This window comes from Glossina fuscipes, unplaced genomic scaffold, assembly GCF_014805625.2.
Source record: "Glossina fuscipes isolate IAEA_lab_2018 unplaced genomic scaffold, Yale_Gfus_2 0, whole genome shotgun sequence".
Classification (NCBI taxonomy): Eukaryota; Metazoa; Arthropoda; class Insecta; order Diptera; family Glossinidae; genus Glossina; species Glossina fuscipes.
The window spans coordinates 11,109,623-11,170,764 of NW_023998414.1; the positions used below are offsets into that span (position 1 = coordinate 11,109,623).

Below are 61,142 nucleotides of genomic sequence, written 5' to 3' on the forward strand. Positions count from 1 at the left end.
GTTCAGATTTAATAATGATGATTATATTGTGAGCGAGAAAACAAATATATATGCTTTCATGTGAAAATATAGGGGAACCCTATATCCAGGCGGATTAGATTTTATACCGACATATATAGTTGGTCCGTAGAAATTGTTTTCATATTCCAACTTAATAACGCTGTACTAAATAGTTGAAAATAATCACAATGGAACACAAATTAATCAATTGTTTACATTTGCAATAGCAAATCGGTCTTGAAGAAGGAAAAAACTTACCAGCATTACGCTGCGATCATTGTTGCCTTTAGAATTAAGCGGATTTAAAAAAAAAAAAGAAAAGAAAATCTACTCCCGTCATATAATTGCTATGCAAACAAGAAGAAGACGAAGATGTTCAAGCTACAGCCTCCGACATGAAATATCAATAAAACACTGCAAGCTTTGACAGGCTTAACGAGAAAAAGAAACTTACCAAGGGATCCTTCAAAATGTATATCGTAATCGAATAGGATATATATTGAAATTTCAATGCAAATTGATGCTAAAAACAAAACAGTGAATATAATAAACACAAACTTGCAAACTATCACAAAGATCATAATAATAATAAAAAAAATTTTATATTTTTGTTTTAAACAAAGAATGTGTAAAAGTGAGATTGCGTATATATTATATCGTGTAAAACCGCTACATACATATACACCTATACATATATATGTATGTAGTAGAAATATCCTACATTTACTATACGCGAGTCCCTTAGCCTGATCAACTTTAGCTCTTTTTTTCAATTCAAGTCACACTTGCTACGCAACGAAATTAAATATATTTCGGCAAATTCACTCATACGCTTGCAAAATTTTTCAAATTTCAAATTTCAAATTTTTCCTAATATATTTTGAAATTCCTTCTTGTCAGCATGCGCACGTCAACGTCTGTTTACACGCGAATACGTTGATGAATAGTTTCGATTTTGTGCTTTTGTTTTTCTTATTTTGCTTTTGCTTTTGTTTTTGCGTTTTTCGATGTTGTTTGCTTGATATTAGCTTCTACTTCTGCAGTTTTAAGTTGGCTTTAAAGACACTCGCGTTGCCAGCGCATTTAGTGTGAATTGAAATTCGCTTCTTAACAGTTGGGACGGTACGCTCAGTTATAAAACAAAAAAACAACAAAAAAAAAAAACCAAAAGCAAATTAAAAAAAAAAATTTTAAAAAACAAAAGACCCTTCAACAGAAAACTACATTTTCTTTAACTTTATTATTTAAAAAAAAAAAAAAAAAAAAAAAAAAGAATTATTTGAAAAATATTAAAATATTAAGTTTTCATATATTTTATAATACTTCATAAAACAAGACAAAAATTTTGAATCAAATAATTGGAAACAGAAAATTGTACGTTTGCCTTAGCGAGACTAATCATTAATTTGTCTTTGTTCGTTTTTTTTTTTTCTTTTTCTAATTCTTTTGGTTAAAAGCGTTCTTGACATACAGAATTTCAAGTGCTGGTTGTTCTTGACACTACAATTTCATTTGATCTTGTCGTAGCATACTGAGCAACACAAGTTTTTTATTCGCTTATATTGAATAAGAAATATATTAAACTTAAAAGATAAATAAAGATTTATTAAAAATAAAATTAATGTTTAAAAAATCATAAGAAGAAAAAATTAAAATAAAATTTGTCTTTAAATGGATTTATAAAGTAATTATAAAAGTCCCCCTTTAATAGTCATAATCAAATGTTTTCATAAAAATTAATTTCAAAATTTTCTCAAATTAATTCTTTTGAAAATTTATAAAAATTCTTTGAAGAAAATTATTTAACTTTTTAACAGAAACGAAGTAAAAACACGCTATACACGGGACACAGTCCATCATTACATTACCCGACACCATCCTACAATTATTCATACAATACCCTAATCGAAATAAAACCTTATGTGGGATGTGGTCGCAAAACGGGTTCGATCCGAAGAGTTTTCCACAGCTTTCGTTCTTTGACCAAAACATATTGGTTTCAATCCTTCAAGTTGAAAATAAAAATACAATTCAGAAAATGATTCAAGAACTGATCGATAAAAGGTACCACAAGTGGTGTCTAAAAAAAAAAAAACCAAAAAAAAAAACAATATAATAAACAACATATAATGCTGCATAACATTGACGTCAAGATTGCTAATAAATTGTTCATTTCCTATTTTAAGGGTCACACTATAAAATTTTCCATTAAGCACCTTCCGAGTGTGTGACATTTTAAGTGCTAACTTTTAATATTCTTACAACTAGTCCGTGAGCTACGCCACAAAATGGTTTGTAGAAATATCCAAGTCTCAACAACCGAAAACAATTTAATGATGCTGTTAATCTTGTTCGTGATAGCACTCAGTCCCATTCGTTCTTTTCTGTTTATTCTTGTTCGTGCGCTTCTACGATTTACACGAAATATGAACTGGATGCGTCGACTCAAATTTTTTTCATCCGTCCAATTGCTCGCTTAGCGTTCGCCTATCGTCATGAAACGGCACGTGTAGACATCAGCTCCCTTTTAATCAAATGCGATAACGTCGGTTCAAAAAACTATGGATAATTTGAAAATATGAAGGCGCTTAAAAAATATACGATTAAACGAGGGGCTTGACTCGGACTAAATAAGTCGTCGAACAAAAATTTTAATGCAGAGATGACGGTTCTAAGAGAACACCTCCTAGTCTTACCACACCATTTGTAATATCTAGTGATATTTGATAGCGATCTTATAAAGTGTAGCTACTTTCGATCCATATAAGAGTACGACATCCTCACCTATCAGTTAATCGGTTCGCGTAACATAGACCCTTTGGCGAAAGAGAACATTCTAATTTAGGTGATGGTTAGCAACCATCAGGTTTGGGAGTCAAAAAAAAAAAAAAAAAACCAAAATTACTAATAAATTAATGTGTTACTGCCAACAACTTACCAGCAGATATCGATTGTCATGAATATATATATCCTATCTATGAAGATCGCCTGAATATTTGACCAAATAACTAATAAATAGTTTGACGATTGTGATTATAACAGATTCGCCTGCTCTTCATTACAACACTTATTCAAGTTTTTAATTACTGAAGTCGACTTTTTACAAGCCCTTGTAACGTTGATCTATGAATTTTTGTCAAGGCCACAAATATTAAATTTCATCTTATTTTCTTATACTTATAATCCATAATTTTCGAAGAAGTATATGCCATACAGTTTCATTTTTATCGACATAGATCATAAGCATAGATCGTTCTTAGGCCAACACATATCGGCCTATCATCATATTCATTAAAATGTTAGAAAAGTTGCAACTTGTATGACGAAGACGGACGGACTGACGGAGAAGTTTCGAATCATTTTCTGAATCGAACAATATAATAAATAGTGGATCTTTCTCAAATCATTTTCGCTGCTCCATACATCCGTACAAGCTAAGTAGAGACTTGTGCCACAAGAGGGCATAGTGTATAAAAAGGTGGCCTCTTTAGCTTTCCAAAATTCACTACAAGTCGAGCATAGGAATCCTGTGTTTGTGTGTGTGCGCCTGTGCCTAAAAATATGATGGCTGATATGAAAGGTCTGTGCGGATTTTTGCTCTTCGTTTGAGCTTCTTTACATAGCCTGCTCTTCTCCACTGATTCCAACTGTTGATGTTTAGTGTTTCCGATCTTGCTCCACCAGTTGCGAAATTTCATCGACTTTTTCAGCGACTGGCCAACCAAAGCGAAATGCATCTTTGACATTAAAGACTCCTGGGTCCTTTGTTCATTCACAGCATTCTCACCGTACACATGCAAAGTTTTTCGGTATAGTCGTCAAAAAGCATCACATATTAAATCATTTCGCAATTTCACGCTCATCAACAATATATATATTATATATGTATACTTTATAGGATCTCTAAAATTCCCTTTTTTCGAAAAAGAAACAAATTGAGCATACCCCCATCTTACAGTGGTGGGTATAAAAAACTATGATCACAGAAAACGAGCTAAAACGAGGCTCGTCTGAATGAGACGATCAGGTGAATGTTAATCGATATATAGGCGTCAACACCATTTAGTAGCGAAAACAACAGAGACCATTATTTATGAAATTTGCAACTCTTTGTTAGCAACTTTTACAATAACAAAAATGTAAAACATCAAAAGCACCTGTTGACCTGTTGTCCAGATAAAACAATGTGACCGAATATCTGCTGTAATAGCAAGGTATAAGGGCTTCGGTATATTGATGCGCGGAATATACGCACTTATGTTACCTATCTTATGTGCACATTTACTAACTGACATATATTTTGTGTATATTTTCACATACATATAGTACATGGCAATTAATTGTTTTTGCAACAATTAACAGAATAATGAAACAATGAGCAATTTATTGATTTTAATATGAAAAACTTTACATTCAAAATTTTGATAAAAAGCATATCCTTTTGTCTCAATTTCTCAAGATCAACTGGTTATTTAATAATAATAGTTTTACACTTAATTGTAACTAACCTTACTCAAGAATTTCCAGCAAAAAAAAAAAAGCTTTCATTAAAAAAAAAAAAAAATTAATTTTCTTGAAAAATTTGATATATATTTGACAATTTTTTTGAAGGATCTTTCAGCTAAAGAAACTTTCAGGATCTAAAAGGGCGATTTAAGATTCTCAAAAGTTAATGTTATCTACCATCCCGCCGAAGATTTAATATCCGAACTTTCGATCTCTTTAGGGGAAATTGAAAAAATGCTAAAATTTTTTCAATTTTTTTAAAGAGTAAGTTTTTTTTTTTTTTTTTTGTTTTATCTTTAACGGATCTGTGATATTGATAAATTTACATTTTTTTTTTTGCTTAACACAGTCACCGTCAGAAAGAAGTAGGGAAAGATGAAGAGATATGAAGTAATGCTTTTAAACTAACTAACTGAGCATTCACTTACAATTACGACCACAGGCAACGCTATCGTAGTGAATTGGTAGACACGATTTTTATCTCTTCATTAGAAAATTATACAGAGTGTACCAAAAGTTACGTAAGATATGAATTTTGCGACATTTGTGTGGTATGGCGTGGTAACTGACAGTCCAGTATTATTCAAAATGCAACCCTGCGCAGAGATTACGGTTGATTCAGCTAGTGGATAAAGTCGATATAAATGAAATATGAAAATTGCAAAAATTTTAATTTATCGAGTATTACGCATGCTCTTGACGATCAATTCATTTTATGCATTGAAATTGTAGATAATCTCGATAAATGCTTTATATCAATTTCTTGTACCACATTTTTCAAATCACAGTTTTAAACTTATGCGAACTTGCTTGTCGATAGGACTTTAGCTACAAAACTTGTGTACAAAATTACTCGTTTAACTGTCAAAATGTTGAATCCATTTAAATACTAAAAGTAACCAATATATAGATAGGCGGATGAATGGAAAAATCTAAATCGGATTAGTAATGGGCAATGGTCAAGAATATACGTGTTGTTCCCAAGCGTTATAGCTGGAATGTTAAACTTAGACTTGAACTAATTCCACTTCTTTGATAGCACATATGAAATTATAACAGGATCTAGCAGGTCTAGCATTTCCGTGTGAAAGAATCGCGTTAACAATTTTCTCAAGCATTGAAAATAAAATTTTTAAAAAAAAAAAAAAAAAAAAAAAAAAAAAAAAAAAAAAAACTAACCATAACTAGGTAGTATATCCAGCATAGACTTAATTTATTGATATCCATATTTTGTTACAATAAAAAAGTAACATGCCATGTAATAGTAAACATGTTAACATACAATCGTAACGTAACATAAATAAAGATAATAAAGATTCAAACCTAAATATTATATTATTTGTACTACATCGCTCTAACAGAGGAAACATAAAGTAAAACACGCCAAACCTATCTATATGCACGTTCGATATGACAAGACCGCATAACCATAGATTGAATACTGAACATGCGAATATCGCAAGTAATAACGCAATTAAACTTTCTATGATTGATCGACTATTTAGATTAGATTAGATCAGTAAATCGACTGAAATCTACTCGATATTAAAATTTAAATAATTATTGAAAAATCTATAGCCTCTGCTTACTCACAAAACGAAGTGGACGGAAACTGAACTGAAAGTTTAAGGAACGTGTTCAAGACATCAATCTTTTTAAATACCATTTTTAGTAAAATGAAAAAAAAAATCTAGATTAACATCTGTAGATAGAAAAAACCACTCTTTTGTATAAAAAGAATGCAACGATGTATGGAACTTTATTATAATAAGCTTTTCGATTAAATCAAAGAAAAAAAAAAAAAAAAAACGAATTAAACAAAAACAACAATATATAACAACATATACAAAGAAAAAAAACAGAAAAAAAACGAAAAATTGTCAAATTGAAAGGAAAAGCAGAAAAGATGCATGTTAACATGCGTATGTGTTTGTGTGTTCTTTGCTTAACACTAAACATTTTATTCACATCATGTTATGGTTTGGCGAATGCTGCGGTAAACCCCACTTGCAATTTAAAAAATAATTGTAACATAAATGATCAAATACTAAGCGTAGGCGGTGAGAGTGTCGAACGCACCAGCAACGATTTGGAAAATAAAATCGCTTCAATATTTGAGGATAAAATTAACTACAGTTTAAAGCTTTTTGCTGATCAAACTATAATTGATTATAAGGCATTGGAGCGTAACTTAAGCGATTTGACGGCCAACTTAACCATAACTCATATACGTCAAGATAATGATATTGAAGAAAACGAAAAAAGTAAGTATTACGAACTAAAAAAAAAAAAAAAAAAAAAAATTTTATTTCATTATGTTTTTCAACCGAACCAACCCAATTTCGAATTTAGAGTTTCTTATAAAAAAAAAAAAAAAAACTAAAAAATAAAAAAAGTTTTGTGTAAATGTAAAAATCTCATTACATCGTCTTAAGTCGTCGATTATCGAGCAAATCAGTGTCTGCGATTTTATCCAACGTAACAATTCACCAAATTTTTCAATTTCATTTCAGTTCAAAAAGCTCGATTTTAAAATCGAATTAAAAAAAAAAAAAGAAGTTAATTTCAAGGTGACGGTCATAATGTCGTAGATAATTAAACAAGCGGTTCAATTAGTCACTTTAATCATGAGAACTGGGTCAGTGGGAGAGATATTATCTATTACTTACCTATTGCTCCATTCGTAAACAACTTTCTCTAGATTTGTTTTTTTTTTTTTTTTTTTTTTTTTTTTGATACCGAGTTTGTATATTAGATATACGCTAGAGCTAATAGCTGCACTTCTCAAATATCTTTGACAAGGTCTAGGCAGTCGTACTACTCGTAGTTTACTTACTTAAATGGTGATAAGCGCGTTAATCCAGATCGTATAACTAATAATATGATGCAATTAAAATCTTGAGTTTCACCTTCTTTAAATCGTGAATGCTCGGTTGCGAATGCTTTGCTTCGTTATATTCTATGCAAGTCCGTGTTTCGAATCTCGTTTCAATCTCGCTATACTTTGTTGCTTGCAAAAATATCAAACAGAAGTGTATTTATGAACCATTTTACAAAGACTAAAAGTCTTTATTAAGTTCGGCGACTTAGTAAGTATAGCCTTGTTGACGACGATTGCTTAGCTGTAGCGATAGCTCATCTATTAACATATAGTTCGGTTTTATCGTTCGGCGGACCCACCATTTAAAGAATCATTTAGTATAATATAAATGACATAATTGCAACACTCTTGTCAAAAATACGTTATAATCTTTTCTGACAACCTAATATTTTGCAATATATTAAGCTATTTACATATAATTGGTAAGAAAAACAAATAGGCCTGTCCGGCAGGCAACTCGAAACTGAACTCATGAAAATTCATGTTTATATATCAATACATATATATATATATATATACACATGTATATATAAATTGATTTAATAAACATTATGATCAAAACTCGTTTCCAAAACCATCAGGTTTGGTTTTTATATATCCGAATGACATTTCTGTTTATTTAAAAACAGAAATAACAAAAATAAAACAAATAAAAGAGATATTTTCGCCTTGAGACAAAAACTCTTAGGTGCTTATCACTTAAGTAAAATTTATAAAATATATCTTATTATTTAAAAAAAAAAAAAAAAAAAAAAAAAAAAAAAAAGAAAGAGTCTTCGCTCTTATCTATTATTTATATGCCTGTGCGATGGAACAATGCGCAAAGAAGTTAGACGAACTCGAAATGTGTTTGCATCTAATTACAAACTGTCCGCAAGACGTTCATGAAAGTTCAATGAAATTTTTGATTTCTCTTTTCTGACAGTGCATTTCTCAACCCCCACATAATTCCCTAGAACGTCAAATATCATTTCCAATATTTTTCCCTCATCTTGCATATGACAAACGTATGGGATATAGTACGTTAAGGGGGAGGCGAGAAATCGCGTATACAAAGTGCAAATTAGAAATTGTTTTCAGTATTTCAGGTATGAAGATTTTGATCTCTAACAGGCTCCTTAGACTAGATCGTCAATGATTGAAATTGATTTAGCAAAGCAAAAAAAAAATGGGCCCAAGCTAGCAGACATGATAGGCATTTCAAAAAATCCTGTACATCGTCGGTTTTATTCACACTGCAAACGGGGAAACGCCATGATGATGTTGCAATTGAATGTTTAACCATTTTTCACACCAATGGAGCGGAATTTTTGCGTCAACTCGTAAGCATAGATAGAACATATGTTCATTACGTATTTATCTGAGACGAAGAAACAAAGTAATTGAAATGAGATTTCAAGAAGAGAATCGATTCGAAAGAGAGCTTCATCGGTTGGCAAGCTTATGGTCTCAATTTTTTCGAATGTACATTAGATGATTTTGACTGATTTTGTTAGAAAATAAAAAAAAAAAAAAGAAGAAGAAAATCCATCGAGAAGTATTTTATATGGTTTAAGTAATAAAATCAAGAAAACGTGGTTAGGTTTGATAAAGTAACAATGAGTCGACAAACACTAAAATCAATGAGTTAAAGTTCGAATCCCTTCTTGTTAGAAAGAAAGAAAACAAATCTAAAGAGCTTTTATGTGTAAAAAAATTAATTTTTGGTTGTGGTTTTGTGGGCTGACAACATCAATTTTACATATGAAAATGCACAACACTACTGACATAGGAGTATTAGTTTTATGTACCATTACTTGGACGATATGTGTTCTTAATAAAATATTGTAGCATGGCCGACTTATCGTAGTACCATCAGCTCATTGCGAGCAAAACCTAACGGCGACTCTAATCGCCAAAAATTCGTATATGGAATTGATCATTCTATACTGAACCCTATTAGACTCTTTACTTTGGCATTATATGAAAGCATTAACCGACAAATCCCGAATTCTCGATCGAAATAAAAGCCGATTTACTATATGTGAAAAAGTGAAAAAAATTGATGTTTTCAGGATTGAGTTTTCACAAAAGTACAAAGGCAATCGTTTTTGCATGAAATCTATTTTAAATGATAATAACAATGGCATGAATCAATATCTAAAATAGATGAAAATTCATGTCATGATATATTTTATCGTTTAGTTTTTATTACAAATTAAAAAAAAAAATATAGATATACTTATCTGATGACCCTATATTAATATTATCAACGTGCCCATCGGTAGACGGATAATATGCGCAAAGCAGACATGATTAAATTGATTAATATTAGGAACACGTGCACACTTATTGCTTGACTGATGAAAAATACTAGTTAGTAGAAAGCAATGGATAGTTGAAATCTGTGATTGTGGATACAAAAATGAAATTCTAATCTGGTATCTGTTTCGTAACAATATTTTAACAACACAAACGTTCAAAATAGCTATTATACAAGGTTTTGTTTTTTTTTTTTTTTTTTTTCTTTCTAAACTGACACGAGCTTAAGACTGTTTCTTAATTAATATTTATTTTTTTTAAATCTCTAAATAAGTAAATTGACTTAACTTAAAATATTCAACCGTACGGTTCAATACTATTATATAAAAGAATTTTACGATTCCAATTAATTTCCTTATGCGTGTAATAAAAATAGTATCCGCTTCTTATTTCAAGAATCTTTAAAGAAAAAAAAAAAAAAAAAAAAAAACATTACCTATAAAAAAATATTTAATGTTCGGCTATAGCAACAATAACATTATAACATTATGGAAAGTATCAATTAAAGGCAAACTAAACACAACTTTAATGTTAATTTTCGAAAAAAAAAAAAAAAAAAACAAAAAAATTAAATTCTTGACCATTAAGCGCTTTTCAATATAAATTATGATATATATATATATATATATATATATAAGAAACATAAGTCGTCGCCCTCCTCTCCTTAAAGAATTTTTGTGCTAACCTTCATAAAATTAAAGCACTTTCTAACTAAAAACATATTGAAATACTCAAATACCGCACCATGTCTAGTAATGTTACCTTAAGGTACCTAAGTCTAGATAGATGAACCTATGGCTTTTAAACCATTTATTTATATCAAGAAAGGAGATTTTTTTTCACTTCTGCTAATAATAATTCGGCTAAAACGACAATTGCCTTCCAAAAATTACTTTTGAATTCAATTAGTTAATGTGTTTACCATATGTCGTGGCTATGTACTTTTATGTCTCTGCACCCCGCCCCACTCCACCCATTAGAACCTATTGAAAACAAGACCGTCTGATTATCTAAATTAATTGCTTTGTTCTTTGTCGCTTCCTGCGAACTTGACTTTCATTGACTTTCATCTATAAATCAGAAGCCACCATTTCATCATCTTCAATCATTCCTAGATACGACACATCTATTCAAAATGCTTACACTATTAGGATTTATAAGTTTTTCCTTTACTACTTGTAAAGGTTATCATCCTGTATAACCCTAACGCCCATATTCAAAAAGATTCTGTGTGTGTGTGTTCTTTGTTACGCGGAAAGGTAAAACGACCTGAGTGGTTGTTCGCATTCAAAAAAAAAAAAAAAAATAATAATAATAATAATAATAATAATAATAATAATAATAAGACAAAAAAAGAATAGAAATTTTCAAAGTCCTTTACCTATTATTTTTTACATAGATATAATATAAGGCGCTCTAAAATTCACGCAAAAAGTTCTTTTGATACATAGGTACATAATAGCATGTTGAATGAATGGTCACCAAACGTTTATTCATACTAACATATAGAACAAATGATCTCGCTATGCGTAGCCAATAGGTCGCAGTTCTTGTATCAATTGAATTTTGTAAATATCACGATGCAAACTTTTCGCGAGAATGCATTGTAGAGCGCTCTTCGATATGTTCAATTTTTGAACGCGATACTGAATTAATATTCCTAGACTTTAAGCAATATACTCATGAACTGCTTCGATGTATTCTACTAAAACATGGTCAGAGTGTTTAAAATCCCTAACTGACCCACTCTTTCTAAATTAATTGATTAATATTTTTACAGTTGGTGATGAAGTTTAATCGTTATACAAATCAATCTTAGGTAAATTTGTGGGAATTAATGAAATTTAGGATTATCTCAAGACTCTTTCTAGGTGTTGCATACATCCACGGATACTTAATAAGCCTTTAGCCAAAAGTGATATAGGATAACGAGGGTATAAGAAATAAATTGCATCGTGCGACACCGAAGTGAACTTCATCTACTAGGAGGAAAACGGAATCGATGTTACTTGGCAGATCCTCATAATCAATATAAATACAAAGCGCTGCGTCTTTAGTATAGAGATCAATTTTAAAGGAAGAACTCTTTGGTTAAGGAAAACTAATTTTGATGAATTCCGATAATTTGATAATAACCGTTTTATTCATTCCAATCATGTTTCTGTATGCATAGCACAGTGTTTCCCAAAGTCCTGACACCAATTACGGTTTCAACCTTATTGCTGTATGTAGAACCTAATTGCACGTGTAGAGTAGAAGGCTTAAGAGTTTGATTATTGAAACAATGTGCACTAGCCGCCATAACATATTTACTAACAGTGCTGTAATCATGCCAATTACGCATTTACGAAGGCAGCTTTCTAATGGTGATTTGCTTTCCTAGTCTCGGCACCCGGTACCCCTTCGTCTAATACAATTTTTCACCTATCTTATCCACAAAATGCCAACAATTAGTGTTTAATGGCATATGAAAGTTTTTTTGGTACGTGATCCCGAAAAATAGACCTATGTAGGGTAAACTTAGGGCAGTTTAGTATATTCGTCAAATTAAAACTTATTCCAATCGAATTCATTCCAAAGTTCTACCTGTAAGTCGAACACATTTTGCGTATATGGACTGCAAAGATCGATTCAGAAAATGATCCAGACTCGATTAGTATAATAAAAAGTGAATCTATCTCAAGTCCTTTGGATGCTGCGCATACATTCGCACAGATTGCTTACACTACTGTAGTAAATGATAGATTTGCTAAATACCATCTTCGCTTCATCTTATTAAGCGATAAAATAAAAAATAAAGTATTTTTATAAATGACATAAAATAATTAAATTTTTCTCTTATTATTAATTAAAACTCGTACAGTCCACTCGTTAAGAAAACTGCGTTCATCAATGTCATTCCCGAGTATATGCACGCAATTCTACCTGCCATTACTTCCATTTATATGTAAGTATGGCTTTATGGCTTAATAATTTTTCGACTTAGCTGTAACATTGAGTTTCGTTGTTAAGTGTAAAGCATTTTAATTAAAAAATTTCATGTAGAATAGCTTAGCGCCGAGATAATATTGGGAAATGTTCATCCGTGATTTCCTCGTCAGGTAATCTCTATATGGAAAGGAATATACGTAAAAATTAAATAACTTATCGAATAAACTATAAAATAAATGCTTTTATAGTAAATACAAGTTTTTATTGTGAATAAATTTAAAAACGAAAAAAAAAAAACGAAAAGAAAATACAATTTTTGTGTATATATGTTTTGGATACATTCACGATAAAAAAAAATAAAAAATAAAAAAAATTATTTCACTCTTCCTATGAACAACGCGCTAAAAAGACGTCACTTCAATGCACATTAATTCATTCATATGAATAAACAAAAATTCCTTTTTCAACTGACTGATACCTACCATCGAGAATATATTTAAGAATATTCTAATTCATAACAGGTACATATCTTATTCTCCCAATCACCAATACACATAGGCCAATACGTTCTATAAAAAATTTATACACTATAACTGAACTGAACAATAAAGTTTTATCATCAGCAAATAAAATCACAAATATTTTGTATTCCAGAAACGTAACATCAAAGAAGAAGAACAAAAAAAAAGAAAAGAAAACAAAAAAATTTGCATAATTAAAGCATATAACATGTTTGTGTATGTATTTATAAGACGAGCTATTTTAACTGCTTTACAGCACATACAAAAAGAGTCTAAAAAATATCAATCAAGTGAAAATTGTTTTTATTAATTTTATTTTCTACAAAATAAAGATTTTTATGATATCAAAACCAAAAAAAAAAAAAAAAAAAACAAAGTATTTGTCTAATCTTTGGAAATAGTTAATAAACATATAGAATGTGTTTGAAATCAAGATCAAGATCAAGTTGATATTTAATTATTTATTTACAAATTTATGCAATTTTGACACCTTGGTGCCAAAATTTGGTTAAGTGAAAATTATTATTCAATTCTTTTTCCTGTTTTTTTTTCTCATTTTTTTTTTTTATTTTTGCGTCAAGTACGTCGTAAAGGTTACTAAAAGCTATTAAGATTTGTTTAATGCATACCTTTGTCTATATATATGATAGATATATGATAGATATATATATTTTTTTATTATATCCATCTCTTAGAGGGTATACTAGCTTTAATAAACGGAAATTAAACTTAATAACCGCTTTGAGTGGACCACAGACTTAGGGACCAGCGGAAGATTATGACAATCGCAATATTCTGATTTCAAAAACAACGGATAACAGCGACGTGTAGTCAATAATAAAGAAGATTAGGTGCCACATTTTCCCAGATTCCATCCCGATAAGTTTAACTGACAATACGAACGTAGACTTTTTGTATTACAAAATTATCTATGGGGTGCGGTGAAGTTGTACGAAAACATGAAATGTATGCAATAAGCGATCTTCTACATGGCAAGCAATATGTGATAAACGCAACTATCATCTATGATATATACTTTGAAGGAATATACTTTTGCTCTCTCTTGGAACTAATCGTTGTACATAAATACTTAAGAGATATAAAGAAAAATCCTTAACTAATTTTTAACTTTTTTTTGTTCGAAAACTCTTCATTCGGACTGGAAATCTCGTTAATTTCTGGCATATGTACAGTGCATTACTATTATTATTATTATTATTATTATTCTAAGACTAAAGTCTTAAAACACCAGCATCTAAGGCTATCGGCTTTTATTTAAAAACTCTACCGCACTTGAGGATTCGAACCCACGACCATTGAGTTGCTAGTCGTGACTCTTGCCTACTCGGCCACTCAGGCGGCTGTGTATGTACAATGTAATATAAAGGTTTTGTTAGAATTTCTGATTTTACTCCAACTTTTTAATTGAATTAATCTTGGAATTAATCTTGGGATTAATCTTGGCGCATCACATTCACGAAGGTTTTCTGAAATTTATCCGGTTTAAGTAAGAAAAAATTTTTATTTGTAAGATTCGACCTTATTCGTGAACGTGGCTTCCTTCAGAAACAATACAAACTATGCAACGATTTTCAGAAGACAAGCTTGAGTAACCTCAATAATCTCATAATCTGATTCAAACCTTTTTCCCTTGAGCATAATCTTGGAACTAGAACAAACAAACAATAGAGAACAGATCTGGAGAGTAAGGTAGACGACGTATGGCCACCCACAGCTTTTGTTCCACTGTGAGTAAATGCGAAATCGAACATGCATTTTAACGCGTGAGTGTTCATTCACTATGTAAAAAATACGTTCTTTAGACGTGTTCGTACGACGGTTGTCCTACATCATATGGCGAACTTGAGCAATGTTTTCATTACTGCTTATAGTTTATGATATAGTGAATATTAAATTAGTGCGCACGTATGTAACATGCAGAATATCTTAAGGTAGATCCACCTGTTATTATACCGATTGATTACAATCATTATCTGAATTGACCTAAGTCAAAAAAAATTGTAATTTTCAAAATTTCTCAGCAAAAGTGACCAAGTGCTACTGTATATCGAAATTCTAAATCGATATGAAAACTTTGAACCCTGGCTGGGGCAATTTTTGAACGTTCCCTCCAACAACGAAAACTGCTCTGTTCATCCGATAAAAAGGTAAAATTTAGAATTAACATAGAAACATTAACTGTACCAAATTTGGACAATCTCGGCCTATATTTTGGATTCTATTCTAATAAGGAGTTTCACGAGAATTGATTTTTTGTGGAGCAGAAAAGTCTAAGTTTTAATATGTGGTGATGGAAATTGACCCACAATATCGTAGCAGTTTCATACTGAAAATGAACTCTACAACATTTGGACCATCTACGCCTATTTTTGTATCCTGTCCTATGTAAGCATTAAACTTGTACTACATTAGCTTGCGTTTTGGGCCCGCTTCCCCATAAATACTCAATCGAAAAATATGCCAAGATATAATTTTTGTGTAGGTTATTTAACGGTCGGCATTGCCCATCTATAATAATATATAATGTTGTCCTTTGTTTTCTATTTTTATAATTTTATTTAAATTTGTATTTGGTATATATTTCCTCTAGAATACGTTAATAACATCGCTCAGAGATTGATATCATGGTCGCAGCCATTTGATGCATCACGTAATCCACTGGCTTCTGAATTATGTCGTCGGCATACTAAACGTTACTTAGACGGGTTACATAATTTTGATTTATGGGCTCTAAAAAGTAAGTAAAACTATTTTTTAAATAAAAAAGAAAAAAAATTATTTTCACATTTTTTTTTTTTTTTTTTTTGCAAGTTTCTTAAATGTTGACAACTATTAATAATATTTATTTAATATATCATATTTCATTGTTATACAAAAAAAAAAAAAAAAAAAAAAAATTTTTTTATTTAAATTTTTTTTAAATTTTTTAAAATATTTAAAAATGCAAATTGAAAAACAAAAACTAAAAGAGGTGACAATGAAAAACTTTATGCGAGAGCTTTAGAGATAATTAAGAAGATTTTAGGTAATTTGAAAAAAATAAATCTTAAAAGCAAAATTTTCACTATAGGTTCCGAATGAACTGTTAATTGCGGCATTCCAGTGGACACGATGCACGAAATGCATCTCTGTAATCAAATAGAAATAAAAAATATGCATTCGATTAGGCGGAGACATACTTGACTTTTTTCGTTCTTCACCTGTTACAAGTGGACTCAGTTTCGGAATAGAAGCAGAAAGTTGTTGCATACATGCTTAACTGATCGCTGATATGCACACTAGCCTGGAAGAGTCGTAAATCTAACTCACAACCTGTAACATTCATTAATCTAGCATATTCGACAAGGTCATCTACAAGCTAATTGCCAAAACGATTTTGATTGACCAGCCGTGACCGTAACCTTAATTAGCAAAACATATTCCAACTCTCAAATACATGTACACGTACATATATATGTATTAGGTGAGCAAGTAAATGCCCACTCAGTTTTTAGTGAAATTGAAGAGGTATTATTATAAAACAGCATTAGAATTTACTTTGTTCAATGTGTTGTCGAGCAATAGCCATTACTTCTCTCCTCTTCCATGCAGGACATGAATTTGATGCGAAACAGACAATTAGTCTTTTCAGGCGATCCGGAAGAGAATCCATATTTTGATATCGTTATAAGAATGGAGCAATAGTCGAACAAACAATAGATCACTTATCGAAACCCGTGGTATTCGAAACGAGTGTTATCTGCCGATAGAAAATTGGCCTGAACGAGTTTTGCTATATGAAGCAGAAATTCCTCATACTGAAAACTTACGATATCATAGGTTTTGGCATATTGCCGCCGTTTTTCCTCTCAACTACATTAGTTTTTGTTGGCAGCTAGAGATTCTTAATGAGTTGGAACAAATCTTAATACACCACGTCCTATTAAACTTCTCAAATGCACAATGGATATTTACCTTTGCCTTTTGGACATTATGACTATTTGGGTTTTGGATAACGAAACGCATCCATTATATATCATTCGCAAGGATTTCGTAGCCCTAGCCAACGTATTTAGCAGGAAAAATAAGGTTTCCCATAAGTAGCGATTTTTTTAGTCCAGAACTACTTCTATTCAAAGCTCCAAGAAACTACGTCTTTCAATTGAAAAATAGTAGTCGCACTTATATTAAGCACTCTACAATGTACAAATTAAAGTTTTCGTTAGAACGAGGACGTGTTTGCAAGACTTGTCTTAAGACGAAGATATTTTTCCCATTTGTCCTTTGTATGAGAAATAATTTATATGTTTATGTTTCATTATGTCCAATAAACTCTTAATATTCTTTCCATAGCTTCAAGATTCCTCTCACATAGACATTCTGGTAGGGCTCGATAACAAAACAAGTATGATTTCAGTTTATCCACGCCTAACTTGACATTCTATCGTTCAAGGAGTTTTATGAAGTTCTGCTCAACACCGCACAGAAAATGATTCATTGTCTCTTTTGAAGTCAACTTCAATAACTTTCTATGAGTTACCAAGCAGGTGCAAATTTTGGATGGCCATATTAAAACACAGATGCTTCTCAATCGGTCACCTCTGGATATCTTTTATGAATATTTTCACCTGGCAAGTGAAGCACTTAACACACAAAGTCGGATATAACAGCCTGGTTCTTAATACTTCTCAGCTCCCGATATGTTTTTTCACCAACGAAAGTCCGGACGACAAGCATGCTTAATTCAGATCCCTTGCAGTCATGCTGACTTTGTAGCGTGTATCGATTTTTTTAACGAACCATATCGCTTTTCATGTGACTTGCAACTGCTAAGGATTCAGTCAAAATAATAATTTGCTTATCATTAATTTCAATAAACTGAAATGAATGTTGATAATTATCAAAAGAGAAATCTATTGAATAACCTTGAATTCTGCTTGGTCAACTTTACCATAAGAGCTTTCATAAATATATGAATAAGTCATAAGCAAATATCCTATTCAGCTGTGGCCGAATCTTCTGCAATCATCACCTGCAACTTAAAAAAAAAAAAAAACCAAAGAAATTTAGCAAAGATCGATAAAATGCAAACTATATAACTCTGCGCAAGTGTGGCTTTTTTTTTATTTTTATACAGTTATTGTAGAATCATCCATAATATATATGTGAACATTTTCATCAATACAACTGTTATAGTTTATAGGTCTCGAACAAGAAAAGATATATTTATTTACTTCCGAAAACAAAGATGTTTTCAACTGTATGTACTGTAGTTTGTACTACAGTCCTGTTGTCCAGTTCAGTCCAGTTTTCAATACTAACATGCGTACAAGAATTTCCAATGCTTTGGCTAAACTTGAGCACGATAACTTTTTTTGGATCGGGAAAATGTTTATCACAAATATTATGTAGGTGCGCAGACGGTGAAATGGACAAACGAACAGACGCGCTGAAATTGGTTCAGAATTTGATGCTGATCAAGAATACATGTACTTACTATTATTATTATTATTATTATTATTATTATTAATTGCGTAGGCAGACAGCCATCTGCAGACCATGCCCCTAGCTCCCCAGTTTTAGGATTTTTATAAATTGCGCCAACTTCCTTGGATCGGAATACCATACCGTGTCCGGTGTTATAAAATGCTCAACAAACGCATGTTGGCTGATTTTGCAAATTGCCTCACACTCACGCCGAGGCCGTCTCGCTCGCCTTTTAGCAGCATCTGCATAAATTGGTATTAGACATAGCCATGTGTTTCAAGCGTACCTGAGGGAATTATCACCCGTATGGAAGTCCGTAACGGAATGTAGATCGCTTCTTCTTAGTTTCAGCGGTTTATGTACTATACCGGACGATTTTATGAATCTTTTTTCCTGTTGTTATCCTGAGCATTGCTTCCAACGGCAATCGGATTTTTTCTGGCTTCTTGGTACGCCACCGAAAAGTTGTACTTTTCGTTGCCCTCAACACCCAAATGGCCAGGCACCCACATTAGGTGCACATCATTGCGCCTACCTACCTCGTTCAGTGTTTGAAGGCACTCCAACACAAGCCTAGATGTTATAGTTCGATAATATGATCTCTAATTTATGAAAATCTAATTTTACGGATTTTTACCCATCACAAGAAGTATTTAAAGTTTATGAAATTTTTGTGCCATAAACTATCTTTGATCAGTCGATGTAATCATCGGTAAAGTTACCTCTCGATCTGTATTTAAATGCAGCTCTCGTAAATGCTAAATCGTCGTTGTACGATAGGATGCTTACTTTTATACAACATACTACGGGTGGTTGAGAGTATTATTTTTAACTTACACATACATTTACTACCAATCACTAAAAACATACGATGACTAGGTACATATGGCCAATCACTCAGGAGTGCTGTCTGTATGTGTAATACAATGACGGTCAGAAAGAAGTGCGAAGAGAAGGATAGGGAATGGACAGACCCTAGGATGTGTATGCCCGTTGAGTAACTGTTATGACTTTACCGATAGAGTACTCACTATAGCTACGACCACATATCAGCCGTAATATACCGTATACCGCATTAAGATTCGAACTCGGATATACCGAGTTAATGGTTATGCGGTAGCCTATTCGATTTAAGTCGAACAAAAACTTTTTTTTCTGCTGTGAAATTGAAATCGCCGCATACACACAATAACTTACCTCAATATGCAAATAAATATTTGTATTATAAATACAATGTGCAAGAAAATATCATAAACGTAGTCGCGTATCAAGTACGTACTTAAAAACAAAATGATTTGTAAAATTTAAAATCTTTGCAGCTGACATATATTTAAGAAAATATACCGGGTGTACCACTTAAGTCGCATAGCAACATAGCTCCTTGCGTATGCAAATATATTCATACGAGTGCCGGTATAACATAGATAAGAAACGAAAGATTTCTCTCAACTACTTATAGAAACGCTATAATTTCTGACCACACATAACCGCACGTCTCGAGATTGCTAAAGTTATTTAAAGGGTATTTATATCTATACGTTCTTTACGTGGGCCGCAATGGCAAGTAGCGGTAACGATACCCGTCTTGCTAGCATTATTTTCGTCACTTCAATGATTCCTTGGAATGTAAGCCCACATCGTCCGGTATAACTTCTCCGTGAATTCATGAAGAGATAAACGTTGTATGGTAAGAGTATCCTTCTCCCATTTCGACTTTGGCGATCACAAGAAGCACTTACATTCAACTACTCCCGCACTGCAATATGAACATAAGTTATGACCCATCTTGTAAATACATATATACCACATTTTATTCACTGAATATGTATTAATCGAAGCAAAAAATAAATGAAGTTATTCACAGCAAATTTAGCGCCCGAGAGCCGCTTAATATTTTATATAATAATAATAATAATAATGATGATGATGATGATGAGTCACTTTCTTTAAAAAAGAAAGTTATATAGTGTATGAAAAGTAAATTAATGCTTAAAGTGATTTTCATTTCAAAAAATTAGAATAAAATCGAAAGATGTCATAGATAATTGTTTTTGTCATTTTGTTCTTTGTGTATATTAATAAATCAAGAAAAACTAAACCGCTCCAAACTACATAAAACAAAAAAAAAAAACAAAAAAAAAGAAACAAAGCAAAGGCCATTGCCCTAGTTCTCTTGATTATCCAATAGCCGGCTTAAAATCAAACAGAAATTCAACTCGTATCTCTATACTTAAACAATGCATAATAAACATAAATAAATATTTATAAAATAAAGTCTTTTTAACGAAACAGAAAAACATAAAACCATAAAAAAAGCAAAAAAAGCAAAAACAAAACAAAATATATGTCAATAATGCATACTTGTTCCGAACAAGTTCATTTGCGAGTTTCGCACTTTACTTAGCAAAGTTTTCTTTGTACAATATTTATTTAATTGTTAGCATTTGTCAAAATATATTTTGAAGTTGGATTTTTTTTTTTTTTTGCAATAAAAAGCGAAGAATACAACGTTGTACCAATCTTCTCCAATCCATTTGTCAAAAGCACAAAAACGCATCAAAGATTTCATACATAATATATCGTTATACACTCTAAGTACGATGACTTCATAGTAGAGATCGTTTTTCGTAATAAATATGCACGCTGCACGCACATATACATATAAAGCAATTTTCTGTGTTGTGTTGTACATATTGACATGAAGCTTCAAATGCTCATATATCGCGTTATTTAAAAATGATGGTAACTTTGTAACTATTTGTAGACTTCACGATATCGAAGATCGCCGTAAGGAAGACAAATTTGTTTTATCACGAACGTTCACGCACCGACCTAAGATATTGTCTTCTTGTCCCGTTTCGAATTTTCGAAGGTAATTTAGTCGATAAGTTTGTAAAATTCGTGTGTCGAGTCGAAAGACGTTTAGTTGCACAGCTACTGTGACCAATAATAAGTTCACTTGAAAGAGCACAACTTGCAAAGAAATTCTACCAAAATTACTATAGCGAATTTATGCCTGTGCTAAATAGGAGCGGTACAAAACCAGTTAGGTCAGTGACACAATCTTGCACTTGTGCAAGCAACAGCAAGATATTGCAAGAGAATGTTGCACTTCACGCAAACCAATCGTATATTCTTGGGACAAGCTCGATAGTGACTAGGAGTGCAGTGGCGAAAACTGGCCGATTAGCTTTTGATTTTCAATCATGTCCAACTGTCTAACCGTTCCTATGTCTGCTAGTCGGCCTATCAACCACAATCGGTGAGGCGGAGGAAATTTGGGGAATGTATAAATGTTTATTGATCATTGAGTAAATATGAAAAGGGGAATGATACCCAGTACCCAGCTACACTTATTTTATTGGTATATATTGGTATTGTCTAAAAATTCAATGGAAAAATAAGCTGACAATGTACGCTTAACAAACAAACAAAACAAAAAAATTTCTTCCAAGTGCTTAGAGAGATTCCTCAAAAGTATTAAAGAAAACAAGTCAACTTAGTTTTATTGGCTCATCTAGGAAATCGCAAAAAATAGATATATATGTGGCATCGAAAACTTGTTTAAACCTGAACAAGGCGTTTGGGTTCACTAAAATATGTCCTTGATGCTTTCATGTAAAATCATTCATAGATTTTTCAATTTATTCAAATAGAATAAATATATATATTATCTACATATTTGATATAAATACAATTACGATAAGTTTAAAGTCTGAAAAAACGTTCAATGATTTTTCTTTTATTATAAATTAATTGAAGGCCAATTAACGAACTTTACCTAGTTATGCTATGTTGTCTAAACTCAGCAACTTTTTAGTTTCGTTTGTGCTCGCAACGACGAGGAGCGAGAACGAATAAGACACTCTTACGCATATTTAGATGCAGAACATATTAGGTTGGATGGAAACTTCTTATGTCGATCGCAAATAATTCTTAACAATTCTATTGCAATTTATTTAATAAAATAAAAATTGCCAATGTGAACTTACATTACAAGCAATTAAATAAATTGCTAATAATCATTGTATTAAAAATGGTGAATCAAGTCTCGCAGTAGGGACGCGAACCAAGATCTTTCGCCATATCCATTCTTCAGATTCTTATCTGTTCGTATCTTCATCGGATAAAGCAATCATTTCATTCCAAAGATCACAAACTGTTGCTGCCTGTAGGCAAGCTAGATGAGAAATAATAACAACTCATATAACGTAAGTTATGGAATAATGTCAAATATTTTGATTTTGTATTTGTCCGAAAATATGATAAGCATTTATGATTTCAATTAATTGATATATTTTTCTTTTATAATTGTTAAGGAACAATTGTATCGCTTTTGAAAAAGCCCTTATTGCATCTCCACACCCTACACCACTTGTGGTGTAGCGTATATTAAGTGTATGCGAATGCACATAATACCCATAACAACTAAATACGGACCCATCTTTTATTATACCAATCGATTCAAAAAACGATTCTAAGATCTAGCTTGCCTATCTGTCTGTCCATACGTCTGAGGTGTGTCTATATATTTTTACGTTCAGCCTAAAAGTCACAATTTTTGAGATATTTTGACAAAATTTGGCACTCGGATTGAGATCGGACAACTTTCTCTCATACAAAGCTTTATTCTGAAAACTCGTTATATAAAATAAAATGCAATTTTCGCTGAGTAACATTATTTCGGTATTCTAACGAAAATTGAATCCTCATTTGATAGAAACGCCTAATTTTTAATACTTCTATGATAATAATCTGTCATAGAAACTAGACTTATCGAGTTTTCACCATATGTTCCTATTTTGGACCATACCTCACATGAGAGTTCCCATGCAAATCGGCAAGAAATAAAAGGCGTGTTAAATTTATCAAGACTTGCATTAATTTTCTTTTTCGCACGCAACGTGTTTGGGATCGGATTACAACTATTTCCAACGTTTGCTCTTTTATCTCAATTTTCACGGTAGTTAGCATGAATGAAAACACAAACTGACCCACTCCTCAGTAGCAAGTATAAAAAGGAATAAATTAAATTATTGTTCGACAAGTTGCTTTAAAGACCTTATACTAGCATAAAAAATAAGTCGGCAATCGTATTAACAGTTCTTAGATAGCTGCCGCCTTTTTACAATCCAACAATTTTTGAAAACAATTTCAGATCCTAGCTCGCCATTGTAGGAACAACGAACCACACTTTTATTTGTCTGGAATATTCTTTTATTTTTCTTTCTCTCGTTTCCTTGTCTTTTTTTATTAGTTTACCTTGCTTTGGTTAGCAACAAAACAGAAAGAAAAACATTTTTTTTATTTATTTTTAAATTATCAATCACTCAGAGGATGTCCCCTATTCGGTCGGTAAAAGAAGAGGGAGAATGATATATAGGAAGGTGACCGCAGCCTGGTGGCTCTTTATAAATAGTAAGTGTTACGCCTGAGCTCAGGAAAATCTACCGCAAATAGTTAGGCCAGCTTACGTTTTTCTGGAAATAGAAAAGAAAGCAAAAAAAAAATACAAATAAATAATAAAAAAAAAAAAAAAAAAAACGACAGAATTTTGCCGCCAACTTAATACTTAAATGTTTCTAAGTATGTGTTCATAAGAAATGAAAAAAAAAAATATTTTTTTTTTGTTTTCTTATAAATTGCATTGTGAACAAAATTTGTTGTAGGCACTGAATGACTAAAGATTAAATAAATAAGTAAGAAATCAAGCGCACGCTATTCACAATTACTAATGCGCAGATAGTCAACCAGTCGGTCAGTGCAATTGATGGCAAACACTTTAACCATTGCAATAATTATATCTGAACGTCGAGGTCGCCGAGATGCGTGAAATAATTGCGAGAAGTTCAATATACTCTTGACACTGCGAACAAAAAAAAAAAAGGTAACAATTCTCCTCTTGTTTTGATAGACAATCTTACTCACTGACCAATCGTACTTTTATTTGATTATAATATATTTAAATGTATTGCAAATAGTTCGTAGAATTCTTTTCGTTTTTTTATTCAACTCTCAGTCTCGTCTTACCAAAAGAACATTTATGGTTATGTGGGTCTGCGTTCATAGTTCCCAGACAAGCACGCTTTTCAAGTTTATTTGATATCAACTTTTCTAAGTTAAGTTAAGAAAAAAAAGCTCAATTTGGAAAATGCATGATCAAGGTCTTTGACATTCCATTATCGATTCAAATCTATGCTATTACAAGGTTAACATTTTGTTACACCCAACTCTTAAATTAATATGTATTCAAACATGTTAAATGTATTTTAAATCATTTAAAATATACAATATATTTTTATGTGTATATAAAACTCTTTCAAATCGATTCATATAATGGCACTGATTTCGATCTTTAGCATGTGCTTATGTGCTTAAGCATGTTTAGTCGAAGATTGAAACTAAGGATACAAAAAAAAAAAAAAATGTAGATCAAGGCCAATGCGATATAAAGTGTCTCCGAAAATAATATGCGATAATCGTCGTCGTTTCTCTCATGCGAATAAATGAATATATTACAAAAAAAAATAAAAATAATGATCATTTCGTGTTTACACTCTCCGTCAAACGATATACGTGCCATAGATATGCAACAATCAGAACAACATCGGATATATTACTATATATTATGAATTATTCTTGATCCCCATAAGATTTTGAATATATGAAGACCTTTGGCTCTGTAGGTCCGCTTACCCATCTTTTCTTGGGTGTAGGAAAATTTTAACTTTTCAAGTGAAATTCTGCAAAACCCCAGCTTGAGAACACTAAAGAGCTCAGTGTAGAGAATGACGCGCCTACAATAATTAAAATATCTTATAATTTTTTTGATACGGCTTTCAAGTAGATATGTTAAAATTAATACACACCTTAGGACGAATACAAGTTTCGTATTATTACTACTAAATTTCTTTAGAGATCTAGAAAATATTGATGGCATATCCATCGGCAGATGTAAAATTTGTTTACACAATAACCATGAGGCCTACTAATAGCCGAACTTGGTAACGCTTTATTTTGTAATCATGTCCAAGAGCACATATAAGTAAATCTGCCTCAAAATTTTCTACATGTTACGATGAATCTTCGAATTCTACGCGATTCGTAGTCGTCCATTCATGCCAGGGGCATTTTAGCAGATGCTCATGGAATTTCTTGATAGTTGCGTATTACCATTAACTAACACATATAAAGCGGAGTGTTGCATTATAACTGAGTTCATGATGAAAAGCAAGGGACATGCCCTTATCATCGAGTTAAGATAGATCCTCACCAACTGCCTTCACACTGATACCAAATAACTAATTTCCCCATTATGTACCGAGTTTTACATAATTCAGTCATTTTGCATTTGAGTCGGTGCTTTTAATACTTCGCAGCCAGTACACGCATGAAACCCTCTTTTATCCACCTTTTCCTCCAAAGTTAACAACTAGATGAATTACTTAAGAACCAAACATTATGGGCTATATAGTAATAGGTAAGCAAGAAAATTACTATAAGGTGAATCTACGTTTTTTAAAGCTGACGCTCTACAAAAAATTACATTGCATTAATTATAACCCATCAGCCTATTTTCCTACTACTGCTATGGACAATCTGAGACTAATCACTAATACACAAAGCCGAGTGTTGATACTATATATACATCCAGAAGATATAATTTAAAAGTGACTGAGCTAGCCAGCGATAAGTATATCCACCAGGTATGTAAATATGAAACCGGAATTTGTCCGCTAATACTATTGTCAAGCCATAGCGTTAGTTTTATTCTTTGCCATCAACAACATGAAGCTTTTCAACGCATATCAATACAGTTCTCGTACAAGAGTATAGTTTGCGACATACCGGTTAAGCATTCCGGCTTTAAAGTGATTTGCGGTTACAGTACAAAATTTCTGTTATCATTTTTTTGTAAGAAAATTCTTGCAGAATCGCATTAAATGCCCGATGAAGACTGAACTTGCTCTTGATAAATCATAATGCTTTGATTAGTTTAAAAACTTCAAAAATGACAATTTTGAGATGTGTGAATATTGCAAATGTTGTTACGTAAGAACTAAAATCTGAGAAACCGTACCTTAAAACTTTTCTTTATATTGAGTAAAAAAGAAAGAAAAAAATTGAAGACGCCTTAGATGCCTACGACGCCGAATAGAATGCTTTACTTGAGTGTCTAATAAATGATTCCATTTAGAATTTAGGATTGACATACTAAATTTTGCATACTACTATGATCTGAAATTTATATCCCATCATTGAGGTTGAAAAATACAATGGACGAATGTAATCTTAAGCAAGGAAAACTATTATTAATTTTTGTACAAAAAAAAAAAAAAAAAAAAATTCGGCAAAATTAAACCGTTTAAACGCGGGGTACATGAACTTGCCATTCCATGTCCACATGTTACGTAATCTAAAGTCTGTAGCAGATGGCTACGTGGTGAACGGTGGAGGTGGCGTAAATGATTGATTGCCACACCCACAGTGAAAAACTATTTGCGACAATAGGAAATGAAAATTCGTGTTAAAGCAAATAAATTTCTCTCACTTATATAATTTTATAAATTTATATTTGAATTTAATATTTTATTCAATTTCGAAATTTACGTTACAACATAACCTGTAATATACAAATATATATTAGCGACATAATATGAGGTTCTTAATAATGCCGTTAAACCGACCGGAATAGCTTTTCTAATTTTAACGACGTTCTCTCTTCATTTATTTAACACAATAAAATAAGAAGATATGATGCGAAGCGAGCCTGCGAGCCCTTCTCAAACAACATTTGTCGACACAAGCTATTATTATTCCATACGAAGAAAAATGAAATGAAAATGAAAAAAGCCATCATTTAAGAAACTGAAAATTTTATATAAAAAAAAAAAAATTTTCAAAGCTTTTTATATATATATATATGTATTATAAATAGTTTTACTTAATCTTTTGTATAAAATTTTCGTAAACTTTTAGTGCATGATTCCACTGGCAAGCTATCATCGGGCATACTGAACGGTAACATCAATCAACACGGTGATTTTGATGAATGCTTAAGCATTCGCAAGCGATTGAGTAGTAAAATTCCAAGCTTAAATGATCACGATACTGCTGATGAGGGGAATAATGACAATGAATATGACGAAATTAAAGGAAAATATTGTTTAGCGTATGCACAACCCATATTGCCACATAAATCGAAACGTTTGCAAACATTTTTCAAATTGGTGCAATCGCATGGACCATTTAAGAGTGAATTTAATGACGTAAGTACTTCGTGCCATGATATGATCTCAATCATATAATCATAATTAATAGTATTATAAGTAAAATTTTAAACGTATAAATTTTAAATATATATATATATATATATATATATATATATGCATGTACATATGCATACATGTGCATGTGTATTTTTGTTCAAAAAATATGGGGAATTTTTTTTTTTTTTTATTATTTTATAAATACTTGGCACGCGAACTCGTTAATGTATGTAAACTTGATGCATATGCTATCATGTGCCATTTAATTGAAGTTATTATGTTATTTGGGTTCATTACTTTAAGAGTTGAGCGCGTTTGATAATTGTGGGCAAATATTGCCAACGAATTTTCCTTATTTCGTTTTCAGCTCAATTTTTTTTGGTTTTATTTATTTTTTTGTTTTTTGGTTAACTGTTAAAGCGCTTCTGGTTCGTAAGCATAAATTCATCTGTCGTTATCAACGGTAATCCGGAATTGTCAATACTCGCCCAAAAATCACATTTTGACGATCGGGACACAATGATGATCTTAAAACGGTTTGAATTGCTCTACAAAATGACAAACGAAACGGAACATCATTCAAAATTGATTGAATTGTTGCAATTCCAATAGCGCCTGCAAGGTTACTAACACACAATCGAAGATATTTGAATGCAATATTTTTGAATTGATTCACATTTTCATCTAGCAGTTAAGATTAATCGTCTTGGCGACTGTTCCCAACCTCTCTACTACGTTAAAAATAAATTTTTCTCGATTGTGTCATCGTGCCATCATCATAACACTTCCAAAGGCAGCTGGTCAAGCAATTTCGTTTTCTAAACAGAATTTTTATAAGGAAAACGTTTTGCTCAACATATTCGTTCGAAAATTTCGAAAATTTATATGTAAAATTTCAAATTGATTTCTATTTTAAGTTAGTCTCTAAAACATGATTTTCCGAAAAATGGTCCCGTGTTAAAGTTTTTCAGTTTCCTTTAAACCCTTCGAGATTCCTGAGATTTATTTTTAAATTTGATTTAAGACTTTCAATCTAGATTATAACTGCCAAGTTTATCTGTTAGTAACGTTGAGTGACAATCAAACTGTCTTTGCAGATGCAAATACGTGCAGGAAGAAGTGTAGACGACTAGGCGTACAATCAGATGCGCAATCGTGTTAATACACGCGCAGATAGATGGGCGCGAAAATGAGCTGACAACTCAAATTCTTAATTGATTTAAACAATTTTACATAATTTCATTAAGAAACAACTATTCTGCTCAAACTGAGCCATACATATGTGTGATGAACTGATTTCTTTTCTGTATGTCTCAGTAGCAAGAATGATTTTTCTTAGGGGATTGCAGCGCTTAGTATCGTATTTGATGAAGAATAACAGTTAGTTAAAGGCGAGAGGAATTAAAACTGCAAAGTCGGTAGTTTGCAATTCTTCTGGTCATTGCATAGAAATGCAATGAACAATCACTAAATGGCAGAGTGAATATAGTTCACGAAATAATTGGTTATATTCTTCTATATCAGCATGATATAGTCAGAAACACCTTTTTGCATAATGTTCCGTGAATACGTAGCCGGGAAATCACGTCATCTTTGCTTGCGTCGCACTGTTCAAGCGAACGATACTTTTCTCAAATTTCCCTAATTTAGTTATTTTACGGCATCTTAAGCAAGATTTATTTAAATTAGTATCATCGACTTCCCACAAACGTCGACACAGAGTCGATTATCTGAACTCATCGTACGTATTTTGAGTGACCTACATGTTTTGATGAATCCAAAAACCGATCAATCAATGCGAAAAGACGAAAAAAATATAAGCACACTCCTGGAATACCCATAGACGTACTCAAACCCCGTCAAACCAACGGTATGCTGCGGGTTACATGTACTAGGGGTAAGATATTTTCTCTTTAAAATTAAAATTTTAAAACTTTAAACGCGCTTTTCTCGAAACCATCTTTCTCGAAATTCCCGTGCCGATGGCTCCTTGAATTTCTCGTGGGATCTTTTCAATAGATTAAACTTTCAAAAACATATCTTTTTTTTTTTTTTTGGTGTACTGTAAGATATATGAACCATGTATAAAAATCCAACTATTAATAAAACTTTTTTTTTAGGTAATTAAACAACCAAAAATGCCCTAATATTAAATGATACAGGGCGATAATAAGCCTTAAGTAAGATTTAAATAACAATAATGCATCAACAGTAATACCAAGATTGTAGTAAAAGCACCCTTTGTTTGTTTAAAGTGTTCGTAGAAAATGTAAACCGTTATAGGCCAAAAAGGCCTATGTGTTAATGTTTTATGATGAGAGTTTGTTCATGATAGTAATTTGGCAAAGGGTAAGAGAATCTTTGTCAATCGTGTAAGCGCATTTTTATCCAAGTTACATATATATATACTGGAAACGTTAGATCCCACAAAGGTAAAAATCTTTTTGATTTTTTACTTATAATTGTAGATGCACACTCTACCTTCATATGGTTATGGAAGAAAAAAAATTTTTTATTTTGTTTTTTTGCTGACAATGTTCGCTATTCATATAAACGCCAATTAACGGGTTAAAGATTTTAATAAACATAGACTTGAAAAGCTACGGCATACGAAATACTGGAAAGTATTGCAAAAATTATGGCAACTCTGGCGCATTTGGAAGCAAAATTTGTTCGCGATGATAAAATTTATATAAAATAAAAGAATTTATTAAAAGTATATTAACAAAATTTAACGTAAAGAAAAAATTTTACTAAATTTAAGTGTTTCGCGGAAAAACTACAAGTCAGTGAAGTGCAACTGAACTAAAATTATTCGTTGGCAAAGAAAGGAACAGAAAAGGAGGAATAGAAAGAGGAAGAAGATGAAAAAAAAGACAAGAAAGCAGCTATATTACGCCCAAAAACGATTGTGATAACAGTAAAAAATGCAGACAATGTGCGTTAGGGCTCCGCGCGTTAATTAGCAATAATTATTTGATTCAATTTACAATACAAAAACGTGCACATAATCCATCTATGCTAATAAATAGACAACAAATTGTGCTGCCAGTGAATTTTCTATCCAACTGCAACTGGCAACCCATGAAATCGACAAGAGTATGGATCCCAAATTTGAAGGAAGTAGAAAAAACATGAAATATTACTTGGAGGAGAACTTTTTTTTAAAATTCTTGAGGACTTTTCTGGTAAAATTAAAATCATAAAATCAGGGCCGAATCAATGCCAGGAAATCGTCGAACAAATAAACAAAAAGAATAATGTGCAAAAGTCACAGAGGTACTAAGAATTCTCGTAACTACTCAACTTGAACCTTTCCAACTTTCTTGTTGCTGCCATCACAATACTGCTCTTTAGCTTGATAGACTAATCTGCAGAAATGTGTCGAATATTGAGCCAGAGATGCTACCGATTTCTATATTCTGTGTAATATGTCTATGACACTCTGCTTCTTTACCTAGAATCAGTGCCCTCTTTGGTAAAATGCTACTATATGGAATAATTTTTAAGATTTGTATTGTTTTTTTCTTTTCTTTAAAATTTTCTCCTTTTTTCTTTCTTTCGAGAAATAAAATTGTATCGAAAAATAATATTACTTCGACTAGTTGTAAACTTTGATTTGTTAAAGCGGCTTCAATATATGACACACAAATATGTCATCCGTTAACTTCAATCTGGGTCCAGCTGTCGGCGATGACATCTTTGAATCGATGGTTGGTGATATTTTTGAGAAACATAATAACCTAATTGTAGTGGAAGACTTCAATTATGACTAAGAGTATGCTCTTTATGTAATCGATTAAATATTTCTCTACGACACCTATACTATTGCTACCAATACATTTTCGGGTGCGTAATAGTACAACACCCCTTTTGGATTATTTCCTTATATCTGATAAATCTACTTTGTGTACTACAAGTCGATTTCAACGTCCGTTATCGTTCCACCATGCATTTATATGTGTGCTTCATTTGAATTGCCCTGTTCAATGTTTAAATAGAATCTCGAGGGAGTATATTCAATACCGGAATTACTTATTGGTGCACAATCGTGATTTGGCTGCTTATGTACTTGAGAAAGATTTCAAGCCTTTTTATAATAGTAATGACGTAAACTGGCAAAATCTCATACCGGAAAATTTGATAACCAAGTTGTTTTCTCTAATTCCCTTGTCTCGATTTAAAATTAAACGGAAATCGACGGGGTCGATAAAATCCTCAGATATACTATGTGCCTGATCTCTTAGGGACATAGCATGTAAAGTTTACATTCAAGACGCGACTTCTCATAAATGATGTGTGTTTTGCAGGTATGGGAAACAAACTATACGGAAAATGAAGAGAAGTCACTTGAGTGAAATATTCAATAATGATGACCCCAAGCGTATGTTAAATCAATTGAGAATAGCTAGAAATAGTGACTCAATCAATGGGAAATGTCAAATTACATGTTGACCACATAAATAACTATTTTTTGGATGATTTGAACTTTAGCCCTGATAACATATGTGAATATTCGCCCTTTGTGACATCCCATAACACATTCTCCTTTACACATATTGACGATTATGAGCTTCGCAACGCATTTCGTAACATTAAATCAAACGCCCGCGATACTGACGGAATATTAAATCTATTTAATAACATTATAACAACCTCTATTTTGCTTTCCGCGAGTCGATAGCTCCACGAGGCAGGTCAAGTGTCATAATTCTGTTTATGGTTTTTTTCTTTCTCTGAAATTTTGTTTCTTGGAAAATCGAGTAGTTTTCATAAAAAGTTGAATCATTAAACAAGAAGTTTTCGTAACAACAATATTTTTCTTGATGTTTTCCAGCCGGGCCATCGTGTACCGAGATATTCCTTAATAAATTGGGGTATATGTATGCCCTCCTCTTGCGCACCTCAAGACGTAGAATATGCTGTTAGAGAATTCCTTAACAACATAACCGTTTCGACTGGTATCACTTTTAATGTACGTGTAGAACCACAGATGTGCACCTCTAACGAAAGCAAAGCCTGGGATCGCAACACAACATGGGCTGTGTAAGTTCGCGAGCTCTTAATAATAGATGAGATAAATTTTCCATTTGATTTTCCATTTTTCTAGACGTTTCTTTATAACAATCGTTTCCATATCCATATTATCGACCATTTACAATCGTTGTACTCAAAATAATGCAAACGAAAAGCAAAGTAAGGGAAATTTTGCGGGCTAACGACAGTGTATTCATTGCTTATGTATGCAAATTTATGCATATTTATATTTATAGATGAATGGTTGACCGTGTTTGCTTTGGATAAAAACTGGAAATGGATTTTTGACATAAAGTATACGAATGATGATGTGCGCACCGTTCACGGTATACGCTTTCTCAATGCTGTCATGTTATTGTTATCCCATAAATCTATGGCCATGTTTTTCAATCCCTACAATAATCGCACAGAAATGTCTGAGGTTTGTACTAAATTTATTTGAATAAATAAAAAAATAAGTAAAAATATTATTTTTCTTTTCGAATATTGCAGAGTTTGGGTCGCCCATGGACGGTAATTGGCCGTGCTGCCTCCCTATATACGGATCCTTTTCTCTTAGTTAGCGGCATGTTAACAGCGTATTCCTTATTTGGTCGTTTGAAAAAGGGTCAACCAGTGCGCTTGATAAATGAATATATCAGCCGCTTGATACGGTATTATTTAAAATTAATCAACTTCTTTTTTTTTTTTTATTATTATTATTATTATTATTATTATTATTATTATTATTAAAGAGTTCTACTGGTCTTTAAATACGGTAAACCATCAACAATATAAAACAATTCGTCAGCCAGCTTCGTCAAAAACTAAATTTTGATGCCATATAAAGGCATGCTTTTCATTTGAAGTCTTATCATGACTTATTAAGAATTAGAGCTGGAAGCCATGTGAAACCTTATTTCCAGTATGAACGTTTCTATTCAAGAAGATTCAAAAATTCTTCGCATTCCATCCAATTTTCCCACGTTCATTGCACTATTTTTCGTATAATGATTTTTTCGTAATAAAACTTTTTATGAGGAATTGTCGTGAATTGTTGCATTCTCAACAACGTTCGGACAGTGCGTACTGTGCCAAAGCACAGTAGTATACCAAATATCACAGAAACGTTTCGAGAATTAAGGCCTACGCGTTGAACATAAAATTTCGGAAACGGAAATTTCTGATAAACAGACAGACTAAAAGACGCTCGGAAAAGGCTTAAATCGAGTAAAACAAATTATTTTGAATTGACTGTGGTGTTTAGGTGTAGTAAAAGAAAACCTCTATCTAAAGTTATTCAAGGTATAGCAAGCATGCCAAGAAAAAGTTTGGGTAGGATACAAACTTTCATACGATATTGGTCATCTGTGGTTGAATTGTGTACTTTTGTTGTTTTGCTTTTCTAGCAGAAGATGCAATAGTCTTAATATTTAGCTCAGTTCATTTATCCAGTTTATAGCAAACTTGATTAATAATCGCAAAATGGTTTTCTCTTTTCTAGCATTGTACCACCTTTGGCTGCTTTAATATTATTTTGCACTTATGTTTTGCCTATAGTCGATTCTGGTCCTCAATGGAATCTTGTGGTTGGACACCATGCCACCATTTGCAAACAACACTGGTGGCGTAATTTGCTTTTCATTCATAATTACTTTGGCTTTAGTGAAATGTGCCTGACGCATACACATCATTTGGGTATCGATACTGAACTGTTTGCGGTGGCACCCATTATTATATTGTTACTGTGGAAATGGCCCAGGAATGGTTTCATTGCTTTGTTAACATTATGTGGCCTTGGTACTGCAGCTCGTTATTATACGACAGTAGTTAATGAATTATCCAATTATATCTACTTTGGCACGAAGTAAGTCATCTATCTATTCGATCGATCTTGTTGGACGCCTAAATTATATTCTATCACATTTAGCATCACACGTTTATTTCGCACTGCTGATTATATGTATTCCTTTCCACCTATGCGTTCTACGGTTTATATAATGGGTATCTTCTTGGGCTATATACTACGTATGTATCCCAAAGTAACGCTAAGCAATATTCAATTACGCTTGGGATGGTTTGCTGCTTTGGCATGTGTAGTGGCATCAGTATTAGGTCCTGCTCCTATGGGCGATATCAATTATAAATATAATAGCACGCACGCAGCCATTTATGCGGCATTTGCTCCCATCGCGTGGTGCCTATTTTTTTGCTGGATTGTGTTTGTTTCCCACAATGGTTATAAGAGTAAGTAACAATACTTTTTATTATCACTAGATCTCGGTGCTCTATATTCACCGATTTTTCTATTCTTTTTTTTCTTTGCAGATCGCATCACAAGATTTTTCTCTTGGAGATATTATCAAATCTCTACGAAACTATCGTATGCCATATACTTAACACAATTCCCTATATATTTCTATAATGTGGGTCGTCGACGACATGCTCATCATTATTATAATTTCATATCAGCGATTGTAAGTTATATATAATATCTAATAAATAAAGCTCAATTAAATAATCGTTGAACGTAACTTTATTCATTTATTCTCTTTCTATTATCCAACAGTGTGATACCAATGAATATTTATGCATTTTTGCAGCCTCCATTATCTTAACATTATTATTTGATGCACCTTTTCAAAATATGAAAAAATTATTATTAAAACGCTCAAGGGCCACTACCGGTAAAGACAACAGCAGTAACGAGAGCAATCTAAATAGCGAAACTTTAGCAGACATCAAATTAACAAAATCTTTATTACATTCGCATGGTGATTAATTAATTAATCAAAATTTATTTTTATTATTATTTTATTATTATTATTTTATTTTTTTTTTTTTTGCATTTGTTAAATGCTGTATAGTCTCACGTTTAGTTTTAAATTTAATTTATAATTATTTAGTTATTTCTTTAAAAAAACAAAAAGCACGCAAAAGATAAAACGACTGCTTTAATAACATACACTTGATTATTTTACTTAATTTAAAGACATTTACAATTATTGGTGTGTATTTAACGTTGTATATTTACTTCGTCTTCCTTTGAAACTGTTCGTTAATTTATTAAGGGTTTAATTTTTCTAAATATGTACACAAAAATAATAAATAAATAAAAGAATTTATTTGAAAATGTTTCTTAATGATGAAATTAGTAACAAAACGATAAAAATTTTATCTGAAAATAAAACTCAAATTATTGTTATTATTAAAATTAATTTAGCCAGAGAAAAAAATCAAAAGGTAAAAAAATGTTAAGACACTAATGACGTTTTTGCAGAAATTAAGGATTTTTGTTGGACTGCATTTCATAGTTTAACATCTCTGTTTTACTGTAACATATGGCTCTAATAATAAACCAACAAAACGAACGAGACCGCGGGTGCCAAATGTAGCTACTCAAGCAGGCCATAAAGTATATGGTACGTTATTGTTTAAAATTTTATTGACTATAGCATCTGAGAACAAGAAACCTACACCAAAAAATAAGAAGAACTAGAAACCTACACCAAGAAATAAGAAAAACAAGAAACCTACTGAAAGCTTTCTACCTACGACCAAATTAAACACATATTAAAACGTAATCATATAGCTATACCTAGAGTCCTCCAAAACACGATAGCAATAAATGCATGCAAGTGAAATATTTTTGAGGTACTCTTAAATCATTATTATTGGGAACTTTAGCAGTGATTTGTTTAAGGTAACTAAAGCTTATCTGGTCAAATCTCTTTGCTTGAGATGCGATGCATCATTATTTCATAACCCAACTCATTTTGATGTAGCTTATACAACCACTTCATTGTTTGATTTCCGGCTGGTAAGTGATTGTACATTGCTTCACCATTGCGATTAGGTGCAATTCCCTTCCATATCAACCAAGTACTTTGGTTCAGGTGCTTTTCTCTTTTGTCCCGCTTGCGAAAAGGAAAATCCCAAATGGTATTAATGATTGGGTGAAAACAACGGGTATCCGACAAGCAACGATGGTGAGAGGTCAGGCCAATTCAACTTTTCGATCCTCTGGTAGTGACGTTAGTTGGAGATCATATCGCCGTTATCGGAATAAAGCTGAAAAGATCATTCGGAAGAAAAGAAGGAACTACTTTATTAACTTACTTCCTGGGATTGATCGTTCAACTATGCGGAGAGTATGGAAGAATTATCGTTACTGTAAGGTGAACGATCAGCTATGTAATCTTAATGCTGTGCAGCCTGTTATACCTGACGATTGTGGCCCTTCTATATCGGAGATATTACATGTGCTTTTTTCATTTGTATCCATGACTGATCGGATATACTTGTTGCCTCGTACAAAATTTATTCAAGTTCCATTGGTAATGATGAAATCCCCATCTTCTTCATCAAGCTTATTTTCCCATATATTTCTCTTCTATTGATTTTTCATATTAACTCTATCCTGACTCAATCTACTTTTCCTGTTTCTTGGAAGACTGTACATATTGTGTCCATGGTCGTGTGTGTCTAAGGTCAAAATAGTGAATGCCTTACATGATTTGAGGCCCATATTTTCCTATATAAATCTTGCGAAAAAAAAACTCAGAAAAGTTAAACGGATAAAGGCAATGAATAAGTAATTTCTTTAAAAGGTAAATATAGTAAAAGTAGGTAAACATTTTTCTCTTTTTTAAATTTGACTTTTTCTCTTGTTTTCCATTAATTTGCAATCGAGTGCTATTCAGATTTATCTAAGAGAAGCAACAAATATTAACCATTTTACAGAAGTGGTGATTTTATAAGATGAACCAAAGTAGCAAATAAAATAAACATTTTTCTAATTAACTAAGTACCATGTGGACAACGTTATATAAATTTTACCAACACATGATATGAAAAATGTAGTAAAATAACTGTATTTTGTTATTCGATCACTAACATAATACAAACCGCACATTTTTTACCCTTAAAGCTTTAACACATCGACAATATCAATAAATAAATATTTATTAATTAGCGTTGAGATTGTAATCAAGGAAAAGATTAAAAATAATGCATATACTGCTCAATGTTCTGACCAATCAAAAAATATTACTACTAAACTTTGATCGTAGTGTTGAACGACCAAACAGAAAAAATCTCTAAAAACTCCGTTCAATGAAATCCAAAGTATTTTGACGTAAAAGCCTTCGATTTTTTTATTTAGCTTTATCAAATAAACTGAAAAAGCCGTTCTTTTATACATATCTCTTAAAGAAGCAAAGCATAAAGACGTTTCAACTAAATATTCCTGGATTTAATACACGTAAGGATTTTATTTAGTTTGTACCGATTTCCGGGGCTTGGCTTGGGTACCCTCACGGAAACCGTTACGAAAACGTCTCCTAACCACTTTAAGGAAACGCATACGACCAGTACCAGTAGTCTTCCTCCTCTTAGCCTTAATAGACCAATTATCTGCAAGAATAATTGAAAAGATTAACAAAAAGCAAAATTCTCCAAATAAAAATATGTCAACAATAAGTCATTTAATGAAATAATATAATATCATTTCATTATAAACATTGTAAAAATTTTGATCTGCCTGCGGGCTTGAGTTGCGAAGCTGTTGTAAAGCCAAAAACATCAAAACACAGACCTTTTATTAATATCAATTCGCACAATTTAGCAAATTTTACTCACACGAACGTAACTTAGCAGCTGGATAACCGCATTGGGCGCAAGTAGATTTCTGGATATGATACGAAGAACGGCCACATCGACGACACAATGTGTGGGTCTTATTATGACGTTTTCCAAAGCTGGACGTACCTTTTGTCTAAATATCAAAAGATACATTCATTTAATTTTTGACAATCCATTTTCAATTAAAGTGCATATATATGATTTGAAATTTCTATCGTAAATGTATTTAGTAATCATATTTGATTTGCAACTTATTCCCATCCAAAATATATAACTCGTTTATAAAATCATAATTCTAGATGGGTAGTCATTTATTATTCCTCACGATTCACGTAACCGATGTTTTCGAAAAAATCAGATTTTAATCACTCCAAAAAACCACAGTCCATACCATTTTGTTTGGAAAGAAAGAAAGAAGAATTAATGAATCAAGCACAGCCGACTTTACGTTGTGTTGATAGAAAAAAAATTCATATAAGTGCAGCCAACTTCACGATAAACTCTACAATAAGTAGGGTTGCCGTTTTCAATAAGAGGTTAATAGTTTAATATTTTTATATCTGGAGAGATTATATATAAAACTTTTTTTGAAATATTCCAAGTTTTTTCAACACAAATTGAATAAATAATTTGCAAAATTTTGGCTATAATCTTTACACACATTCGTCGTTTTAACAATGTTAACTTATCAGTCTCATAAGTATCTCCTTAGTGGCATATTACAATTTGCTTTCAACGTGCATATGTTTAGCGCCTTTATTATCATGAGGATTCTATTTAGCAAATCGAAGTAATTACCATGAGCAGCCAACTTTCAATCCATGCGAATATACGTCGCAGTCTAGTACTTCGAAAATATCAGCCAGCCGTCATCACACTGCTAAATATACATGAATGTATATAGAATCTGTTTTTAGGTAATAAACACATATACAACAAATTTATACATTTGGAACTTAAATTTATGAAAAACCTATGTGCACACGATATGCGCGAAGAGTTACATCCTTATAATGGTTATTATGAGGCAATTATGGTTCCATACAGCAAATTTTTATTTTTGAAAATAATAAATAATAAATAAAATATAATAAAATCATTATTGCCAAAAATAAAATTTTGTAAAACAGCACTTGCTTCATTCATATTTAATTTTCGAAGCTTTTTTTGTAGTCATAGAATTAAGTTTGAAGCATTGCTGTAGCTTAATTTTTCATTTTTATGTTTATACTGCATTGCGAGAGAACATATTGCATTGTTAGTAAAATATTAAGTCCTACTAACTATTCCCTAGTATCTCTAAATAATTTCAGCAACGATTATGGCAATCATTGAGATTGTTAATGTTAACCATCAGGCAGCAGCGTTTTTCTCCAAAAAAAGGGAAGAGTTTCTTAGCGATATTGGACTATACGAAAAAAGAATGTAAAGATTTGGGCTGCACATATTTGTCTATAACTTGTACACGTTAGTGATATTCGGCCAGATAGCAGAAGTAATTAAACAAATTAAGAATATTAATATTAAATCATGATGTTTGCACCAGGAGATGAGGACGACATGGTTGAATGTCCTTACAATAAAGTGCATAGGATGCTGCGAAAACGTTTGGCGAAACATTTAATTAAGTGCCGTGTCAACCATCCCGATGCTGAATTGCAGAAATGTCCGTTTAACAATACTCACTTGGTACCGGAGCCAGAATTTGTTGTAAATATTGAAAATTGAAAAAGATGATATTTTTTGCATAACGTTTAATGAATTAACTTTTAGAATCATGTCACTAATTGCCCAAATCGCAAATTAATTAGTAATTATATATGTGTGCCTGTGGCAAAATTGGAGGAACGGCCTCAGCATAAGCCTGTCGAGACTGATGAAAATTGGGATGATATGGAAGCTGCGGACTATGATCCAAAAAAGTATCTTGAGAACGTTCCTGTGTTGCGAAGACCGGATGGTACGTGTCCCTCGGAGCGAAAGGACTTTGTCAAAAAGGAACGGAAACGTTTAGGGTATGACGATAGTGATACGGATAGCGATCGTCCAAGTTCCTCGCACAAATCTTCTAGATGTGAAGAAAATGATGAGAGGGAGTGTACGCCAACAAATTATCTTGAGAATGTTCGTATGTCACGACAATCGGATGGTACGCGTCTCACTGAACGAAAGGAGGTTATTAAAAAGGAAAGCAAACGTTCAGCTTATGATGATAATGATACTGGCAGCGATCATTCACGTTACCCACGCAGAGTTGTGGAAAATGATGATAGAGAAGATACACCAACAAATTATCTTGAGAACGTTCCAATGTTGCGTCGATCGGGTGGTACATGTCCCTCGGGGCGAAAGGAATTTATTAAAAAGGAACGCAAACGTCCATGCTATAACGACAGTGATACTGATAGCGACCCTCCAAGTTATTCACGCAAGTTGTTTAAACAGGAAGAAAGTGAGGGTTGGAGTGAGAGAGAGCGTACTCCACCGCCACCACCTATTATTAGTAATTGGCCCGGTTCTAACCGGAGCGAAACTGCTTCAACAAGTTCAGCAACGTCCTCTGGAGGATTCTCAACTTCGTTCATTGAACAAACTTCCCCAAGTACGAAATCCTATAGAGAGCGTTCTCCACTACCTCGAGAAATTAATGACGCTCGGTACAAACGAAATAAAGGTTCTTACTACGAACAACGCGATCTGTCGAATTTACCTATCTCTCGTAGTCGGTACTCCAATGGAACATATTGCGCAGAGCCAGCTGTGAATTCTCTTAATTAATATAAATGGAAAAGTCAGTACTGGAGGAGACGCGAAAATAAATTTTTAAGAGCAAAGTTGTCATTTCAATATTATATTTATAGTTCTGTTTTGAAATATAATCGCTAAGATTAAAGATTATTGTGAATCGCATAAAATAGAGGAGATTTTTTTATTTTTTGCCGAGTCTACTCGTATTCTTGATATTCAATTCCTTTCAAGGTTGCGTAGGATATAAATGTTATACCATTCCGTCATGAAGGTTGGTAGCATATGTCTTCACAATTATCTTCATAGCGGAATTATGGATTTTTAATTTTGCAATGCCCAAAAATAATCACATATCCCATAAAGTATGTACTCTCGATTAGCATAATAATTTCTGCTAATATAGATGTGATTGCAGTTTTATGGGATTCATATGAAAAGTTAATATATATATGTTATTTCATGGCTACGAAAAGCCACAACAAAAGTGTTTACATTAAACACAAATTACAACTTCCTGTTAACACAAGATATCGCTCTTAAATTGCATCAAATAAGAGCTAAGTTTAAAACACTATTGGTCGCGAATAGCGCACAATAGATATAAAATTATTGATAAGTAAATAAATAAAGCTGAGTTTATATCAAAACACTTCGTGACTATCAAATTGTACAAAAATAATAGTTACTCTGCTTTATTTTGGGATCGAACGTCTTTCATAGTGCAAAATTTCGCACATAGCCGACATCGCTCCTTTTTTTTTTTTCTAATTTTAACAAACAATTTCGAGAAAGAAGTACGACGCCGTGAAAATAGGTAGAGCTCTGAACAGGTAATCACAAAGCTTTTTAAATAATATTAGATTAAGTTAAAAAAAAACAAATAAATAAATACAATATATATATATATGTACAAAAACGATGGTACATCCGCAGTGGCAACGAATTCTAGCTTTTTGTTTTGTTATGCTTATTCGCATTTTTTTTACAGTACTTAGCCGGCAATTCAACATCATTACAGATTGAGATGATTATAACGAAGGTATTCATATTTTCAAATTCATTTTCATTGGGTTTTATCGTCAATTATTTCAGTTAGAAATTATCAAAATGCTTAATTGCGAGCATGTTGTTTTGGATTTCTCTACTGAACAACAACAGACTAATAGCTTAGTTTATATTGTGGAAAGTCTTAAGGAATGTGATGTCATATCCACTGCCATACAATTGATATATAGCAAACGTTATGCTGAGCTTTCTTCATTACACCGTATAAAACATCAAATAAAGGAAGGGAAAATAATTGTAAAGTTTTCATTGCCTAATTCACAACTTCAAATAAGAGATGTCAACAATTTAAATAGTGAAGATGATAACGAGAGACCGTGCACTTCTACCCAAGCAAGAGAAAGGGAACTACGTCGCAAGCAACGTTGCTTGAGACCGATGAGACAAATTACCCAAATAACAGCAATACGTGATTTTCAATTTGATGGAGCTATTATTGACTACACAGTAAATCAGGGACCTACAAAACGCTGTTCAGTAGCAAAATTTCAAGCCAAATTTTTCAGTTGTGCTGATTTTATATTACCCGATTTAACAAGTTTGAAACTTGAACGATCTTTTAAAGGCAAATGGTTTAATATACTGCGTGGCGATTGCGAAGGAAAAGGGTATGGGACATATGAAAGAGAAATAATTTACACAATTACGGATAAATTTTGCAATTTTTAGAAAGAATTTATTAAAAGATTTTGGTCGAATGTTTGTTTACCGCAATTTTGAGTTAAATGAAATGCTTGCTGGCCTTACCCGTTCTACGCTAATGACAAGCTCAAGCATTAGTTTGAGCAAGATTTCTAGTATTCTTCGCGTTTTTCGCGATGTAAGACGTATTTTTGAATATATTACTTGTTCCGAATACACGGTATTGTTTTTGCTGCCATGCGATTGTGGGCCCTCAAAGGATATCACCAAAATTGCACAAAGGATTAATTTTGAGGAAATGCAAACAACAGTTCAGCTAAGAGTAACGGGTGCTTCTGCAATGCCTCAGATACCTTGGACACAAGCTGAAAGTCATATAAAAGAATTATTACTAATAGCCTTCCAGCTGGCATTCGCTTATCGCTGTCATGAACATTTAGTATTTTTGCATAGCGTAAAAAATGTAAGTAATTTTTACCGAAAAGTGACAACTTTTTTTCGCCCTGCTTAAATTTTAAGAAACGAAAAGTTTTCATTTAAACAACATGTGATTTAACTAACATTATATATATATTAATAATTTGCTTTTCTTTATACCTTATTTCGTATTCAAATCGTTTTCTGTTGGCCTTTTGCTTATTTAATACAAATACTACCTATTATACAAATTATTAGTTTATAATGCAATATGAATGTAAAAAAGAATATATTTATTTATATATATATATATATATACATTCCTTTACAGCTTCAAAGATATCAAAATTTATTAGTATTTAATGGTACTTTAGCACAGAAACAACAACAAAGAAATGAGCAGGTAAGGTGAAAATGTTTCAACAACGGACATAAGCTTAAAATATAAAATTTTTATTCTAGAACTGGTTTTCTAAAAATTATTTACAGCGGATCATCGACGTATGCTTGAAAATTGGCCTTTCAGCTGTAATAGAATACGAGGACAATTTGCCCTTACCCCTTCAGAACGCTGCCATAATCCAATGCAGATGGCAATCGACACCGGCTGTCTGGCTCATCGATATAAAAAAAGGTTCAATCTCAGATTGTAATCCACTTAATCGTTTTGTGGAAGTTCTTAACATTTTATTGAAATAAATTATTTTTTATGTTATATATTAAATAAAATATTATATTTCAACATAAAATGAATGCAAGGTTAAATTAAGTGTTTAATCTACTTTTAATTACATTTGCTCGTTTCTTTAACAAATTCGCGTTTACAAAAGTTTTAAAGTTTATACACAACCACACTTTATAGTACACCTAAAGTGCATAAGAAAATAAATTAGGTCAACGCGTTAAAAAATGGGGGAGGTCGGTGGCGAAAATTACCCTATCGAATTCTTGTAATATTTCTGGGTCTGTAGGTGTAAGTGTGTGTGAAATAGTTGTCTCACCTCACCAGCCAGGATCAAAGGCATCAATCGGACCAACATCAGTTTCTTCGTCTTTGCCCCCTCGATCATTCTGAACGGTCAAATGAGCAATGATTGAGACAACAGGCTCAAGGTCGCAAGCAACCTCCTCATTCACTGGCTTTACGGGAACAAAATCCACAGTGAATCGTTTGCTACTAATACTATGTCGGGAGAAGTGTCGAATTTTACGAGCTGAAATAACTTGAATCGCAAGATCACTTTCTCTCTCCGCTCCTCAAAGAACGATTTCCTAAAATTATAACCACGAAAACTTGTAATTTTTTAACTGCGACCGAAAGTCTATGCTTTCAGAGTCGTTTTTTTTTCACGTTTGCGAAAAATATTGATACCAGGCCTCCTTATGAGCCGTCGTGCAGGCGTGTGCGAACTTTGCGTGGGCAGATTCAATAAGAGGTCGCGAATTTATATTTCCTTATTAACTCGTTCAGCGAATCGATTTCATTAAATTTCTCGATCTCTCTGCCCATTTCGCATCGACGCTTGGCCAAGAAACTTTTAAGATAATCTCTCATGACTGCAAACATATTTTCGGGCTTCACTTTGAGCATATTACAGATGTACATATCGGCTACGATTCCGTCTACCGCGCGCTATATCCGTAAGAAGTTCGTGTAAATCTTCAGGTACAGGTGTAACTTAAGAGCGATGTACAGCATTCTATTTATACATATTTTCTAGACTATTGTTCTCAAAGATTTGTCGAAAACACCACTCGTTTCTTTTGCAATAAAGTCTGTTTATTGTTTGCAATGTTTAATTTTGTCTGTTGCCTAACATTTTTTTTTTTTTTTTAAATGAAAAGTTATAATTTCCAAATGCCAAATAATTATTAAATTCAATCTATTTTTAGGCTAACTTTATAAGTAAAAAATAAAATAAAAGCAATTGCTAATTCAGTTTTCGCATCACAATTTTAAATAAAAAAAAAAGTAAACTTCACAAAAAAAAATGATCGTATAACAAGCTTTTTGCTATGTTCATCACTTTGCGTCACACTTTAATTTAATTTACCTTGTAAACGTAAACGCTCTTCTTGACGGAATTTCTTGCGATCTGATGGTTTCGCACCATTTAAAGAACGTAATATGGGCGCTTCACTTACATATTCACGAGGATTATAAGTATTTACTCGTGGCTCCTCATCCCAATTCTCCGGGCATTGGTATTCAGGCACCGGTGGTGGTTTACCAGCTTTGGTAGGCGCTTTGTCTATGTTACAAAAATTTTCAAATGTCTTACGATCTGGGCAGCTTCTAACATGGAACTATCGGAGATATTGATTTTAATAATGTTGCACGTGCTTTTAATAAAGTTGTCTTTATGAACTTACTTCCAATTCAGGTTTATTTAATATATGAGTGACGTTAAATGGACAAAGAACTTTAGGTACCGCAGCATGATTACGTCGACAACGTCCCAAATGAACTTGCATGCGTGACTCTAATATTTGATGAGCTTTATCGTATGGACATTGTAGTAACTCTTCGGATTCCATTTCGATTAATTACTTATTATCTTTAACAAGCTCTCCAATTTTAACGATAAAGAATTATTATGTGTAATGGAAATTTATTAAATTTTTTCATTAAATTTTAGCAGCAAAATATAAATATTTTGCGTTGTTTGTAATAAAAATTTTGATCTTCTTTACCCTTTCATTTTACGAGCAATATATGAAACGTTGGTAGCACTGGCCGCCATATATAAAATGAGGCAATCAGACAAATGACACATAAATTGGCAATTGATATTATTTAAGGCAAGTTTTTCTTTTTCAAACTATTGGCAGGCCTGAGCAAGGGAAAAAACGCAGCCAACTAAAATAAACAACGTCAGATAAAATAAATTTTGTATTCATTATAAAATGTAAAATGTTTCAGTATACGTCAAATTAGAAAAAAAAAGAAGTTTAAAGAAAACTTTCGACGGAAAATTTATAAAAATACAAAAGCCTTTAAAAAAAAGTTGCGAAATTCGCTAATAACGGAAATAGATCGCTAGCTTGGTAAATCCCGGAGCATTTTATAAAATAAAGGATTTGTAATTGCGGCCTAGCTTTTATGCAAAACTATGCCTTTTTACGGTTTACATGTACCGGTCAAAAATGTTGGCGTAGCTTCTATCGCAGCGGCTCCAAGCAGTGCGACATCTGCATCTGGCAGTGGTGTTATGTCTGACGGCGGTAATGATACCGGTAAGCGTTTAAAAAAGAAAATAAATAACCTTATTTTTTGCGTGTGTCTGCGTTTTTGTTGAGCAGTTATTCGTATGCCTATAGAAGGTTAGAAATTTTCTTTTTCTCTTCGCCGCAACGGTTTCACACGGTTTTTTTTTTTTTTTTTTTTGTGTATTAGTAGTAGCAGTAGTAGTTACAAAGCATTTTCGCCATTAGAGCTAATTTTTATTTACAAAAAAATATGCTAAATCTATGTAATAAAAAGGACGATTCCTCACTATGCGGATTAGGATTTATTTAGCTTTTTATGCTAAATTGTATAAATTTCGAAGTACTTCGTTTGAAGGTCCCATCAATCAAAAGTCATGAAACACCTCGGCGTAGTTAGCTCTTTTCTAGCAAATAGTTGTTTTTTCTATAACCGTTTTACACCATTAATCGAAGTTCTTCATCCGCCATAGCTAAATTTTTCTAAAAACAATGTCTCTTAAGTGTAAACTAACGCTTGACATAACCAGATTTTAAGATGAAAGCAAACTTATTGAATTAAACAGATTAGACCTGTTTATGTATTATTTTTTTTTTTTTTTGGTATGTTGAACAAGGAGATGGACTAAGCCAATAGATTTATGTATTATAGTCATTATTTACAATAAATAATTAAAGAAACTAGAAAAAAATGTCAGTTCTTAATAAAGAAAAGGCAAGGAAGGGACATTCCTTAATATTCGTCACCGCAAAAATATCGATTTGATTCACTTCATGTTTATAGGCATCCACGTTTGCGACGACAACTTCGAGGTTACGTACATTTTTTTCTTCAATGAGCTCATGAGTATATCACTGAGTTTTTGGATGATGGATCTGTTTTATATTCAAATTGAATTTTATATCGACTTCAGCAGTAATATGAAATTTTCTTATTATATGTAAGGTACGCGACATTGGTGAAATTTTTTGTGATACTTTTTATTACAGCCTATGACATTCTGTCAAATTTTTCTGAAATATGATGCCGTTTAAGCGAATATAGGTCGCGAATCTTATTAGTTTTATATAAATAGTGTTTCAGATATCTGAATTCGCATTCCAATTACGAAAAGCGCTAAGCTTTGGAGCATAAAAGAGCAAATATACAAATATATAGATTTCCAAAAGTAAACTATAATATTTGTAAAATTAGAAAATAGATTCGCTTTTTTGATTTTTTTTATTCGCTTAGCTTATAAAATATGTTGCGACTTTTATTGTTCATCATTAGATCTCTGCTGCTTTATAGGACAACTTATATATACATAATGTAGTATTTTTGTTTTCTGACACCAATTGAAAGTTATTTATATTATTTAAAAGCAATTGCGAAGAAACCGAATTAGCCTACACATACATCTTAGCAGCATTTTTATCGCAAAGCCAGTTATTCCCAAATTTCCTATAAAATTACATAAAACTCAACAATATATTTGTCAGTTTTAACCGTTACCTATATCAATGTTCATTTTATTCAATAATATGTATTTTATCACGTGTAGGGGCTAGTAAAGAAGTTTTTTTTTAAATATAGAAAAATTGTTGTTTATAGTTACTTGCTGTCTTGACGCAGTTGGTCCTAGTAATGGTGGGTGCGATCTGACACTTTTTGTGTAGACTTTGATATTTATTCTTACTCTTATTCTTACACATGTTATATATCGTGCGTTTGTATCCAGCCCTAAATATATATATATATATATATATATATTACGCTTGCGTTTACTAATACGCATTGGAAACCCCATTAAGTACAATGAGCATACGATTTATCGTCCCTTTCGCGTCTTTTGTCGGAAAATTAAAACAGAAAGTTAGTTGATGCTGTTTTACTTGATGACAGCGCATCTAATCTCGTAATACCCGCCATTCTACTACAGCCATGTATACAAGAGGTAAAAAGGTAAGCTTTCATTTATGGAATATAAACTGCATTGAAAGAGCATTTCAGTGAAGCGTGAAATTTTGCAATTCTATGCTCTCAAGATACAAAACTTTGAAATTGATTTCATCGGTAGGGAACGTTTCTTAGACAAGCTATAAAAGAGTTTGCAAATTTCAGTACACCAAGCAGCTCGCGTAATAGTACCCTACTTGAAAAATCCAAGCCTATGCATAAATCTAATTTAAAATGCTTATTGCCTGAGGATTGGAAATGAAAAGTGAACACCAAACGCGAAAAAAATGTTTGCTTCATCATCCAATCAGACGATCTGCAAATTCAAATTACCTCCGAAAAATACCAAACTCATGGTTAACGTGAAGACGTTATTCATTCCTATTCGCAACAATTAAGAAATTTGAGCTAAGCTATTGTTGTACAGCGATCATTAAATTTAGTTCAAGTTTACTTTAGTTTCAATTTTATTAATTAATAATAATAATAATAATAATAATAATTAATGACAATATAATTACGCAATAATAACCTCTATTATAATAAAAAATAAAATTGATATGCCAGGATAACTGCAGATTCTCTTTCGGCACAATTGTAAACAACAATGACATGAAGATATCAATAACATAACCATATTGTACAGTATAGAATTAAATCGAAGATGTAGATGTAATTTATAGATTAAAAGAGCCCTCCACAACCACACATTAAACCTACTTGGATAACTTTACAATCTTAACAAAGAATAGTTTTGATGACGTTAAGTACTTATGGTCAGTTTGAATTAAATTCGTTGCCCTTTCAGACTTCATTGAACTGAGTTATATCGTGTAATTACTTTGGTGGTGAAAAATTAAATTTCTGATAATAAGGTACGTTGGAAGACCGAAATCGAATATCCTCAGCGAAAACTGTGATATTCTATCATACCTTCGTTCGTATTGAAGGCATATGCTGTGCATTTATTTACGACGGCCTGTAATTTGTTGTTGGAAATATAATCTAATTTGTACGTCCAGTTAATACGTGCGCACCATATGATAGACTGCGGCAGGACAACGCGTTTACTTGGTCTTGATTTGGTAAAAATTGGAACACCAGATGAATAGAGCCATAATTTGCTGAAAACGCTACGAAAGTGATATGTCTTCATTAGTGTTCATCGGAACGTTTAGTTTCAAGGTTAGGGACTACTACGCGTTGTCTACCATTTAAACATGGTGGTAAGGAACGAAAATCGTAGCCAGCAGATGATGTGACAACGGCTTTAGATTTATTTGAATTTAGCTTGATGTTATTTGATTGTAATTTGAAGATAAGGTCACATGGTATAAAATAAAATTGGGCAAAGGAAAATGTTTAGCAAGCGATTGGCATTACCTTAAAGAAAACATTTTTGATATTCATGGTGCATTGATCAGAAAATTTGCATTATTAACCGTCTTATGCCTAAATGATATAATTTATTAAATTTTCTCATTTTATTGAAATTATTTCAGTTGATTCTCCTTACGTCTTCCGTAAAAAATCTGATGCCTTAGAAGTTTTAAAGAAACACAAGGATGCCCGTTTAAAGGAATTTGTTAGTGAAGATGAGGCCATTAAATATGCCCAAACTGGTTATGAAGTAGTGCAAAATAAATATAACGATAATAAGGGTAAGATCCTAAGTAAGCATTCTCGGAACAAATAATGTTTTCAATTAAACAATAGCTTCTACTATCTCACTGGAAAAGGCTGCCTTTCGACTTCCCACTAAGCACGAGCTTATTGAATTTCGAAAAATAATAGAATCTGGCGATTGTGATCGCGTTAAAAATATTATTTGGGATAATCCTAGGTACCTAGTAAGCTCTGGCGATACGCCAACAACACTGAAAGAAGGTTATCGTTATAATGCCATGCATATATGTGCAATTTCAAAAAAACCTCAAGTAGCTGAACTTATTCTAAAGACTGTATATGACCCAAAATTTGTCGATTTGCTCACTGGTAAAAAGGGCGATCAAAAAATGTGCGAAGAATTGTGCGCAAATCTGTTAGACTATTATTTAAATATGCCGGAGAAAGGACGCAGTGAAACACCATTACATTTAGCCGCGAAATATGGTTGCGTCGAGATGGTGGAAGTGCTAACCTCCTATCCGGAATGTAAGCTGACAAAAAATAGTGAAGATTTACTCCCAAAACAGGTGAAAAACTATATTTAATTGAAATTCATTGTGAAAATTCGTATAATTCGTATAAATGATTTCTTTTCAGATCATTTGCTCGCGGTTGACCAATCCGAATGCAGATGTTCTTAAAAAGATTGAAATGTTATTAGGAGAACGTTTTTATGTTCCCGTGTTGCGATCTAATGATGGATGCATGCCAGCACAAATTGGCCAACCATTTTCTTCAAACAATCCACCAGTAAGTTTTTTTATGTATCCTTTAAAACTAAATAATAATTAAAATTTTAAATAGAAACTTAACTGTGATCCCTTAAGTCCAGAGGTGGAAGTTAAAGCTATTGCTGGTCCAATGAGCAAGGAACAGGCTAATGTAAGCTATCTTTTTGAATTTCATGTAAATTCATGTAAATAGTCTTTCTGAGAATTTTTTTATCATTCTTAGAAATTTTTCCGTCGTTTGAAAACTCCGCCTAGAAATGGTAGCAATATTACTTCACCAATCGCGAGTAATTTCTTTATCTCTCCTATGAAGTCTCGACCAGTTAATAGTACTCCATGCAAAACGCCTAAAAAAAGCATAAACAATAGTCTCGACTCACTCACTGCCTCCGTAAAGGGACGTTCACTCTTTAACGTTAGTGACTACAATGGATGTGATAAATCATTTTCTTTAGAAGATTCATTAGATTATCAGAAAGAAACTGGCGGTAAAATGAATATACTGCAGAGCACAGAAGATAAAGAGACAAATGTAAATTTCGCAGTTACTGGTGAAGCAAATAACAATCGCAAGAATCTCATGGGTGAAGATAATCAAGATAATGCATACAAATCTTTATATCCGGGAACGCCACTGCTTCAAAAAAGAAAATCCGCTTTCTTCAGTTATCGCGAACCATACGTCGCTTCTCCTGTAGTGCAGGAATTAAATAATACACAGCAAAATAATTCTTTTATGATGAACGTTTCGGATGTATACAATACCCCTGGCTTTAAAGAGCGTCACATAAAAAATACGGATACTGAGAAAGGCATAGAATGTATAGGCCGAGAATTGGCCAAAGAGCAGAATATTGAGTGGCGCGAATACTGGGATTTCTTAGAGGAATTTGTTGACATAGCTGGGCCAATAGGCTTGCAAAAATTGGAAAACTACTTGTGTCAACGTCAAAGAAACGAGGATATGAGTAGAAGAAAAACCGTCAACAATACTGTGGTACTTGATGAAGTTACTAATGCTTTAGAGAAGTGCGGCTTTGCCTCCGGCAATGTCAATAAGGATGATCGCTTTGACAAAACTGATTATGAAAATGAATTGAGAGGCACTAAAGTTGAGAGCCCCATGGTTTCTAATCCTTCGACGAACCATCAAATGTTTACGCCTTATACATACGTGGAGAAGTCTTTGCAGGTGCATGCTAGACGAATGACGAAGACAATCATGCATAACATGGATAATGTTGTGTCTATAAACGATGCTTTGCTTTTGGAGTTAAAACGTGTAAAGTCGTTGATTTATAGTTTTAAAGAAGACCTCAGTTTTTTGAATGTTAATTTTGAAAAAGTACATTCGCGCATCGGCAACTTAGTGTCAATTTTCTTGCAGAATTCTCAAGAAGTTACTGAAGACGTGAAAAACAAGGTATTGGCCAGAAATATGCAGCAAAACAATTTATTAAGTTCGGTATTCATTTTTAGATATTAACTATTTTGCAAAGTTTGCTGCAAACAAATGGGGAGCGCCGTGAGCATATGGACTGCGTATGTGCTCGGGTTAAATATATGCTGGAAATTAAAGGTGAATTGAATTTCTTTTGTTTTTCTTTCTATTTCTAACATGATGTCGATTATTTTCATCATAATGCATGACAATAATTCTATACACGGAAACGCTTTCCCCCATAAGATATTTATATATTACTCGATGTAGTTCCACCTACCTGTTCGTCCGTAATTCTTGCTTCGAATTTTTCTAGTCTCAAAAGTCCATACAGAAAGTTGAAGCTTAACATATTGATTCCATTTCAAAAATCATTTTGGAGAATGGAATCCATCCTCTCTTTTACGACTAATTTTAGATATTACTTTAGCAATTTTTCGATTGTCTGTACGCTGGCAAGAGTCCTTTTCTCCCTCAATATTTATAGCGAACATTGTGATAACATTTCAAATGTCCAAATGTTACTAGTGTAAAGTTATACAGATTATAAATATGTATATTGCTATATGCTATATAAACAGCTTATACTAATCTACCTACATTTTGAAGTCGAATCCTAACTTAATCAATATTCTCGTCAAGATTAGTTATTTATTCTTCACCTATTTTCAATTACTAAAAATTAGGCTTCGTTACGAAATAAAGAGCCATTTTTCAGGACACTCCTTATACGCTCTGTGGCCCAAGAAAGAAATAGTCCTGTGTACTCTACACCACTAATTTTTCATAAGAACCTTTGTATGGGGTGGAACACAAGAATTTGCCTAATTTCAATATTTTATGACATAGATTGGTCCATAGTTGCAATTCAACATAAACGTAAATAAAAACGATAAGAAATAATGCAAGAGACAGACAAACTTAAATCGATCCATAAAATGTGAGCTTATTCTCGGTCCTTTTGGCCGTAATATGAATTCGGATAAACTTAAAGTACATCGCATGTGTTGGTAGGGCAAGAAAACGTAAATAAAGGACAAATAGGTATTTCCACGGCAAGTATTCCGAAAAGATAAAAATGTATCGTTTTTTAATATAACTATTCGGCTTTTTCAACTCAATTCGTCTAAAGTAAGTTCTCTGCTTAGAACACTTCTTGAAAACGGGTCATCAATTACCCATTTTTGTTAGCAACTTTATGTGTGGGTACCTTTGTGCCGATCGCCCTTATGACAAAGACAACTCAAGCATTGCAAGTGTTTATTTGCTTCTACCGCTTTACCAATCTTTTTGGCAAATTTCATTTTTTACAAAATGAGGTAGTTTTTCATACGAACTTTTATTTTAGGTTTTTTAAATGATATTTATTGCTTTCATTTTTATTTCTAGTGGAACAAATTTTACCGGAACACTTAAAAACCGAAGAAATGTGCTCGAATATTTGGTCTCAAGAAAAGGATTGTGACTGCCATTGGGAAAGTAATTTAAGTCGTAAGACAAGTCGTCGCAATCGTATGGAGGCACGTTTTAAAAATCATCAACGTCTCAAGCAATATGAAGCGAACAAACAACAGCAGCAACTACCATTAAAACAAAGCTCTGACCATTGGCGCAATGTACAATCAAGTAACGATTCTTCGGATGATATGGACGAAGAAGTTTTTTGGGTTAGAGTTTAACTCATTTTAATTACTTTTCTCCTCCAGTAATTAATAACTATTAATTCCCATTTTAGTCTGACGTTGGTTCTGATGTAGATTTTGACAAAGAAAATCAAGAAAGTTGGCATACTCCTCCTGAAAGTCCATCGCATATTGATATGTCTGACGTTGAAATTAAAGAAGCTGAGCATAAGATTTTCATTTACGGGTATTTAAACATTTAAATAATTTCATGTATTAACTCGTGCGATGCGGCAAATATTATAATGCACACCATTATACCCTAAGTTGACGTACGTTGAAAATGACATATAGAAATGAGCATCGGGAACTTTATGAACTGTACATATCGGATTAATAGACATTGCGGAATCGATGTTGATATAACGTGTTTATAAATTCAAAACGGGTTTCAGTTTTTCTTTTCCTGTCTGTCCAAAAAAAAAAAAAGAAAAGGCCGAACTACTTTCTTAAGGCCTAAGGATGAGCCTAAAACACCACCTAGAACGCTACTTTTTATTTTTCTTTTATTTTCCAAAGTAAGTTCGCACATTGACAAAACTGAATGAAGCCTAGTCAACAAATGTCAAAAAAAAAAAAATAAAAAAAACAGGTAACAAAAAAAGTGTTAAATGTAACCTCAGTTTTCTTTGAAATATGCGATCTTCATAGTCAAATATCGTTCATTCATTATTTACAAGGTTATAAAGTCTATAGGATTGTAGTCTCGACATATGAAAAATCTTGAATTAAATAGTAGTAAATACAGGACGCAAACCGCCGAGTATTCATTCACTCAATGTTATTATTATCATTATTATTTTTTTTGCCCTTCACCTGAATTTAGATTTGTATACATCTGTGTTTTTGTTTTAGTAATGAACCTACGAAACCTGATATGGATGTTTTGAATGCCATTCTTCGTATCGATGTCGATAAATCGAAGTACCCAAATGTTCATTCCTGGAAAACCGCTTTGATGCGTTATCCTAATGACGAAATGGATTTGTAAGTTTTTTTTTTTTTATTTTACTAATCGACTTTGAATTTGATGTTGTCATTTTTGTTTGCTTAGCTTTGCGTCACCTCGTATTGTGAAGAAGTCTCATTCGTTTGTGAATCAAACTTCGTATAAAAACGAGAATACATTGGAGACACCGCCATCACGTCAACGAAGTCAGTACGCATTAGTACGTTCACAGACCAGCCCTCTGGCCGTTAATTCATTAAAGTCTTCAACCGATGCTATTAAAGAATCAAACTTACAACTGCCCACAAAACGTTTATTCATGTCACCAAAAATCATAACTGCCGCATCAACCGTCGATAATGCTTTGAATATAATAACCACAAAAAACGCAATGAATTCCATTAGAGATACGATTACAACAGTCACCACTAAGATTGCAAATGAGACCATGACCACCGGTTTACTAACTGTTAATACTGCTGCTTCTCAGCCGTCGAGACCGCTAACGCCCATAAATAAATTACGAGGACTTTTTAGCGCCTATCGCGAACGTTTGTCAACTTCTCCTTTATCAACTCCCCTGACAGAGAAGTCAACTTCCATCATAGATAATATGAATTGTGCCAGAGAAAAGAACAGCAACGATGAGTCTGGCACTCCTAATCTCTCCCGAATGAATAGGTCGGACATGAATGCTTGTGAATGAGCCGGAAAACTATTATTTATGTTGGTTTTTGTTTTCAGATGAATTGCCTTTTATTTTATTGTTCGTTTTCTTCTCTTATATAATCATTTCTTTTAAAACTCTTTCACTACAATTATTTATTGCAGTCGTAATGTTTTGAAAAAAATTTCGAATACATAATTTTCCTTTCCCCTTACCAAACGCATTCAACTATCGCATTCTTTAGTATTATTACAAAATTAAATATACAATAACACGTTCTTGTAATTGTCTCGTATTAATTAATGTTTGGAAGAACACTACATTAAATTGATTTTTTTTTTTCGTTTCGCAGCGATTAAAATTATTATATAAACCTTTCGTTTTTTTTTTTTTTTTTTTTTTTTTTTTTACGACTTTTTACCCTCAACCAGCAGACGTCAAGTGCATTAAATTGCGCAAAAGTTGAGGTTTTTTAATTGCATTGTAAAGCTCTTGCGAATATCGTAATTAAATGTATTATTTGTCCTAAATATATAATAAAATTTTTTGTAAACATTTTAAACACTTTTTTTTTTTTTAGAGAAAAATTCTAACAAGACGTGATCTTGAGTTGAAATAATGCATCTCCTTGGCGCAATCAATAGATTTGTCGAAAAGCGAAAAACAGGGAAATTCGTTGTTGCATTCCATCTGGTCGATGTTAATATTTGTTCGCTTGATTGGAGAGTGTGTAATAGGTTTCTTTCTTATTAATCCGGTTGTAGGATATCATTTTCTGAGTTATGGCGGAGTTTTTTCACACTCTCTGCTGTTTGGCGTTGAAAGCAATATTTCTTATTGTAAAAAATTGCAGCAAAATAATTACATTTTGATATCTATTTATCCAATGGCGGTACGCAAGACTTAGTGATAAATAAATGCTAATCTCTCGTACGCGAATAGAGCTAAAAATATAAGCATATTACATTTACTATATAAAATATGAAAATTTTAATGAAAAATTGACACCACTAGCTAGGCTCACTTCCGATTTTTTCGTAGCGTTCATTTGATTGGTTTTGTAAACGACTTGTATATTGTACCTTAATATGAATCTCTTCTTCACCTCTCTTTGCAAACTATGAAAAAATATTGTGTGAAAAATTTGAAACAAAATTTCCTGCTTTTTGTGCATGTAACAGCTGCCATTCAATAGTATGCCCCACACTATTTATAATTAACGGACAAATCCTTCCATTACTTTCTGTAAAACTATTCAGCTTTATGGTCACGAACGGGTTGCTTAATAAACCAAATTTGTCCATTTTACATTACATGCCTAATAGATAAGGAGAGCGACTGCCAAGTCAGTGCTTTAATTACGATTGGCGTGCGATTGCAATTATAGTGAATGCTCGATCGGGAAAGATGTAACAAATATCGCTATACCCTATACCTTACTCTTTTCATACCACTAATCATTTCTTAATCATTACCGTGACTATAGGTATATATGGGAGGCAAACAAGGTCCCTGAGGGATTGATTACATTTCTGTTGTTTACATGGTCTTCAATTCTTAATTTTTCATTGTAATTATCTGTAATATCATATCGTCCACACGTAGTATGGATAGGTACATAACAGCTGGTTTGCTAACCGATTTGGTAGCTGTGATCAAGTTAACATTGCTAGGTCGTCGTGTCGCCCCTTTTACGGGTCTTTTATTTTATCCTAATCTTTGCTTTTTTTTTTTTTTGTCTAATCTAATTTCACGCAAACTTTGGATCTTAAAGGCAGTAAAGTAATGCGTATGTGCTTCTGGAATTTTTTATCTCTGAGCCTGCACAGATTTGATTCATGTGTGACGGACGTCAGCAACGCGTCGCCGAAATCTCAACTGTATAATCCAGTGATCAAATCATGTAGACACACACATATGTGCATAATACATATATATATATATATATATATATAAATTAAACAAATTTTTATTCATATATAAAAAAAAAAAAAAAGTCAAAGCGTCTATCGTCCGCTGAATTTTAAATTCTTTTAATATTTATCAAAATTCATACAATCAATTAACTGATAATTTCCTTTTTTTCCTCTTTAATGACGCTTTTAAAGTAGAACAGGCTCTGACTGTTCCACTGTTGATTGTGGCAAGTTTGAACGATAGTCGTCTTGCGTGTTGTTCGTATCTATGCTAGTTTTAGACGAAAGATGACTGCTAATAGAAAGTCGACTACGTCGCTTACGCATCGAGTCCACGGATTGTGTGCGTTTTTTCATCGAGATCTCTTCATCGTTAATTGCCCGACAAATTTCAATGAACGCACAAAGCTCAGGACTCTTTAAACGCATGCAAAGAGCAAAAGCCTCATCCAATGCCTCTTTTCCCCGTTCGATTTTGTGTAGGACTGCATGTGCCTTAACAATCAACATAGTGCTAAGAAATTGCCATAAAACGCTATTGCAATTTTTAGCTTCTGTGTATTAAAAAAGAGAAGAGAATTAGGATACGATTAGCAGAGCCCGTATTTATTTAAGAAAATTTTTTGCCATTATACATACCCTCCACTGCTTTTCTAGCTACTGAGCAGCATTCATCAAAGCGACTTTGACCCAAATGAGCTCGAGCAATTTCATGTAATAAATAGCATTTCTCTATGGAATATTTGGCAAAACGCATACGTTTCTCTAAACGAGCTAGAAATTTTCTGAAATTCCAAGATTATCGATATTTATTTAAGGGAAGGTGCATATTTTTAGTATTAATTTTACTTGTAAGATATAAGGGCATAATCGGGGGCATCTGGTTCCTGATATGTAGATTTGTCGCCGAACACAAATTGTACAACGTCTTTATATTTGTCGGTAGGCATGCGCAACAGCAACAACATACGCTCTTTTTCGCGCGATTGTATTATATCATCAGGTATAGTGTAACGATCGGCGTGTGCCAAAGCCAAAGTGTTATACACTTCATTAATATATTCGAATTTCCAAGGCATGACGCGGTGAGTTTTCAACACAACATAATCACCCATAACTTCTTCCACGTACTTCGAAAGTTTCTAAATAAGTAAAAGAGACAACACAATTGGATTGAGAGAGACAAAGGGCATACATAGCCCATAGCGATATAGCGGAGAGATCATATGAGTGAATAAAGCTTAAGACTACTGCGTATTTTAACAAAATATTTGTCATAAATTTTAAATGTTTGCAGTGTCGTAACTCGAATATTATGAGAGTGACATTCGGAAACGTCCTTCTTCTTCTTCCTCTTCTTCTCCTTCTTTTTAGTATAATATTAAGATACATATTTATTTACCTCCAATTCTCCTTCCTCGCGCAGTTTACGTATGGCACGCATTTGTGATAGCATTGTTCGTCGTGTCTGATACTGGACGCGATTTAAATGCGCTTCACGATGTTTATCCCAAATTGCCTTATCCGGGCATTTGCGTGACTGTTCCGTATATAAAGGACTACGCGCTTGTAACATTTTCTAAATATTAAAATTTTCTTTCAAATATCATTCGCGTATCATATTTAATCGCATAAAAATAATAATTACCAGAAATTTGCGAACAACATCGTATTTCGTATGAGTAAGTTGTCTTAAAAAGGGCGTCGACACTTTCGATTGAGGCAGCAATAAATTTTTATTCTCGCGCAAATGTTTCAAAAAGATAACGTCAATCCAACTCTTATTGAAATAAATTTGATTGAAGACTTTAAAAGCACGACGACGACGGGCCAATTCACGGGGTGATAGCAAAATTTCCTAAATCCGTTCAAAAATAAAAAAAAAATTATTATGTATTTTAAAACAAAATTAATAAATTTATTTTTATCAACGCGCGAACCTCTTTTTCTAAAATGCTCATAACATCGCATTTTCCCTGCTCTTTTAGAATTTTCCATAGCGGACGATCATCGACATTTTTTTCACGTTCAATTTCATCAAGAACAGCAGCGAAATGTTTCTCATTTTTCAATATGAATGGACCAAGAGTCTCACCAATCGAGTCTTTAAAATTCTCATCGACCTTTTCGAATGAATATTAAAATGAATGAATAAATAAATGAATCGGTCTCATGAAATTGAAATTCGTTTTTTCATCCTACGTACCACTATCAGACGATTAAGAAATGCGGCCACTTTTTTGCCAAAAAATTTACGCGTATTATCATGCAGTTCTACTTTACAATTCTCGAATTGATTTAATTCATAGAGAGCATCACATATTTCCAAATTGATGGGTGCATTATTTTCATCGATTGCTATCCGTACGAATATGAAAAAGAATTTCATCATCATTTCCTTATAAGATGTATGCATTAAAATTTCACTTTTTTTTTTTAGATTACCTGATGCTGCTTTACTATCTTCTAAAGCCCCTTCAGTTTGGGCAATGTTACGCTTACATCGACTTCTAAAATATAGAGCCTTATGGTCGAAATTCTTTAAATCTAACGACTTGTTATAATAATGTACGGCAATATCCAATTGTTGTTTGTGCGTATAGAATAGACCCCAATCTCGATAGATAATTTGCTGATGCTCGGGACTCCATGCTATGCGTTCCCAAGGCTTTAAAGCCGCCTGCATTTTTAATACTTTTTTCCTCTGCGCACTTAAAATCGATTAAAGGAAATCTTCTCTAAACCAAGTTTTTATACGAAAAAAAAAAAAAAAGAATTCCTTAGCAAATATTTTTATAAAAAAGAAATGAATCTAAACTTTCGAAAAAAAAATTTGAAATAATTTTTCTTGGCCTTTCCAAATTGATTATGTTAACTTCAATGCACACTGAAACGTTTCGAAATTTATTCGTATCGGCAGACCTAGGGCTTGATAAGAAAAAACAGCAAAAGTAGTTATACTCAAATAAGATTTCTTCTTAAGGTCTTCTTTCGGTACTTCAAGCAACAGTAGACGGCAGCGTTTAATCCGTAGTATATGAGGACATCAATCTTGTACCTGCATAAATGATCCTTTTTGTGTATGTATACATAGGCATTCATATACCCTATCGAAAATTTAACCGATCTACGATTATATTGAAAATCAGCGACTGCTCTTTCTGGATTCGTTTGTTGAAAGAGAAAGTAAAGTAGAAGACAGCGCTTAGAGCGTTTATGTCGAAATTGATGGCCATTAGTGACCTTCTTAATACTAGATATATGGATATCCATCAATTTGACAAGTAGAATTTTTGAATCGTCACAGTCGCAAAAATAACGATAGGGAGATGAAATTTAGCGCAATTGTTCCTTGATCGATTAAGAATATGATATTAGAAAATGGGTATGGTCTGTTCAAAGATACGCTTATAATGCACAAGACTCTCAATGTGAAAGAGACTAAAGCACTGGCACTTCTTCATACTTCCCATCGGTTTACTAACCCGTCTACAATTAACGATAAGATCCGACCC

The 61,142-nt window shown here is 32.6% G+C and overlaps 6 protein-coding genes and 1 long non-coding RNA gene across 7 annotated transcripts; 4 read left to right on the plus strand and 3 right to left on the minus strand.

The window, feature by feature from the left end:
- Positions 1 to 6,369: 6,369 nt before the first annotated feature.
- On the plus strand, positions 6,370 to 35,730 carry LOC119632360 (nose resistant to fluoxetine protein 6). The gene is made up of 11 exons (XM_038025226.1): positions 6,370 to 6,770; positions 15,752 to 15,898; positions 27,607 to 27,896; positions 32,734 to 32,942; positions 33,007 to 33,092; positions 33,170 to 33,354; positions 33,426 to 33,586; positions 34,417 to 34,779; positions 34,843 to 35,159; positions 35,241 to 35,389; positions 35,482 to 35,730. The coding sequence occupies exons 1-11, from the start codon at positions 6,413 to 6,415 to the stop codon at positions 35,692 to 35,694; spliced, it is 2,478 nt and encodes an 825-aa protein (XP_037881154.1). The 5' UTR covers positions 6,370 to 6,412; the 3' UTR covers positions 35,695 to 35,730.
- Positions 35,731 to 36,602: 872 nt separating this feature from the next.
- On the minus strand, positions 36,603 to 39,009 carry LOC119639856 (probable 60S ribosomal protein L37-A). Its single transcript, XM_038037534.1, has 4 exons — positions 38,947 to 39,009; positions 38,553 to 38,688; positions 37,810 to 38,327; positions 36,603 to 36,983 (listed from the first exon to the last, which is right to left on the minus strand). The coding sequence occupies exons 1-3, from the start codon at positions 38,947 to 38,949 to the stop codon at positions 38,185 to 38,187; spliced, it is 282 nt and encodes a 93-aa protein (XP_037893462.1). The 5' UTR covers positions 38,950 to 39,009; the 3' UTR covers positions 36,603 to 36,983; positions 37,810 to 38,184.
- Positions 39,010 to 39,914: 905 nt separating this feature from the next.
- LOC119633344 lies at positions 39,915 to 41,452 on the plus strand. The gene is made up of 2 exons (XM_038026857.1): positions 39,915 to 40,265; positions 40,329 to 41,452. The coding sequence occupies exons 1-2, from the start codon at positions 40,086 to 40,088 to the stop codon at positions 41,331 to 41,333; spliced, it is 1,185 nt and encodes a 394-aa protein (XP_037882785.1). The 5' UTR covers positions 39,915 to 40,085; the 3' UTR covers positions 41,334 to 41,452.
- Positions 41,453 to 42,071: 619 nt separating this feature from the next.
- On the plus strand, positions 42,072 to 42,462 carry LOC119633358. The gene is made up of 3 exons (XR_005246869.1): positions 42,072 to 42,133; positions 42,292 to 42,342; positions 42,396 to 42,462. It is a non-coding gene; the product is annotated as an uncharacterized LOC119633358 (long non-coding RNA).
- A 799-nt stretch (positions 42,463 to 43,261) lies between these two features.
- LOC119633349 (gametocyte-specific factor 1 homolog) lies at positions 43,262 to 46,161 on the minus strand. The gene is made up of 3 exons (XM_038026870.1): positions 45,801 to 46,161; positions 45,482 to 45,734; positions 43,262 to 43,375 (listed from the first exon to the last, which is right to left on the minus strand). The coding sequence occupies exons 1-3, from the start codon at positions 45,963 to 45,965 to the stop codon at positions 43,356 to 43,358; spliced, it is 438 nt and encodes a 145-aa protein (XP_037882798.1). The 5' UTR covers positions 45,966 to 46,161; the 3' UTR covers positions 43,262 to 43,355.
- An 86-nt stretch (positions 46,162 to 46,247) lies between these two features.
- Positions 46,248 to 55,830, plus strand: LOC119633337. Its single transcript, XM_038026844.1, has 11 exons — positions 46,248 to 46,664; positions 50,076 to 50,234; positions 50,290 to 50,768; positions 50,839 to 50,991; positions 51,046 to 51,123; positions 51,196 to 52,395; positions 52,452 to 52,551; positions 53,803 to 54,080; positions 54,149 to 54,282; positions 54,951 to 55,082; positions 55,150 to 55,830. Exons 1-11 carry the CDS (start codon positions 46,541 to 46,543, stop codon positions 55,748 to 55,750), a joined length of 3,438 nt encoding a protein of 1,145 aa, XP_037882772.1. The 5' UTR covers positions 46,248 to 46,540; the 3' UTR covers positions 55,751 to 55,830.
- Positions 55,831 to 57,805: 1,975 nt separating this feature from the next.
- LOC119641971 lies at positions 57,806 to 60,313 on the minus strand. The gene is made up of 8 exons (XM_038040909.1): positions 60,055 to 60,313; positions 59,834 to 59,985; positions 59,568 to 59,750; positions 59,276 to 59,485; positions 59,030 to 59,206; positions 58,477 to 58,769; positions 58,267 to 58,412; positions 57,806 to 58,181 (listed from the first exon to the last, which is right to left on the minus strand). The coding sequence occupies exons 1-8, from the start codon at positions 60,311 to 60,313 to the stop codon at positions 57,814 to 57,816; spliced, it is 1,788 nt and encodes a 595-aa protein (XP_037896837.1). The 3' UTR covers positions 57,806 to 57,813.
- Between the last annotated feature and the right edge of the window lie 829 nt (positions 60,314 to 61,142).

What these genes read in the sequence shown, in the direction of transcription:
- LOC119633337 (XM_038026844.1), top strand. Translation starts at nt 46,541, where the DNA reads ATGCCTTTTTACGGTTTACATGTACCGGTCAAAAATGTTGGCGTAGCT. An exon ending in TTTCTTCAAACAATCCACCA is followed by an intron (nt 50,992 to 51,045) that starts GTAAGTTTTTTT and finishes AATTTTAAATAG; the next exon opens with AAACTTAACTGTGATCCCTT. An exon ending in ATATATGCTGGAAATTAAAG is followed by an intron (nt 52,552 to 53,802) that starts GTGAATTGAATT and finishes TTTTATTTCTAG; the next exon opens with TGGAACAAATTTTACCGGAA.
- LOC119639856 (XM_038037534.1), bottom strand. An exon ending in AGCTGCTAAGTTACGTTCGT is followed by an intron (nt 38,328 to 38,552) that starts GTGAGTAAAATT and finishes TTATTCTTGCAG; the next exon opens with ATAATTGGTCTATTAAGGCT.
- LOC119633349 (XM_038026870.1), bottom strand. Translation starts at nt 45,965, where the DNA reads ATGGAATCCGAAGAGTTACTACAATGTCCATACGATAAAGCTCATCAA. An exon ending in TAAATAAACCTGAATTGGAA is followed by an intron (nt 45,735 to 45,800) that starts GTAAGTTCATAA and finishes TATCTCCGATAG; the next exon opens with TTCCATGTTAGAAGCTGCCC. An exon ending in AGAGCGTTTACGTTTACAAG is followed by an intron (nt 43,376 to 45,481) that starts GTAAATTAAATT and finishes TATGACTTTCAG; the next exon opens with CTTGTGTCCAAGGTATCTGA.
- LOC119632360 (XM_038025226.1), top strand. Translation starts at nt 6,413, where the DNA reads ATGCATGTTAACATGCGTATGTGTTTGTGTGTTCTTTGCTTAACACTA. An exon ending in TATTGAAGAAAACGAAAAAA is followed by an intron (nt 6,771 to 15,751) that starts GTAAGTATTACG and finishes TATTTCCTCTAG; the next exon opens with AATACGTTAATAACATCGCT. An exon ending in ATAATTTCATATCAGCGATT is followed by an intron (nt 35,390 to 35,481) that starts GTAAGTTATATA and finishes ATTATCCAACAG; the next exon opens with TGTGATACCAATGAATATTT.
- LOC119633344 (XM_038026857.1), top strand. Translation starts at nt 40,086, where the DNA reads ATGATGTTTGCACCAGGAGATGAGGACGACATGGTTGAATGTCCTTAC. An exon ending in TACCGGAGCCAGAATTTGTT is followed by an intron (nt 40,266 to 40,328) that starts GTAAATATTGAA and finishes ATTAACTTTTAG; the next exon opens with AATCATGTCACTAATTGCCC.
- LOC119641971 (XM_038040909.1), bottom strand. Translation starts at nt 60,313, where the DNA reads ATGCAGGCGGCTTTAAAGCCTTGGGAACGCATAGCATGGAGTCCCGAG. An exon ending in TTCTTAATCGTCTGATAGTG is followed by an intron (nt 59,751 to 59,833) that starts GTACGTAGGATG and finishes TCATTCGAAAAG; the next exon opens with GTCGATGAGAATTTTAAAGA. An exon ending in TATGCCCTTATATCTTACAA is followed by an intron (nt 58,413 to 58,476) that starts GTAAAATTAATA and finishes TTGGAATTTCAG; the next exon opens with AAAATTTCTAGCTCGTTTAG.